This window comes from Numenius arquata, chromosome 3, assembly GCF_964106895.1.
Source record: "Numenius arquata chromosome 3, bNumArq3.hap1.1, whole genome shotgun sequence".
NCBI lineage: Eukaryota > Metazoa > Chordata > Aves > Charadriiformes > Scolopacidae > Numenius > Numenius arquata.
In genome coordinates, this window is record NC_133578.1 from 13,374,493 (window position 1) to 13,445,813 (window position 71,321).

The 71,321-nt window shown below is 43.8% G+C and overlaps 2 protein-coding genes across 2 annotated transcripts; one reads left to right on the forward strand and one right to left on the reverse strand.

Moving 5' to 3' along the window:
• Positions 1 to 9,943: 9,943 nt before the first annotated feature.
• On the reverse strand, positions 9,944 to 23,941 carry EAF2 (ELL associated factor 2). Its single transcript, XM_074145522.1, has 6 exons — positions 23,768 to 23,941; positions 20,839 to 20,933; positions 20,005 to 20,141; positions 19,126 to 19,271; positions 15,184 to 15,450; positions 9,944 to 10,784 (listed from the first exon to the last, which is right to left on the reverse strand). The coding sequence occupies exons 1-6, from the start codon at positions 23,868 to 23,870 to the stop codon at positions 10,738 to 10,740; spliced, it is 795 nt and encodes a 264-aa protein (XP_074001623.1). The 5' UTR covers positions 23,871 to 23,941; the 3' UTR covers positions 9,944 to 10,737.
• A 285-nt stretch (positions 23,942 to 24,226) lies between these two features.
• IQCB1 (IQ motif containing B1) lies at positions 24,227 to 43,348 on the forward strand. Its single transcript, XM_074145238.1, has 14 exons — positions 24,227 to 24,323; positions 24,721 to 25,014; positions 25,824 to 25,986; positions 27,661 to 27,790; positions 30,027 to 30,120; positions 31,178 to 31,277; positions 31,649 to 31,821; positions 34,456 to 34,568; positions 35,654 to 35,763; positions 40,015 to 40,157; positions 40,588 to 40,736; positions 41,202 to 41,330; positions 41,712 to 41,868; positions 42,947 to 43,348. Exons 2-14 carry the CDS (start codon positions 24,897 to 24,899, stop codon positions 43,174 to 43,176), a joined length of 1,809 nt encoding a protein of 602 aa, XP_074001339.1. The 5' UTR covers positions 24,227 to 24,323; positions 24,721 to 24,896; the 3' UTR covers positions 43,177 to 43,348.
• The last annotated feature ends 27,973 nt before the right edge of the window (positions 43,349 to 71,321 follow it).

A 71,321-nucleotide genomic window follows, 5' to 3' on the forward strand; every position in this document is an offset into this window, starting at 1 on the left:
TTCTATCCCTGCACGTAATCAGCTTTATCTTCTAGGTGCCCAATTCCCAGTGTCTTGGTTAGAGGATCTGGCGGTACCCAGGCAATCATTAAGAAATCCGCTAGTGAAAAGTCCTGCTCTGGACTGCTCCATGGAATAACCATGGGAATCCTTCTGAGCTCTGTGATTCCTGATCAATACCGACACCAGCTTTCATGGGGCTGGTTCCCGTCCCAAGCCTCGGAGAATCTCTCCACTCTCAATCTGAGGTCATGGAAAAAAGGTCTGCCTTCCTTGGCAAACTGTGGTTGCACAAGAAGGAAAGCACACAGCATGCAAAAATAACAAATGTAAGACTAGAATATTGTGGGAAGAGGCCCCAAACCAAATTGCTTCAGATTTCCTTGCAAAGCAAGAGTCCAGGGAATCAAACTATTCCTCAACACAGCACCATCTCCTGCCTTGTACACAAATACCCAAGTGCCGTGTGCTGAAACACACATTTTAAATAATGTTATTTATGTGAATCTAAGTCTTTGGGATAAGACAAGCTCCTAGAGAAAGGTGTGTATCTGCAGGAATTGGAATTTCAGTAAAGGTTTGCCCAGACTGAGGTCAGTCTGGTCGAATAGGTTAAACTATTTGGGATGCCAGGTTTAGTCTTCTGGAAACCTGCAAGCACATGAAATGCAAGTACTTTTGTCAACTGGGGTGTCTTTTAATTGCAGAGTTTTTAAAAACAAACAAACAAATAAACAAAACCTGCTTGGATTAAACTTCCTTTTTGTTGGAGAGCAGCACGGGCTGGTTGCTCCTCAAGGGATGGGGAGCAAGGAGCCGAGTGTTATAATGCAGCTGGCAGAGGTGGTGGCCTCATCAGTGAGTCCCTGCAGCGCTGCCTGGGAGCCTCTCCTCACCAAAGGTCACCAAAGGAAGGGGCTGCCCTGGGCTCCACTGGCTCTAGCTCGGCCCAAGCCCAGGTACCAAAAGCCGCGGGAGAGGGGATGCTCTCAGGACCTTTACACTCTTCCCGCTGACAGCTCAGCTACGCTGCTGCATAGGGGTGAGCGTTCCTGCTGGCAATCGTTGGAAGAGTGAAGTGCAGAAAGACCAACCAAACCACACCAGTCATTTCAAATAAGCTGGGGAAGGTGACTCTGGAAGTCGTTGTGTGTGTTTCTAATCCCTGTGGAAATTACTTTTCCATGCCCTGAAGAGTGCCACTTGGATATTTGTAAATTCGAGTTGTCATTTTGGTCACAGTGAAGTCAGTTAGAATTTTGCAATTAATTTAAATGATGGTCAGAATTTAAAATCCATGTTACTACCCTGAGGCATTTAAAGCCATTGTAAATGAAACATGAAGTTCACCAACCATTTCTCCCTCGCACTGAGCAAGTGCCCTTCACCGAACAATTGCTGTACAACAGTTGTCTTCATCCTGTTGTAGGCGAGACCAGAATCTACAGCACCAAACGATCTTTCTTCGGAGCTGTCTGTATCTCAGCACACATGCACAAAAGAGAGTTAACAGCAGGTCGTGCGGACACATGGTTTTATCTTAACACAGCTAATACATTACCAGCTAATTCCTGGAAATTCAAAGCAGCCGGGTCTCAGACCCTGCTCACACGTCTTGCTTGTGATAAGAAGCCACACTTTCGTGTCTCTGCATGTGTTTGTCAGTGTGACAGGCCAGGTGAGCTGGTTTACTGCTAGAGATGTCCTGACTGTCTCCCTTCCTCCCAGCCCAGCAGTCACCAGCTGTAAGTCTGCCTCTCCGAAGAGTTATTTCAACACCGCCGGTCGCTAACGAACAGCCATCACGCTCTCCTCTGGGGGAGGCTGCACTGTGGCTGGAGATGAGTAAATTTTACGCTGTCCATACAGGGCCTCGCAATAAAACGCTTCATTGTATCGTACCCTGAGAACCTCGGATAAAGCCATTTGAGAAAGCAGTGCTCTAATTCCCAATTGTTTTGTTGTTCTAGAACTGGAAATGTTAAAAGCAGGAACAAGATTCTAGTCAGGCAAATGTCTCTCTGCAAATCGCCAGAGATACACAATTAATACTAAACTCATTAACCCCGCATACAGCTTTGCAAAGCAGCCTATAAAATAATCTGAATTTATGTCCATGCCAAATTTGTCAGGACGTGCCTTTTCAATACAAAGACGCCAATTGTTTGAAACGGCTCTTAATGAGTCATTTTGGGCCACAGATTAATTGTTTCTGCCTCAAGGGATTCGACTCTCCTTTGTCAGATGCCACAGTAGCAACGGTACATCCCTGGTTGGCTTTTTATCATTGATTTTGTCATGTTTCCATGTAAATCCAGCCAGGCCCAGGCCTGGGATCCCATTTTGGCAGGGTGGCCCAGGATCAGAGTTCAGACATTTCTGCACCGGTAGCACCTTCCAAGACCACCTTGAGCATCAGCACAGCCAGATCCGTCTTCTTCAGGACAAATTGGGAGCAATACTCGCCTGTTGCTGGGGTGGGTTAGTCAGCACAGCCTCGCCTAATCCTACTCACCCACCCTTTGTTTGTGACTCAAACATTTGCATTTTGTGCTTTTTCTTTCCTCATGGACGGTAGCGCCGGAGGCTGGGAGACCATGCAGCTGGGTGGGTTATGCCCCGACAGGACTGTGAGCTTGGATACGTGACTAACTCAGGCCCAGAGGGAAAAGGACTACCTGATGTGGTTCCCATGGCTTGTCTCTCTTTTGAGATGCTCTTTCTTTGTGCTTTGAAAGTGGAACCTTTAGGAAGACTGGGTCTCACTTCCTTTTGTCAGAAGGGACACAGCAATGATGTAAAATACTATGGCATCGACTAGACCAATATAGAGTAGCTGCACGAAGAGCAGGGTAAGAGAGTCATGCCCACTGGTTATGGACACAGGACCTGCCACCCATGGCAGCTGCATGTCTGCAAGGAAGCAATGCAGCGCTGATAGAGAGCTGCCCCAGGACAAGTGGAGAGAGGGACAAAGGAAGACCAGGAGAGGGCATAGAGATACCCCATTTCTCTTTTCACTCATGAGCGGCCCAACAACACACCACATGCAAGGTAACCCAGATGTTCCCTTGCGGCTCCAGCTTGACTTCAGCATAGTCGTAGTTTCAGAGAAGGTGCCTGACGTGGCCCTCACCACTGAGGCTGAGGGGCACAAGAGTTGTTTCCACCTTCCTTGGTTGGAGAGAGTGGAACAAAAGTGCTTTTAATTTCCTCCCCTGATGCAGTGGGAAGGCAGAGGGAAGGAACTTGGAACTACCCTCTCCCATGAGAAGAGAAGAGTGAAGCTCACACTAGCATGGGGGGAAAGAAGCCTGTGAGACCAAGTGGCCTGATTTCACTGGAACTGTGTCATGTGGCAATCAGGGAGGGCTGTAACAGTGCAGCAATCTGGATGGGTGTTAAATTGTATGGTTTTGTCACCTGAGCAGAGTCCATCAGCGAGGAGTCCTGCCGCTGAGCCCCTGCGCTACCTTCAACAGTCACCTCATCTTATTGTGGGATAACCAAAATATTTCCCTCCCTGCCTCCCCTCTGCCAGTATCCCCGGTGAGAGGTGCCAAGGCAAACAAACTTGAAATTACAGTTTTAATTTAGCTTGGAGAACAAATTTACCACTTGTACGGCCCCTCCTCCTTGTCGAAGAAGTACAAGGTGAAGAAAACACAGCTGCGAGGCAGCCTCTCGCAGCTGAGCATCTCTATCAGGCAGGAGGTCTCTGTGTGGTGTGAGCTGCTGATAAGACCCAGGAGGTTCACAAGCTACCACAGAGCAGGGAGCGGTTTGCAGTCGCTGCACTTCCAGGCACCTGCCTGGGGGTTGCTCTCAAGGTCCCAGGAAGCATCAGATCAATCCACCGGCACCGTCAAATGCATCCCACAGACACGGGCTGTTTGCCAGCCTCCCGTCACAGAGCTGCTCCCATTTAAGAGTGGCTGAAATTACCTGACAGTGATCGTTCTCCAGTACAGCACAGGCAATCATCTCACACGTATTTTCGTAAGGTTTGGAGAGATTTGTGCAGTGTAAGCACTTCTCCTTTCCAGAACAGAGGTCATTTGGATCAAAGGCTCTGATGTAACATGGCAGCTTCTTTAGCTCGCTCAGCTCAGAGTCCCTCTATAGAATTATAAATATAGCTGAGACATTATTAAAATTTTAACAAGTTTCTCTCTGGGGGACCTCAGTTATTCACCTGTGAGTAGCTGTTGTTTCATCACCAGGAGGGAGTCAAATGGAAAGTACAAAAGCAGGGATGGGTTCTAAGCTTTAGCAGTCGTTTTGTTTTACAAATTAATGGGGATGAAAAGTCCCTTAAGCTCGGTACAGTCCTTCCAGGTGGTACTTTCTAAAATGTACTCATTGTGGCAAGAACTTCTTAAATAGCTTAACGGTCTTGCATCTTTGGTTAAACATAGCCACAGCCACTGATAGTCAGTATCCTTGACAAATACCGTATCCTGGGTGAACGTTGCTAGGCAAAGTCTGGCTTGTAAGGGGCAAAGTATCTCAAATAAGGAAGCCACACGAGTCTAACTGCTAATCTGTATGGAGTTTTCCTCCCTACATTTGTGTCATATTTGGCAAACGTTTATGATGATCAATATTTATTAAAAAAAAAAAAACATTTATGAAATGTTAGCTGTATGTTTCTACTGGTGACTTTCACACAGGGCAAAAAAACCCCACCCCAGAGTTTTATTCAGTGCGGGAGTGGAAGTTGTTCTACACTGTGGTGGGAGAGGATCGTGAAGCACACAAGCCTTTCCAGAAGAGTTGCTGAAGGACAGCTAATTCCAAAATAGTTTGTCTGGCCCTGATGCTCCAGGTGACCCATTACCTTGTGCTGCCTCTGTTGTGCCCTTGTTATTCCAGTAAAATCAGCAACTGGCACGAAACCTGGTTTTATTGGAAGGGGGAATCTCAGTCGGACACTGGCCTTTAAAACAACCTTAGCTTTTAGGAACACTTGGTGGTGGGAGATTTTTTAAAACTACCATAAACACTTGGATCAAAACCCTGATGAAAGCCTAGATCTTTTTATAAATTTTCAACGTGCAGAGAGTCAGGTGTAAAAAGGAAATTGGTTAAGGGATGAGTTGGCATTTCAGGTTGCAACCAGCTCCCGTGTCTCTCTCAGAGCTGTATTTGAGGACATCCATGAGTATTTATTCCGAAAGTCGTGGCAATGAAAAGGTGCAGGAAAAAGGGGGAGGGTTGCAGAGTTTATTGGAAACTCAATACATTGAGGATCTTAGAAAAGGTACAGCCAATTAGGTGAGCTCAGGTTTAATTCTGCTGGTTGCTAAGAGGAAGTCATTGTGCAACTGTTTTGCAAGAGCACTGAAACTGGTTGGACAAGACACACAGCATGTGGAAGTGAAACTAAAGAGATTAAAGAACGGTTTGGGTTGTTGTTGGGTCTTCTTTAATTACCTTTTTAAGACACTCCACTTTTCTTTAAACTTTAAATAACAGCATGAAGAAGGCCTCGTCTCTTAGGGGAAGCAAATAATCGTCTGTCATGCGTAAGCACACTTATGAGAACAAGCCAGGTATGAATTTTCAGGAGACAACCCAAGCTGCATGGAAAAGACGGCGTATGGGAGATGAGAGATGGAGAACAGGTTCTGTAACAAGGGCCCCTGTTCAAAGCAAGTCAAGAGAGGTCTCAGCAGTTAACTCACCAGGTACGTGTTGTACATCAACAAAGCCTTCTCTGTTGAATGAGAGGCTCCTTCATCTTTGCCTCTAACCTGCATTCCTCCCTCACCACAGCAGAGGGATTTGCTTTTCAGAGAAGGAAAATCTGAGAACACACTCTTATGTGTTCTTCTACACTTCTATACACGTCTATGGATTCAGAAAACCACAGAGACAACTAGAGCCCAAGCCCTCGCTGTTCCCAGCAGGCCAGATCCTTCACTACAGAGACGTAGCATAGGTTATATGGAAACTCTGTATGAAGTTGGTATCTCTGCTTATGAGCTGAATAGTTCTTCCTGCTGACACAAACCCTGAGCTCTGAGTCTGTGCTTCAAGAGCTTTCCTCCAACATGAGAGTCTGCAAGCAGTAAAATAGAAGCCGCAGTAACAGATTCTTCAGAGCTTTCCACTAATTCAGCCTGTTCCTGTGCATATAGCTGGTACGCAAGGAGCTGCTGCCTGCAAATACCCAAGCCATCATGAATTATTCTTACACAGGGGGACCATGATCACTTGGGACATAACTGGTAACCAGTTAACAACCAGGAGAATCTATCACCACAGTTTCATTGAACTGGGCAGAGTGATAGCTGAGACACATAGGTCTTTCAGTCCTCGCCTCAGATGCGTATGACTACTCCTATCAAGTTTTTGGTCTAAACTGTGAAAGAAAGTATCATTTCACACTTTTTTCTCCTTATTTCAGTACATCTTCACCATCTTTTTGGAAATAAGAAAATTTCCCCTACCTCCCACAAAGCAGCAGGAATATATATTATAACAAAACGCAAACACACTTATTCAAAACTTCTCTTTTCCTCATTCTACTTTTTACATCTCCTCAAAAAGCAGGTCTGAACTCCGTATCTACTTAAATTGTCCTCAGCACCTTACGTGGTTAGCTGTGTGACCTCAAAGAGTGGTGGAATTCAGATGTTCTGTGAGCATTCAGCCTAGGAACCATCATGAGCCAAGTCATCCCCTTCTTTCTTCCTTTGTGCTTCTTCGTTTCTGTCCAGCCTAGGCATCCTCATCTCTTCTGTTTGAGAAGGATTCAACAGTCTGCTTGGCTGTTTCTCAGAAACCTTCCTCTAGAAATTCTAAAGAAAATAAAAAGCGTTGGCCAGAAAGGATACAATTTTTGTGGGTCAAAATCTTGAGAACCAAAGCAAACTGAGTTAAGCAAACAGGTTATCTGAGACGATCTGCTCATGTTTGGTTCCTCAGAAATCGGTTAAGAAAGACCCAACAAATAATTCTTCTTAGAAATACTGTTGCTCTGTTCTCAAGATGATTCACTGCCTGTTAGTACAGAAGTGACTTACTGAAGTCCTTTAATCTGAAAAAGGTTATCTCCCGCCTTCCTTCAAAATGAAGAACAAAGGTCATGCAATGACGCTGATCATATCAGGTGCCTTGACAATAAACTCCGCAATGAGCTGGGCTCCAGCTGATTCTGATATCATGATTTTGATGAACAGCTGTTTTCAGTAATCCACACCTAGTCATCAAAATCATTTCCAGAGATTATATGGGAAATGAGGTTATTACTTACCAAGGACATTGTATCGAGCTTGATGCTTATCAACTAGAACTTCCTAAAGGCCCCTTACAGCATTAGGGGCAAGGATCTCAAGAGGGCATTACAGATAGACAGAAAACCTCAAGTAAATGGCAATTCCCATGTTAGTCCTGGAATCCAGGGGTGCCAGGACTGCCCTGAAGAGATCACCTCAGCCTCTCCACGTGCCCCGAGGCAGGGTCCGTGAAAAACAAGAGTACAAAAACTTACAAAAATTGGAAGCTGCCAGGCAAGGTAGTTAGATTGGTAAGCAGACATTACCACCATTTCAGGACTTAATGGGGGGTTGAATACAACAACCCTGAAGAGGTAGTTACTAGCCAAATTTTTGAAGTTTCCAGTTATATTGGGAAGATATTTTTTACTTTTCAATGTAAGCGATACACAGACGTTTCTAAAATCCAAAACATACACAATAGCTTAATTATAATGTCACAGTAAAATATTCTTCAAATGTTATTACTGCTTAGAGATACATATACACACGCACATTTTAAACCTCAGGATGTGAAGACAAAACAGCTGAAAGCAAAGGGATAGAGCCAGATTAATTTCAGAAGACTATTTTGAAAGAGGCAGTCAGAGGTCATAGGAACAGTGGTCATAGGAACCTGTAGGAGCGGCTGATTTTATTCATTGCTAGTTAAGTTGACATGAGGGGAATAAAACTGGTTTTAAAGGAGAGGGAAAGAAGTTTCAAATCAGGGTCCAAAAAAAATTTCCAAAGCCAAAAAGACAACCCGATCTGGTTTTCTGTTGTGAGAATACCCCTTATTCACGCTTCTAAATCTCAGTGCCGCCAACCGCCCCCTCACCCCTGCCTTTTGAGAAGACCCTGCAGCAGGAGGCGCGGGGGCTCAGCGCACGCAAACCAAGCCTTGGGGGAGGAAATACCCCCAGCAAGTCAGAAATGAGATCCAAGCCAATCCCCTCTGTGCGGCAACGGGCCCCAGCAAGCTCTCCAGCTCACTCACATGTTCGACACTTCCGCGGAGAAGGGGAGTCGGATCACATACGTTTGGGCTGGAACCAGCACACAGCGCTTTTTTCTTCACACATTTAAGGTCTGTTATCTTTTTTTTGTCCCTTATCTCTATAGGAACTCTGTTTCTTGTCTTGATATTTAAAGGGAGCCTTTCCTCAGTTGTCACAACTTTGCATTTGACTTATTTATACCAGGTAGTGTCTGCCTGGCTGCTAATCACGTTGTACTACGTGTTGTACAAAAGCTTAACCGAGACTCTCCCCATCCCAGAAAGCCTTCAACCCAAAGATCACATCCTAAAGATAGCACAGGCTTAGCTACAGTCCTGAGTCTCAGAAATCTGCTTTACTCCCAGAGCTGTATTTAAGCACCTGTACACACCATTATATACCAGGTAGGGGTAGGTTGTACTCACCGGTTTTATCGCTGAAGGAGTGACTGTAATTCATAAGTGCACACGCTGTCCATGACTTAGACCCTGGCCTGGGCATTAGTTCCGCACATCTGCTCCCATACGCCCTGAATACACTGTTATTCGGAAAAGCCAGCAGCATTCTGGCTAGAATTAGGATTTAGAGCTGGCCTAAAGGAAGGCTTTGATACCAATAAACCACTGGGGACAGAGGGAAGGCGAAAAGAGGACATTTCAGCTCAGGACACTGCACTGTTGTGCACCCCTTTATTTAGCACCCAGGGCTGCTCCTTAGTCCTAAGGTTACCTGCAACATCTCAGTTCCTCACATCGCCCTCGGAGACTTTATTAGCAGCAGGTGCCAAGAACCAGCTGCTCTGCCGGAATTCCCATACCAACAGCCATGCTCCATCAGAGAACTCCATACCCTTTCCCTTGAGAAAGTTCCAAGTTATGACACAGCATCCTTCCTCAAGGCTGCTCATTAGCCCTTTTCTTCTCAAAGGCCTGTTTGCCCGTGGTTACTAACTTGAGCTTTGTTTCCTTTGAATATAAACAAGAAAACGTTTTGGTTCTTATGATACCAGCTTTAGGAAGCTGGAAGACTAGCAAGCTGTTACCTGGTGCAGAGCACTGCCATATTTTGGGGTACAGAGTGCAAGGAGGGGAAGCGTCAGAAAGCAGAGTTTCCAATATTTCATTTCTGCCTGGTGGTACCAATAAAAGTTCCGTTGTGAGGGGTGGACAGCATTTTACCCTCTTCATCTGTCTAGAGGTAAGCACAGGCTGACTCTCGCAGCACAGTCCAGGGAATAAGCCAGTCTAGTACCATCTATTGTATAAATTTATTGAGTGTGCATTTTTCCATGTCTGCACGTTCAGGCTTACATATAGAATTCAGTCCTCACAGCTTCGACACAGAGATGCGATTCAATCACTGCAATCTAGCAAAGGAGACTTCTGTGCAAGACTGAGCAGATTTATCTCATCAGAATTCATCGGACAGACATTTGCTAAGGTTCGTTAATTACAAAACTCTCCGGTAGTAAACTACAGGATGAAATTTGGACTCTTACCTGCAGTTCTTCAAGTCTTGAAACACAATTTCAAATGAGGAAAAAATAAGACTAGGCAAACACCTTTTCTGCTCTAACACAGTATCATTAGCTACCGTTTCACTGCTTGCTATTTCTTTGCATGACTACTGTAAGTAGAAAGTGGAATTCTTAACGAGTAAAAAGAGAATCAGACACATGAAAATGATAAATATTGCTTTATTAAATTACTTTTATACTCCTACAAAGAAATTTTCTGATTTCTGTTACAGAATTAAATGAAAGAAATCCATTGCTGTCTCTGCAGTTATCTAAATTTAGATACAAAAAGGTTGTAAAAAGACCAGCCTATTCAAGTTACATAAAAAAGGCAGAGAATAGACAAGTTCCCTTAGGAATCTTGAGGCTCAGAAATATAGAGTCCTATAATACAATGAAATTAAGAATTCAGCAATGTGTTGAACAATTGTAAACTGTAACTGCACTAGTGGACCACATTATTCAGCAGTTTCCTTAAAGGTATGAACTGTGAACTGAACAAAAAGCGTAGCTGACACAGCAGACCTCATTTAGTTCTCCCTTTCACTCCCTCCAAGTAAAAGTTGTGAGATCAGCATTCAGCGTTTGAACGATAGGAAGGAAACTTGCCTCCATAAATATCAGAAATTTCTCCATTCCATAACTATTTATATAAAGTAACTAGCTGTTACAAATCAGTTTCAAGTAAAACAGGTGGCTGAGGCAAAAAATAATCAAAATCAGATCATACACAATTGTACTGTAAATACAGTAATTTGAAAGATAAACACATAACCCTAGCACTGACAGGATATCAATGCTGCTGTATTATAGACATGATGTGTCAGTAGAAAATTAGGATGTCTATTATCAAAATCGAGGACATTCATTCCAGTCTCTGGTAATCTAATCTTAGTGCAAAACAGATGCTAAGACATATTTAGCAAAAAAGGTGATACACTTAAGGCCAAAAATTTGTTCAGTCATCACTATCGCTTCCAGATTCACTCAGCTGCAAGTCATTTCCTAGAAGAGAGAGAGTCATTGTATTAGTCATTTTCAAGGAAAAACTTTTTTTCTTTCAAGATATTCCCTTTCCCAATTAAAGGCTCACAAAAACTAATACTAAACAGGGCAGGGGGGTTGGACTAGGTGATCTTTAAAAGGTCCCTTCTAACCCAAACCATTCTATGATAAAAGAATAAGTAGGTGTAGAAGCAAACTCCCCAGTGACAGAACCTTAGAGAGATCACTTTTCTACAATTTTACAATCTTGGCAAGGAAGCCATTAGCTCACTAGCCACAAGCGCATTTATTTAATATCACCAGATCACAAAAGACAACACCTAGCTATCTTTGCCACCCACATTTTCATGCTTCGTAAGTGGGAAAACTGCTGGTGAATGCAGTTTTGTGAAAAACGAGTTGGTTTTTTTTTTAAAAACACATCTGAATGCTACTCAGCTACGCTTGAAAACAAAGTGGTGTCTCAATCAAGAGCAGCAGCTCTTTGATGTGCCATTTAAAGATGTATCAGTGACCTACTATTTCAAACAGGTTTTGGAAGAAGTGAACAAACAAAACATCAAAAGAAATTTTACACAGCACTTTAATTTGGTGGCTATACATATATATATATATATTTCAAAATGGGGAAGCAAGAAGGAGGACTACATCATGCTTGCAATGGATGTCCAGAAGCTTAGGGGGTAGGAGGAAGGGAATCTTTCCAGGCTGACAGATAACTAACAAAAAAAAAAAAAAAATCCAGCAGCACGCTATACAGAATCTACATCGTATCTAGCAACTTCCCACACATTTTTAAGAATTTCTTCCAAGTAGTATGCTTTTATTCACACCTCCCCTGCCAAACAGCCATTTAAAAAAGGAAAAAAAAGGAATGCATCTCAGACTGTGTTGTGCAGAAAGGGCCTAAAAAACAAAGGAAGAAAAAAAAATAAAATAGAAAAAAAAAAATCACTGAAACTGAGTAGGCACACTATTTTCACATGCCTTTTCCTCAGCTGCAGCACCCTCCACTGATCACTTTTGCACGTGGGTAAAAAAGTCACCTCAAGAGAGTAAACCCGACAAGAGCCGCAGATTGGATCTGTCGTTGTCAGGCATATCATTGCTGCCAGAACACTGAAGGCTTTAACGTGGCTGCATTTGGCCTTCCTTTGTTTTCCACCATGTCATCACTAAAGCTTAGAAAGCGGTACATGGTTCTCTGCCACAAGACAGAAAACACTTTATATAAAATAAGAATAGTGAAGATGGCTGTTTCCAGTGATCTTTAAGGTACTATTGTAGATAATTTTTTTCCAATCCTCTATATAGAGGCAACATTTACAGCCTTATTATTTTAATATAAATTAAAAGAGCAATTTTGAAAGAACGAAATAAAGTAATTTGTCAATAATTATTCAGGACAATATATTCTCCTAAGAAGTAATATTTCAAGGCAGAGAATGGCATTAGTAATAATGATAATTGATAAACTTGCCATAAAAAAACTCATGCATTTATCACTCAAAGGAAAATTTACAGTGAATTCTTAGAAATCCCAACCCTGTTATGCACTACCTACTTGAGGAGAGGACTGGGAGCACGAAGAGGAAGATAACCTTCCAAATAGCGATCCTGCAGCCTTCAAAAGTTATTTCAACATAGTTAATAGAAATTACACAAACCCTATAACACCAGCCAAAAATACCAATGCTTGTGAAAACCAGCAGATGGGAAAAGCAAGAACTCCAAGTTCCAGAGTCAGAAATAATGCATCAGGATTTACTTCGGGGAAAACTGTCTGCCCCATTTTTATATCCCTGTCTCCAAAAGACATCTTCAGAGAGGTGGCAAAATAACACAGACTCGAGTTGGTACTTTTCAGATGTGTTTGGTGCAGGAACGGAAAGTTCATTTAACTAGGACCCTGAAGAAACATCTAGACTCTACCGTACTTACAAGACAGCAATAAAGCAGGGAAAGCTGTTGAATTCAGTTTTCACAGTGCCAATTGCTTATTAGCAAATGGAAAAAATAGATTGCACTGAAAATTATGACATTTCCTACATTTTAAAAATCAATGAATTTAATACATTTAATTGAATTCTTGCCAGTTATAGGGGATGGAGAAACTCACAAGAGTGACCTGTGTTTCACAGATCTCAGTGGTCACACCAACACCAAACTAATACAAGGGAAAATAATTTCCTGACTCTCTGCTTGTAGCAGCACCAAGTACCCAAAGAAGTGAAGTTGTGCTGAATACTACATACATAACACAAGGCCCCGGAATAGCCAATCTACACTGGTTTTTCCTTTGGAAAATTGCTTTATTTAACTTAAATCTGTTTAAACAGAAGCAGTATTTTGGGGCTGAGGGGCAGCCTTGAGCCCCGAATTCCTGAGGAAGTAGATCATGTATATCTGACAGAAGTATTTGGTTACCATGCTCTAGACACCACCTCCTGTGTTTTCCAAGTTCCACAAAACCTCAGCTGTATGATTTCTACACGCAAGATGAAACTCTGCTCTCTGAGCCTTCCCCCAGCCATCCGCCTGTGCACAGCAAGCCACAGGAAAACTTCACTAATTACCCAGTGTGACCCTGATTCTACAGGGGTACAGAAAACCAGTCACGCACAAAAGCGGTCAAACCTCAAAACAGGATTAGACAAGCAAACAGCTTGTACTGACATTTGTTGATTCGATATTTTATTTTTGTAAAACATTATTTGATGTGGAAGAAATGACTGTACAGGACCCCGACTGAGAACTCTTTGCCATTCAAGCTAGAACCATGTGCTAACCATTTAGTTTCTTCAGGTTTTGCTCTCCTGCCAAATTCCCCTCAGCAAGGGAGCTAGAGAAACACATTCTCCTTGAGAGTAACTGTTTTGATCTTTGTCTAGCTGAAATGTATTTCAAGTGTTAACCATACTAGAAGTTGGGAGCAGAATCATTTTAAACAGTAAATAGATCTGTAACCATAACCTAAGTAAATGGGATTAAGCTAAAGATCTAGGCAACCTCAGATAGTCAAGCCCAGGACTCGATGCCACAGAGGTTCTACCCGTCAACGTGGTTCTTGAGCACCATCAAGCCACCAACTTCCTCTGTAACAGTTTTGATGTTTTAAGCAGCGTTTTCTCACTATGAGTGTTGGAACTGGGGGACCTGGCCACCTGTACTTGTAAGTGTATTTCTCAGTGGAAGCTTTGCCAGCTGGGATTCTGTCACTGGGGATAGAGCTTAATCTTGTTTTTGTAACAGTTTTATTTAAAGCATGAAGAACGGGAAATCCCATTTGTGAATAAGGGTTGAAATAAATGGCACACTCTAAAGCTACACAAATTATAAACATGAGATATTGTTCTCTGCAGTGACAGTAAAATGAAAGCAGCATTTAGGCCTTTGCACACGAAGTCACAGGACTTCTCAGTTGATGCGGTACATAACTAACTAGCACAGATATTTAATTAAGTATTTAAATACTAGCTACAAAAAATCCCTGTTCATTAAGTACTGAAATAAAAGTAGATCTGCCAGAGTCTAAAACTTCAGTATAACAACTTTACATATAAATGATAAACCTTAAAGATCTTAGGCTGCAAACCAGGACTGATGGGAATCTCTTCAAACCAGGAGCCTGCAGCTAAGCACCTAATTAAAAGTATTATAATTTTTGAAGAGTCATCATAGCCAAATACTCACTTCTATGTCTGAATACTCCTGCTATTTAGGTAGCAAACTTAAGATTCTCTGCCTAGTGGGATTTATTTTTTTTGGTCCAAACGCGCCTTTTTTGGAATACACCGAGCATCCAATTCCAGGCTGCGCAGCAACCACTTCTTGAAGAACATCACAGCTACTCTTCAAATTACATTTTTAGTTGCCTGGATGTGGGGACCAAGATATTATCATCTAAAAGCAAATCGCCTCCTTCCTCATATGCAAAGGCCAGTTTTGCCATGCTGTCCAGTGGAACAGTGCCATGAATAATAGTAACTGGAGTAGCTAAAAATACACCATCTCTTCTGTAATTCAGAGCACTGCCAGTATAGTATCTTTCCCATAGTTCTACCCAAGAAATTATAAGCATATGTTTGGGGAGTGCCCTGTTAGTTCAAGTATTTTCAATACAAAATTACTGTTCTCTAGTCCCAATGTATATAACTGGGAGGAAGCCAGAAGAGCTTAGGAAATATTTTCAACTGCATCAGCTTTAATTTAATATCTCTGGGGACCAAGAACCTTCTAGCCCAGTGTCTAATTCAGACCACTGCTGAACAATCAAACCCTAGCATCACTTCCCACAGTTTTAATTATAACAGAGACATACTTAAAAACAATATGGTTTCCTTTCAGAATCTTGATGTCTGGAATCGCGCACTAAGAAAAGAACAGCCTTTGTACTTACGTAGTGTATTCATCATATGACCACTGCTCTCTTGGGATCTGTTATGACTGGCATCTTTGTCAGGGGCAGCCTGTTGTGGTATGGCAGACACAGTAGGCTGTGGCTGCAAATACGGCATCGACATCGGAAGAGAGGGCTTCATTTCCTCGTCTTCAGAATCACTAGAACTATTTTCACTACTTGATGAAGAGGACGAAGAACTTTTAGAGTCAGATGAACTATCAGAGCTACTCAGCTGATCCATGATACTGGCTTCTGCTTTTAGCTCTGCAAACAATACGATTTGTTTCTCAGTTAACATTCATCATAATTGAAATTTAAGAAGGAGGGGAAAAATAATAAAAAAAGAAAAATCAACAACAAATCAAATACACACACTATAGCAACTAAAAAACCAAACGCAACCAAACCAAAACCACCCAAAGTCTCCAGAACAAAGAAAAGGGCACAAGCAAGCATCCAGCCTGTCATGTGGTTTTCTTCTTTCATAGCTTGGGCACTTTCTCCCTTTCAAGCCAAGCGTCAGAACAAGGGTGACTGTGAACCCAAATGCTAAGCCCACATTCCACGCGCTAGTGCATCCCACATAGCCTTTAATTTCTGCAACTAGCAAGTCTTCTGTATTTTCCTTAGCACCCCCAAAGATGCCTTTCACCGACTAAAACCTGCAGTTACAATCACACAGATAAGTTAGCTGTAAGGTGTCTGCAGCTGCACCCAGAACGCCTCCCAGCAGTTCAGCATTACAATCAATACACTTTTGGACTATCTGACATTTTGCTCAAAACCAAGTTAAGCATGAAGAATAACCAAAGGAACCATCCGCAGTAGTAACCATCTTCCATTAGGAAGATTTCACCAAATCCTTGTTCTGTTTATAGATTTGGGGCAGGGAGGGAAGCCAGAACAACATGAGGTAGAAATACTGGAAATTAACAGATCAAACTGACTCAACCAACTTGCACTCTTGATGAAACAACTCACGTGACTACAGTAATATTTAGGAGAGTATGACTGGATAGATCATGCTGCACAGCATGCATTTTTGATATATACTAGCTGAAGTCCAACCTACAGAGGAAGTTAACGTTTGCAGAAAGGATACACATAATAATTGTGCAAAATAGGGGTGCTGCTGAAGTGACAAGTCTGAAACACATCACTGAATTGTGGTGGATGAAGATTTTATACAATGACTTGAGAAGTTACCCAGAGTGCAGAAGTTCATCATCATTACAGAAGATTGTAACTGCCCAGACATTTGTCAAGGTGGTGCCACAAGCACTTCAAATCCTTTGGGAACAGCTTTGATAGAGCAAACATAAAAAGCAAGTAGGAGAGCTGCTCATCTCACTTCAAATTTACCCAATACAGAAGAAGAGGTTGAAGATGAAAGTCACCAAGATGCAAGATGGCTCAGAGCTTAATCAAGAGAAGAAGAGAGGAGAAAAAAAAAAAAAGAAAAAGAATAAGCTTCAACACAGAGTTCCATGAAGCCTTCCAATTCAGAGTTATCAAAGGCCACTCTAAAGGAAAGGTGCTTTGGCCAGTCAGCCTTGTCAAAGGCCAGTCTAAAGGAAAACGATGTTCAGGAAAAATGCCACCTGAAATAGTGCAGCTATGGTTACAAGAACAAACTGACCCAATGCCAAGAAAGAACAGAAAGTACAATAAAAGACCACACTGGCCGACTCAAACGTAAAGAAAGAGAAGGGGAGGGGAAGAAAACAACAACAACAAAAAAAATAAAATGGAAGCATCCTCGTATTACTAAGGACATGTCTAAGAGAACAGCTTAAGGACAGAAAAGCTAAGGCAAAAATTAGGATGCAACTAGCAGAATGATCAAAAAGTAATTTCAAAATTAATTCTAGAGAAGAAAGGCCAAAAAAACAACTGATCTACTACACATCTGGAGCTGTAAGATAACTGAAAGATACCACTCAAGTCCTAAGCACTTAATTCCACTTTCTCCCTGCTCTCACTAATGTCTAATAAGACAAAAATGTTAAGTGAAAGGCTAACAGTTAATACCAAAAATTGAGGAATAAGCTCTCTGCCTTGTATTTTGGCATATTTTATTCTGACAATTTATTTGTATTTATAAATATAAATACTATACAAGTATTTTCTAACAGTGAAGGAAGGTCTGTACACATACCAGAGGACAAAGGCAGAGTGATCTTTCCCCCACCCAAGAAAACGAAGTTAGTAACAAGTTCAAGGTAGTGTACTTAAGCAGGAATAGTCAGCTACACAACCATGGGATGAAGAACGATTAAGCAGACAGCACTTCTGAACAGTCTGTGAGTTACAGGGGATCACTGTGCACAGTTCTACCGCGCTGTGCTGGTGTGGAAGTGACAAGCGTTACACTGGGACGTGACACTGTTTGGTCTTTGCATACAAAGATGAATAGTGCCTGTACAACAGTCTTCTTGCTCAACTCGGCACTGCTAAAACCTTAGCTGAAATAGTAAGTGTTTAGGCACTATACTTCAGTTTCTGGGTTCATCATAAGAGAGCTAAAGGAGAGTGACAGTGAATCAGGGATGTAGAAAACTTTTAAGGAAAGACTGAACCAGCCGGCATCATTTTGCATAAAGAATGAAAAAGACATAGCAGCTTCCGAGTACATGAAGGACTGCTCAAAAGCAGCAGAGTAATCTGGTCTGTACTCACATAATAAATATGAAAGTAGTAATGGGCTTACTGTCAGATTATTTATTAGGAAGAACCTGAATAGTAAGGAGAGGAAAGGCCTGGAATTGATTGCCAGAAAGAACACAGGATCTGTCACTGGAAGACTTTTAGAACAGGTTAAAAAATTATGTAGAAATCTGACTTTAAGACAGAAGGATGGACTAGATGACTTTAAAAGGTCCCTAACATCCCTATTGGTCAGTTATTCTGCATTCTTTAAGAGTACTCACAATTGAACTGGCACTACACAAGAGTTTGATACATGTTGGCAGCCACTTTGGCGACTCGCAATATGTTTGACACCACCATCCCCCCCAAAATAACAGACCACCAAGAAAAAGTATTTTATTCCATGTGCTCAAGTACTCCTTCCTCTTTGCAACCTCAAATGCACTCTAGTACTGCTCTGTAGTATAGATTTCTGGTCAGAGCTTAAGACCAAAATGGAAAAAAAAAAAAACCAAACCCCAACCTTCATAATTATATATAAAAAAAAAAAAATCTGTTTAAAGGAATTCAGAACATCTTGGGAGGCAGATGTCAATTCCAGTCAGTGAAACTGCCACCTGTCAGCATTTCTGCAGCAAGTAATTACCACCTGCCATCGTCCTTGTCCTCCAAAAGAAAATAAGGCCTGCGATTGAGTGAAATACAAGTGTTGCACCAAACCAGAGTAATCTCTCAAGAATATAGTGCATAGCGCTGTTCAAGAGTTGACTTATGCAGTTTTTAGCTGTCTTTTTCATTGGAACCTCATCTTTCACAAGGTCTTATCCAGCAATTTTAAATGTATTTTGAGTTGTAAAGCACTGTAACCTATGTTTGCTGAGTGCCGAGAAAGAATGAGGAGTGATGTCAAAATGGAAGTGACTCAGTTGGTTCCAGTGCCACAAGACAATCGACTATATACTCGATTAATGTAGCAGCAGAAGACAGAATCAAGGGGAGAGAGCAGTGGGACCCTTGGCATTATTAAGCCTAATCGTTCATCTGATTTTTTTACCTTAGCAAGTTTCAAATACTGCTTTGTTACCACCTGAGTCAGAGTGGTCATTTCCATATTAGGGTAAAGTGCTTCCACAATCAGCTTCTACCATGAATCTAAAAATTTAAAAAAAACCCAACACACCCCAAAAAAACCCACAAAACAAAACCACACAAACAAAAAACCTTGACTCTTAAAAACTAATTGATAGTTGAGAGCAAAGTTTCTGGAACTTATGTGCCAGTGAAGCTCACCTCGTTCAATATCATCCATAGGAGAAGATGGAAACATCTTTTCTTTTGGTGGAGAATTTTTAACGTTGTTTGGAACCTTAGTTGCATTTCGCATTTGCTGCTGTTGCTGTTCTATGCGAGACTGGACTTTACTACTTCCTTCAGCTCTGTGTGTAAAAGCAAGATATTTTTAGTTACTAGAAGGTGCAAGGAAACAGGCGAGAATACAGGGGACACTATGTTAAGTTATGGAATTACTTGTCATGCCTTTCTAAATAGCACCATTAGATTTCTAGCTACATTATTATAATGCCATATAGAGATGTATTAAAAATTGTTTTTTAATACAGTGCTAATTACTTTTTAACACTTTGTCAGTTGATTTGTTTTTATGCCTAGCTAGTCAAGATCATGTAATAATAATTCTGCTGGAAATTACTTATGTGGACTCAGCACCAAATAAATAAATAAATAAAATCAAAAGTGTGGTATGAGAAAAACAAGCCATTAATATTCTTGAAACATGTAAAAAAATGTACCTTTTTTATTTTCTCATTTAGAAGTCAGAAGACAGTAGGCAAGCTACTTTCCAAACAGATACTATTCCCCCCTTCTATACTCATCAGAAAATAGTTACCATCTCTTTCAACAATGTGACAGATTTTACTTTAAAAAAAATTTAAAAATCCCATTTCTTCCACCAGTCAGGACTCCAAAGCTGTGCAGTCAGTGTGCTAAGGAAGCAGGCTTTTCACTCTATTGAACAAGGCCAAGTACTTTCTAAAAAATGACATTTAGCTAAAAATAGTAATGGGTAGTCCTGCATCTGAATTTAGACTCAGTAACAAATCAGTTTTCACAATGAGTAAAGCACAGTTGTTTCTCCTGCAAATCACCCACCTGGTTTTTTTCACAGTGATGTTGCTACTAAGTTTCTCTAGGCGACATTCTCCAGTGTCATGGTTGATAATTAAGATACATTCTTTTAGGTAAGGCTTCTTTGAGCCCTTGAACACAGTCACTGGTGGAGTTGAGCCCTATTAAATCAGAAGTCCAGTAAGTGTTACTAGTGTTACTCCTGTAGTCTTTTTTTTTCCCCCATTAGAAACAGCAATCCATCACAGTGATGACAAGTTCACTACAAGTGATCATTTCTAGCCTTTAAAAATGTTATCAGTTAATTCAAATTAGATCCACAGCAGCCATGATCAAAAGCAGCTGGTGTTTGACTGGAACAGGATTTCACCCAGCTTAGCTTAGTTTGAAACTGATTAAATGCTTATTTCCCAATAAGAGCATGCTCACTGTAGGACTGCTTTTACCAAAAAGGGTTTCAGTTGCCGTATCAGCAGAGCAGTAAAGCATGGCAGGTAGTAAATTTTCCCTTTCCAGTCTTTCCTGCTTTAGAACTGCATGCACTAGAGCAATAAATACCAAGGGGAAACTTGCACTGCCAACATCCACATGAAGCTTTTCTGTGTACGCAACACTTCTGGGTCATCCTACAGCATATTTCCAGTGTGGTGAATACACTTAAAGCTACAGCACAGCTGTTTAACCTTCAGGTCTTTTGTAATTTTACACTCTTAGAGCAGTTTTTTTTCTACTCTAAAAATCACACAAGGATCTCTGAAACAGCACTGAAACTTCATATCCTTCTATATTCAGTATACGCTTATGACAATAAAATACATCATTCCCTTAGGCCCGCCACTCTTCAGCCAGCCCGCTCACCTCAATATTTGGCAGTGTTATTGTCACCTGTTCACCTTTGCCAACTTCAAGGTCTCCTTCACAGGACATATCAATAGATGCAGGCTTAAAGTCATCTAAAGATAAAAACAAACTGGATTATTTACAGGCTTTTCAGGAATCTTGTACATGTAGACACCTTTTAATTGCAGTTGGAGGCTATTAAGTTAAAGCCTTTTTTGCTCGTGTGTCATCTACCACTCCCTTGAGCAGATCATTCCATAAGTCAGTAGAATTCAAAGTCAAGATGGTTTTCTCAAGATTCAGGATACATGTTAGCACCTTTCGGTCAAAATCAGAAAAATCCTTTTAGGTTTTAATGGTTAAAGAGGCTGAACAAGCTGTGTTATATTTCAAAAGATAAATCCTCACATGACTACTATCAGAAAAATAAACAAATAACTCATCAAAATGTTGATCCAAAACATGAGAGATGTAGACAAGTGACTGAAAATGTGAAGAACATCAATCCTCAATATCCATTTCTGATTTTACTATAACATGCACATCAGAAGCTGACCAAAAAGTTAAGTTTCAGTATATTTATTTTTGTCAAAAGTGAAATTACTTCCCAATTAAATATTTATTTCCTTTTTGGTTTTGTGGTTTTGTTTGGTTTTTTTTCAACATCTAAAGTATTAATTAAAATAAGTTTTAAACAAAAGAAGTTATCAATTTCTGGTCCTTTTCAAAAATCTGAGACATTAAAAAAATCACCATGTATTCAGGCACCAGCATTGCAGCTATGTAACATTACCTATAAAATAGTATTTCCACCACAAATGAATTGGGAAGGGCTACAGCTAGAAGGCCTGCCTGCACAGATCTAGGGAGATAGGATGGCATCAAGAGGCTCTGCAAGGCACGTGGCAACACATGTGGGTTTGAACCCGTGGTTCCAAATGCAGGCACAGGGCCAGTCTCACACCCCGGGATGTTCGGTGCCCTGCCTCGCACACTGGGGACCGGCACCCTGTTGCAGCTGAAGAGAGGCACGGAGGGACCAGGCGTGTAAAGGGGACCCATTAGATGGCATGCTACCTAGCCACGGCACGTGCTGCTTGCCTCACAACCTGTCACATCACCCACTGCCGGTCACGGGTGGCAGCACTCTGTTGCAGCTGGGGAGCTTCCCAGTTCAGGAACTCGGCCTGCAACCCATGGGCCAGGCGGCACAGACCACAGCTGGGAACCGTGGCTCCAGCTTGCACACCGACCGGGCAAGACAACCAAGCTCCAGGAGCTGGTGGACAGGACCATGCATGCAGCAGAAGGCTTTGAGCTAAGGCACAGGTAACAGGCCCTGCCAACCTTGTTTACCGCAAAACCCCACATGTCGTCTTACAGGGATAAGCATACAATAGTTCTGAAGTTTCTCATCAAATTAGAGAATGTTTGTTCTAATATACAGCCACTGGGTGGTTCATACTTTAGAAAAATTAGGATACTGATTCCAGTGTCCATGAACAGACTTCTGATCTTAACTTTTAACCAGCAGATGTCTTCCCCTTTACTCATTTGTTAACAAAAACTTCAGGTGCAGAGAAGAGAAGCTCTGCATCTGACAGAACCGATGAATGTGCCAGTTTCTATGCCTCATTCGCTGGAAAGGAAGAGAGATTTCAAAACAGATTTCAGAATAATTCATCAAATTACAGGAGTCAGCAAGAAATCATAAGGGCAGAAGGTACCAGACATGGTTTTTAGTCCTCTTTAAAATTAGGGTAAATTTCAAGTTACAGCATTTGTTTAAATCCATTTATAGCTTTTGCCTGCTCCCTCCCCTTTACTCCCCTCCCACAGTTGCAGACAATCCTACTGAGTGCCATTCCATTTGCTCACAGAAAGCACATTACCCATCTCACTGCACTGCGTGAAAGCATACGGGACATTCTCCAGAGAACGTACGTGAGACTGAATCTTGGGGATCGGTCTATAAATAATGAGACATCAAAACAAGAAGCAGCAGTCCTAAATTACCAGAACTATAATCCTGAGAGCATTTGTTTCCTAGCTACCCTCAGAATCTGTGAGCACACACCTCTCTAGATAGTAATTATGTACTCAGGGAGGGTATACTAGCTTTGTGATTAATACTGCCTTTAACCTTTGATTGCTGAATTGTACTTAACTTCCAAAAACTAAGCACAAGGAAAGAGGGCAAAGCCAGAGGTTCAGCTCAGTTTGGTTTTCAGCAGAGACGCAATGCTGGATGCCAAAGGTATAAAAAGCAAAGTTAGTGCCCAGAAAGCAGCAAGGGGCAGCATTGGGATATAATGGCCGTAGCAGCAACATGCTCTCAGGAGGAACTGAAGCCTGATCTTCCCCGCATTGCTCCCAATATCCACAGGGATATTGGCACCCCCAGGAGCAAAGGAAACATGATCCGCCCCACATTGCTCCTAATATCCACAGGGATATTGGCACCCTAGGAGCAAATGAAGCCTGATCTGCCCCACATCGCTGCCAATATCCACACCCCAGCAGCAAACGAAGCCTGATCTGCCCCACGTTGCTCCCAATATCCACAGGGCTATTGGCACCCCCAGCCACAGGGACTCGGTTCCCAGCTGTGCCCACACCCCCCGAGGATCCCGCCACGAAGACGGGCAATTCGTGTCACCTTCCCGTACTTTTCTTGTGCAGCTGATTGATATTCCAGCTCCCCGATCGCCTTGCCACGCCATGCCATGCCCTCCCTCACACCGATACCCGCCCCCTGGGCCTGCCAGCAAGGCCAAGCCGGGCCGCGGCACCTGCCCGGTCAGCGTTCCCGCCCCTCAGGGGACCGGTGGGCCTGGGGGGGGAGGCCTGGGTGCCGCCACCCGGTAGCACCCAATCCCCCTCCCCTAGCCCACCGGTCCTCTGGGGGGCCGCCTGTCCTGAGGCGCTGCCCCAGCCCCACGCTCACAGCGGACGGTGTGGAAGGCGCAGCGCGGCTGCTTCTCGAAGCTCTCGCCCAGCTTCAACACCCGTTCCTTCGGGTCGAAAAGCGACGGGACCGCTCCGTTCATCGCGGCGGCGACGGCGCCTCACACCAGCCCCCCTCAGACCATGGCGAGCCCGAGCGGCCCCCGCCGCTGCCACCGCCGCCGTCGCCGCCGCCGAACATCCCTCACAGCGCCCCGGGCACACCCACTCATCTCCCATTGGCCAGCGGCGGCGGAGCTCCTCCCCTTCAGCCTTCTACGTCACGGGCAAGGTGGGGCTCGGATTGGACCGCCGGGCGTCCTTCTGTGAATTTCCACGAGTGGAAAGCAGTCGGAGGCGCCAGCCCGCACGCGGATATGCAAATAATACCCGCCTCCTTCAGGGGAGAGAGCTGGTTGGTGGAGAGCGGCCGCGACCACACAGCTGGGAGGGGAGGGGAGGGGGTGTGGGGGATCGGTGGGGTTAGAGCCGGCGGGTTCGGTCTTCCAATCCCCCCCCTACACCCCCCACCGAAGTGGGGCAGCCCCCGCGCGGCGGTGAGAGAGGTCGGGGGTGGGGCGGGAAGGGGCTTCCCCTCAGAACGGCCCCAACGGCCCCGTGAGTGGGTTCCTCGGTGCCGGGGGCTCGGTGGCATCGGGGGCAGTGGGGGACACTGAGGTGGGAGAGGGCACCTGTCCCTCTCCAGCCTGATGGTGGGCAGCGCCCTTCGGCGGGCCCTTCCCCCATCCCCGCCGCCCGTGGTTCAGGTGATGGCCCTCGGGGAGGCCTCTCACGCTGCCCGCCCCGTGGGGCCTCTCTCGGGCTGCCTTGCTGGAGCCCTGTGCTGCCGGCAGAGCCAGGCCCGCAGCCTTGAGACGCAATGTGAGGGAGAGTGGATGGGTGGGTGGGTGGATGGATGGATGGAACTTCATCCATGTTTGTTTCCTTCCTTAGGGGGAGACCTGCAGCCCCAGGCACAGAGCAGAGCGTCAGCTTCCAGCTGATGGTTCAGGAGCTGGAGGTTTGATGGAAGTTGTGGCTTAAGGACCCCACACCAGCAGCGAAACAATTACAGAGGGAAAGAGGCTTGAATCAATGGTGTTGCCATTGATTTGCCTTCTCTGTTTCCAATGGCCAACGCACCCAGTGCAAGTCTGGCATCTGCGGACCCCAGGGTACTGGCCTTAGCTGCTCAGGTCACTGAGAGCAGAGAACAGGACATCCCCCTGCTACTTCTGAAGTTAAAGGGTAATTAATACCATTTCTAAAATAAAAGGATGAGGTACTGAAGCGGGGACACTCCTTCCGTCTGCCTCCTTAGAGACAGAAGATTTTTCTGAGTGTTTCTGTTGGGCTGGAAGCTCTGTAAGGTTGATAATATGGCTTTTCCTGAGAGTGGTATTGAGCGGCATTTGGCTTGGCAACAATAAGGAGGAGGAGCTGGGGAGCAAACGGAGAGGAAGTCTTTTCTCCCTCTCAGCTGTCACTGTGTTTGTAAGACCCCTGCTGACGTGGGCAAGGACATTACACTTGGTCACATCATTTCTCCCAGTGCTTTTGGGTGGAAAGCCGGAGCGGTTGTTAGCATTCGATTTTTAAGTCTACAAATGGAAATGCAATCGCAAGCTCCTGTGTGACTCCCCCTGTCTTTCCTTTTGCCACATAGCCACTGTTCGTAGAAACAAGTTAGGTCCTGTTCTAAATTGGGATGTAATTATAAGGAAGCTATATGTTTCACAGTGGTTGTGGTTTTATCTGGCCTAGAAAATCCATACAAATGGGCTATATCCCAGGTAATGTATGTTTTGCTAGTAAATGTGTAATAAGAAAATGGAAACCTAAGTTTAGCTATCTTTCCCAATTGTTATGTAATCTAACAAATGGATTGTAGCTTTGGGAGTAAAAAATGCTGACAAAATGTTTTATGCTGTTGTTAGCACTTTTAGAATTACCTTAATCCTGGCTCTGTGTACAGATGTTTTAGAGAAAAAAAATAATAATCTTACACATCAGAATCTTATGCTCCTCTTTGTGTCTCTCCTGCTTTCTTCCCACAGGAATTTTAAATACTGCTTCCTTGGGACGTGAAGAATCCAAAAAAATTAAGCAAGATATATACAGTTATGGTCTTACTCAGTACTGCATGCTGGTCCTTAGACAAGACCACTCTCGACTGCGTGGAGGCTGGGCTACTGCTGCCCAGTTAGCAGAGATACTAAGGTTAAAAAAAATTGCTAAGAAGTTTTCTGCTTGTTTTCTTTCTGGCCTTTCATCTCGCTCTTTTTCTTTTCAAGCTGTAATACGTTGGCTCCCATCCAGAACAAGGCTTGTTGTTCAGGAAAGGCCAGGGTTAAAGTGCAGGGAGCAGTCAAGAGCAGAGGGGTCAGGCATAGCCTAATTGGTCCTGTTTAATTCATTCACATTGTGTTTCATTGAGCTGGGTAAACTGTTTGGTGGGAACAATTTTTGTGTTGGCTTTACCTTTTCATGTGAACAGTACTCATCAGTGTCACAGTTCTTACCCGGTAATTGCTAATTTTGAATTGCAGTTATTTTTAAAAGTTTGTGTACTTAGATTTCATCTTGCAAAAATCTTCAGCTTGATTGACTCACAGCTTGGCTCATTTAAATATCTATTTAATATACCTATTTGAAATATCTATTTAAATTTTAAACATAATAGAGGACTCAGTTCATACAGACTAGATAGCTTGATGTAGTGATCTTGTGAGAATGGCATAATTAAGTTTAATTCATAGCTAGTAAATAAGACGGCTTTAAACTCAAATCCCCAGTGAAGCCATCTCAATCTTTGATGTCAGGAAAAATAATACGTTTTAAATTTTCCCCGAGTTGTGCTTGATTTTGGCTTAACTAGGGAGCGGAATTCTAAGGCATGAAGCGATTAGGCAACCATCTCTTATTTATGCCATATCTGCAGTATGAATTTTTAATGCCAGTAATTTCACTAAGAGATGCAAGATTTATCACCAGAGTTGTGTGATACTTAAATCATCTCCTATAAGCTATTTCAGTTTGCAGAGAAAACTGAAATTTATTTTAGCTATAAAAATGTCCTTCTGTAACTCGATGAATCTCAGCTTCATGCCTAGAATTCGGTTTCCAAGGGCTTTGTTAAGCAAAGCTTTACGTGTGTGCATTCACAAAAAGCTAACAAAGCCTAGATAAGATGTCAGAAAGCAAAATTCATAAAAAGTTAGGAAGACTCTTTTGTTGCACTAGTATCAGTGAGGAGTACAGAATCGAAAAGCTTCCCAGTTGTAAAACATGCAGTTTCTTGTAAAAAGTCTTCCAGAAATGACCGACGTGTTTGTGGTGAGTAAAATAAGAAACTGAGATCTGAAGAACTGATTTCTAGCCCATGTGTATTCCTCAGTTAGAGAAAAGTTGTTGAGAGATTTGCTGAAGGTTTTGTGGTAAGTTATGGGGTTTTTTATACGTATTTTTGTTTCCTGATCTGCACCCCCCTCATCATCAGGCTTCCTTTATCAGGTTTTGCCTTTTTGTTTTTCCCTTTTGACCATCAGAGCCCTTCCCTAGCATGTGGAACAAGCCTCAACAGATCCTATGGAGCTAAAGGAGAAGGTGCCTTAGATATGTTTCAAACTCAGCCATGCTGCATTAAGTAGTAATATACTTGCTGTGTCCCGCCTGTCAGTGATTCCTCTTCCTTTTGAGGCAGCTACCTTGGAGGCAGTCACAGCAGTTAACTGCTGTTCAGTGTTGAATTGTCCCATGCCAGTGAAGCATTTCTTCTCCAATGACGTGACATTCATTCTAAGCTGTTCAAACAGGCCTTCAACTATTCAGGTTGCTTTTTTTTTTTTTCTTTTGTTTTGTTTTGGTTGTTTTTTTTTTTTTTTTCCATTTCAGTCATTGTTGTGTAGGACTAGAGGTGAAAGAAGATCCTGAGGAATTTTACAAGAAATTTCTTCCTTCAGCTATAGACAGCCTGCTGTTTTTGGGAAGACGCTTGCAAGCACGATTTATCCGAGCTATCAAGGTATTTAAATTTCATAGCTAAAAGAGCAGAGAACCTCTGCGAACTTTCCAATGTTATGTGTTGTATAAGTAAGGTATTATTCTAGGGACACTGTACTATGAACATTTGTTTTCCAGAAATTACAGTAGTTTTTCTTGCGCCCTGGAGCTTTGAAAGAGAAATCTGTCATTGTGGTGCATTTGGACCATTACATGCCCGAAGCTGGTTTGTTACCATAGGTTAGTTTAGAGAGTTTGGCTACTACTTTTCACACGTTTTAAAGGCAGGGGGAAGGACTGCAATTATAAGCAGGATAGAAGAATTAGAGCAGTAGGATAGAAAAAAGTGCCTTACAAAAGGCAGCATCCCAGTCACGGTAGTGTCTTTTTAACTTTGCATATAATTAGTTCAGTCTTTGTAATGGCTCTGTTCCCACTGCTTTATTCAGCATTACAAAAAAGGTTTAGGTAGTCTTAAGATTTTAAATCAAATCTGGTGAAGTTTGTTTTGCCATACAATTTCTGCCACGAAATTGGCAAAGACTTCCAAAACTGCTCACTGCTTCTGAACCTGCACGTTGGGAACCCCAAAGGCAGGCTTTGTGAATTTTTAAGTTTGAACATTTCTCTCCCTCTTTGCAGAGAAGAATGGGTTTGCCCATCTAGGTTCCCTTGTGCTTTTGAAACATTCTGAGTTTCAGAATCAGATGAAAAAAAACCAACAAACGAAACCCATGAATAATTTAAATAACCCACCTCATGGATTCTGATAGTTTCTTTTTAATATCTTTAAAATAGTTTCCCCATAGTATCTCATTTCTTGGCTCACTGGCTTCTTGCACTTAGTTTTTCTATGGAGTTTTGTGCTGGCCACCACATACGCAATCAATTCTCAGAAAGTATTAGTAAAGTAACGTATTTTCTGTTATTTCACTACTGTGGAAGTGCATTTAGTGCTTAAGAAAGGAGCTTCCTGAATGACATCCCAGGAGACTCAAGTCTTATCCGCAACATGTAATTTCCCCCACACTTTCTTATTATGTCTCAGCCTACATGCTACTTGAGTCATGCTTGTGGGCAAAGATTTCTTTTGAATGCAAATGCAGGCTACGTTATAATTAGTCCTTTGGCTTCTAAACCTTGTGGTCTCAGAGGTGACTGGGCACCCAGACTTGGTGCTTGCTCAGTGGAACTTTGGAAATCCCACTCTCCCAGTCAGATTTGTAGTTTATTCTGCCCTCATTTGCTTTTTGTAGAAGTCTTTGAAGTGAAGGGAAGTACTGAAATAGCTTTCAGAAACTTGACGTATTGCCAAAACACAGAACAGATAATATTACAGCTTAACTTATTACTGTGATTTTGTATCTCTCATTGTCAGTAAAGAACCAAATACAAAGTTAAACCGTGACTGACGGCTGGAACTTACAGCAGGGGTCTAGGAATAGACTTTGCAGAGTGTCATTTGTGGAGGCTCAATTAATGTGGGAGATATCAGGCCAAGTGCTTTATAACAACATTTGTCAGCAATGTAGTACTATCAAAAGGCCCTTTGCTGCCACACACTACGATTTGAGATTTCCAGTGGCCTGTGGTTCACACCTGGAATTCAGACTCTAGACTGTGCTTCTGTATGTGTGTTCACATGTTAAAACCTGGATTCTACCTGGTCATTTTTTCCACTCCAGTGTTATCACAGGCAAGCACATAACATAGTCTGTTTGGCAAACTCATCAAACTTCAGCTTAATACTGGTTTGGTGTTTGCTCCCAGACCTCCAACTAGGAGGTGCTTCTGAAGCATGCTGGTTTTAAGGAACCTTTTCCATTTTTACTGTGTCCTTGGCCACTTTGGACCCTTTTTTTCCCCTGTGCTTTAATCTTAAATAATATATTTCACACTGTGGATTAAATCTATCATGCATTAGTACTGAGCTATTATTTGTCTTCTTAGCCCTCGTATGCTATAAAATATTTTTTTAAGGAGTAAACAAGACTTCTCTCTCCCTGTTATGATGTTTTCAGGAATGGGTGCTTTTTGAGTATGTTTAGATTTTTCTTGATTGATCTCTGGCCTTGAAGGACTCGCAACTTACTTTTTTTGACCGGTTCCTACAGTTTCACCAAACTAATCTGGGAATTTCGTGGCATTTTGGGCTCCAAATCCCTGAAACATACAAACCTTCCCACTACATCAAGCTAAAGTCCTCAGTGAAGATACATACACATGCTTTTACCTATTTATTTATTTTTTTTCCTTAGGATGAAGAAAAACAAGATTTTTTACGCTGGTTCCAAACAGTAACTGATGCCATCTGCTGGCTGTTCGGTGGGCATATTCAACTAGCAGTGTGTGGTAAGAGAAAAGTAAACCCATAAAACAACTGAAAATTTATTTACAGCAACTACAGGTATCAAGAATCACTCTCAAAATAATCTCCACGTAGTCTTCTACACTAGAGTAGATGTTAAATCAATTTCTTAAAGTAGTCCGCTCAACAGAAACAGCAATAGCTAAAATGAAAATGATCCACTAAAGAGAAATACTAAAGAGTTCCCCTTCTAGTCTTTCCAAGACAAACATTAGAAGTGTTTTCCTGTTATTCCCCTTTGTAATTCTATACCTTAAAAAAATCAGATTTTTTTTTTTTTCTGATAAGATACAGTTGATCTTTTCACTTGTGTGTGATTAACGTACGCAGAAACTTGATCAGAGTACATTGCCGCCCCTGAAAAGTGGATAGACTTGAAAACAGATTTCTGAAGTTGTTGCCCTGCCAGGGAATTTTACAAGTATCTAACAAACTTCACTGTACGCTTCAGACCAAAATAAGCTTTCAATTAAACCAGTGTTAATCACACTGATTTTAAAAAGCACGGTTTGGTTTTGTTTCTAATATAGAACAAAAACCTAAGGATCATAAGACATGTAACTAAAAACACACACGGTCAGAAAAATTACTAAATATGTAGATAGTGATACAAAATGGTGCTTTAATGACATCAGTGGACTTGCATTAAATAAACCTGGTGTAACAAACTGTCAAGGTTGAAGTCCTTACCTTCTCTGGATATTGTTGCCCCAGTGATAATTCCACTGTTGTAATAAGAAACTGGTACTAGTGTAACATAAAAGGTTTTAAAGCTTTTATTTCATTGCAACACCAGTGCCTGAGGGATATCCAAAGGCAGAAAAAACAGGGCTCAACTTGTTTTTTGGATGTTGAAGTAGTTTACTTATTCCAGTAAGTTTCAGTGTAAAAATTATAAAAGGAGGAGTTTGTTCCAGAAACAGTATCTGGTTTTACTTGCTGTGGCATATGTTTCATAATGAATTTTACTTGTTTTATGGTATTTTCAAGTCTGGTTCCGATTGTGTGATTTCTTGTTTGCTTGTTTTTGTTTCTTCGCAGTACTGCAAAATGATCACTTCCTGCAGTTGTTAATAACGGATGATGTTGAAACAGCAATTATAATGATGTCTGTTTTACACAATATTTTGAGGGTCAATAGGTTAGTTGTTTTCATGTCATTGATTTTTCTGAATTTTAAATTTAAAACTTGATGTCATTGCTGTTTGGTAAAATAGAGCTTTTTCTTATACAAGAATTGTTGTGGGTTTTTTTTACCTAGTCTTTGTTGTAGAAATAGAAAAAATAGCTCTTTTCTTTATCTTGTTGTTAAATTGAGGGAATGGGAAACGGTTGAAACAGTTGCACTGTCTGGATCAGATTGCTGGTCCAGCTAGCTGGGTATGTTGGTTTGCTGAATGCCTGACATATCTAAAAATAAGTCACTGTTAGAAAGCTCATAGTTTGTAATTAACACTTTAATTCTGTGTGTCCCCCCCATCTCTTTTTTTTTTTTTTTCCTTCTTTTTAAAGTTCTGTCTTGCTCCAGGTTGATGAAGAGACCCTTCATTCTGTTTTGGATGAACTTGTTTATAAGCTTTCATCTACCTCCAATCCTGTCATAGGAAATGCTGCTACAAAACCGCTGTTGTTGGTGGCAAAATGTTGCAAGCAGCTTGTGAAGTTGCTCAGAGCTCGCTACAAAGGTTGGTAAGCACACATGGGACCTGCACTCAGCCTCCTCTTACATTCACTGTAAAAATACAAAGGTGGAGGTTTCCCATCTCTGTTCAATAACTATCCAAAACAGATGAAAACTTCAGTGCTGTGTTGTTGGGTGGGTTTTTTTTCTTCTCTTCTGTTCATTTTCATTGTAGTTTAAGGTGCTGCACCTCTTGTTTCCTAGATTGATTTTCTTCTCTGTCTTGAGGACTCTGCATGTGGCAACTTGTCTCTTAAAGCTGTTGTTTGTCACTTCCAACCTGATGGGCTTTACTTCTTTCTGTGTGATGTTTTGCATCTTTTTTCCTGTGCAGGTTGGCTATTGAGGGATCCTAGTGGCAGGGTGCCTGTGCTGTCTGTGTGTCAGACATCTGCCAGTGTGCTAAGGCTCCCTAGTCCAGAAGCAGGAAAGTTTTACTTAAAGCCAAGTTCTGACCCTGGCTGTTCCAGGTCTCCTTATCTGATGGGTGCTGCTCTCTGTCTTTTGCTATCCAAGTCATTGGAATGAACTCTTTCCAAAAATTCATGAAATGACTTTATCGTTTTTTCTTGATGCTTTTAGATGAGGAGGCTGAGTATGCATATAATTTGCTCTGTTATTCATTATTTAATGAGATGTCCCATTTAATGTTTCTGTCTCTAGCCTAGCAGGGAGCTCCAGGAAACCCCTTTGTCCTCTGTCATGCCCACAGAGACTAAGAAAGAGGCTTTGACGTTTGCCAGATCTTTTATATTCCGGATGTTACTGATGGTCAAAACTACTTGTGAGCAGCCTCAGTCCTTTGGGTACAAGGACAGTAAGAAGTGGGTACGCAAGACAAAAAGGTCCAATTCCCTTTTTGCAACACTTGTGCTGACTGCTTATTAGGCAGTGCCAGCCAGATGAATTTTGGGACCAGATGGGCAGCTTTGCCACCCTTTTGCCTACAGAATTGAGAGAGGAGGGCTTCCTTTTGGTATGAAATTAAGTATAACGTACCTAAGGCTGATGTCACATTGCAGATTCTTGTGGAGCTGCTGTGATGGTCTGATCATCCCAGCTGTAGAGTGCTGGCTTGTCTGAAGAGGTGCAAGTCTCCATTAAAGGATTATACTTTATTTTGCTCTAGAATCACAATATGCCCAGTTATTTAGAGACTCTTAATCTCTCTTCTGCACACGTTTCCTATTTCCACTAAGAAAAAAAAAATCACTTTTTTTCCTCTACGTTTTTTTTTAAAGTTAGAGTCCTTATGTTAGTTTTCACTCAGGCTTTGGAATCCTTTAGATAGCTCAAGGAACAGCAGCAAGAAAGCAAGCATTACAGGGTTTCCACCATCTGGCCATCTCATTGAAGTAACTTGGCTTCACAGTAGCTCAGAGCCGTTGCCAGTGGGAGGTACTTCAGCCTAAGCTTTCTGTCAGTAAAGGCAGCCTGCCGGCGGTGAGGACATCACCTGAACCTCACATCTCCAAGACTAGCCCAGTCTTTACACCAGGTTTGCCAGAGGGCCTGGGCTTTTTGTCTGCATGGGTTGATACCTCTGAGAGACACACGCGAGGCGCTCCCTGTCAGTAGCTGAAAGGTGCATACGGTTGTGTAATCTGTGCAGAAACTGGCAAGTGGGTGCGTCAGGGCCACAGGACTTCTGTGAGGAACCTGCCTTGCGTCACCAGGCTACGTGGTTTTGCAGAGCTCAGGCAACGGTAGGGCATCCACTGACTCCATTTGGAGTCTCACCTGTCTCTCCTGAAGTGTGTAACTGTCATCGTCATTCCAAAATGGTGCATGTGTGGCAGAACAGAGGTGCCATTTCTGTTTGCATGAAGGACTTTGTGGTCCACATCCAGATCCTGTAAGAGTATATAAGAGTGTTGGAGTTGCTGTGTATGAATATGCTTATGGACAATGATTTGAAAATGGAAGTTAACCCGAACCTGCAGTTTTTCAGGAGGCTATCCAATCACCTGTCTACCTCCTGCTCTCCTTCCTTTTCCCTCCAACTCCCTGCAGAACTCCCAAAACTCTGGGATTTGTCTGATACAAAGCTAAAAAGCATGTTACTGTCTACTCGTGCCCTGTGCGCAGCACAGCAAGCATGTGTGTGGTGCAGGGGAAGCAGAAGTGTGCTTTTTAGCTACTGTGAACCTAAAAAGTTGTTTTGTCTCAGGGATTGGATGAACACGTACTTGCAGTTAGAATATGCTATACAGATAAGACATCAAAGGATTCCAGTTATAAATAAATAAATTTTATTATGAAAAATGTGAAATGTGTGTTAATAAAACCTAGCACTTGCATGGTGCTTTACATCCTTGTAGTACCTTTCAATGACTTACTGATAAGACACTGCAAGTACATTAATAATTTAACTGCCAGTTATGTAGACACAACAGACAGTGACTTGGACATACGAAATTGCAATCACTGTATAATAATTCTCTGTGATGGTTGGAGGACCGGATATTCATTGGTAATGTTCTGCATTGAAACTCAAAGATGACTGATGGTGTTCAGCTCTAGTGTTCCTTTGCACATAGAATCAGATTTGATTTTTTGACTTTAAAATTGTTAGTTTGAAATCCTGAAAAGAAAAATTCACCTTAGCGGTATCAAGTGCTGCTTCTCTCTCTCTTAGGATTAAAAGGGCTTTTAAGTAAACAGTGGACTGGCAAAGGATTTGACAGGGATCTCAGTCAGCTCTTGGACCTGCTGGACTTGGAACAATCCAGTGGAAAAGGAGAAATGCAGGTGCTGAAGTTTAATGAGACTTTTGTATGTGAAATCCTAGTTACATGTGATTTATATATGTTTAGAATGGATTTACTCTGTCACTTTAACGCTTTTCAAAGCCTGTGTTATTTTTTCACTATATTAATGGATTTTTAAATTTTCTATTTATTCATTTTTTTTCCCTTCATTTTTGAAAACATCAAGGTAATTGTCCTGTGATTAAGGTACGGGACTGTGACTCGAGAGATTGACTTTGTAACAGATTCACCATAGATTTCTATACAACCATAGTGGGGGAAAAATTAATTTAGTTTTGCTAACTATAAAACAAAAATAACTGTATCTGCTTTTCTCACATCAACGTTACAAATTTAGATCTCTGAACTCTAGGCAGCATTCACATAGAATTAAGTCATACAGAGAAAATGTTCAGCAAGGACACTTTCTGGGCTATGTTCCCAATAAAAGAGACGATGTGTGTTTTATGAACTTGTTAAAATTTTACATTCAGGCTTCTCAAAGACACTACTTTAAAGGAAATCAGAGTTATGTTTATAGAGACCTGCTTTCATCTTCAACAGAGCAGGGTGTTTAGTGTTGGGTTTAAAAAAAAAAATCCATTTAAGACTAGAATAGATTTTTTTTTTCATGTTTGTTGCATTTCAGTGACTTCTGATCATACTGCAAATGTAACATTTTTCCTGCTGCTAATTCTCCAGACTTGTCTTTCTGTCCTCGCTAGTGTAGGTATTTTGACTGAATCACCATTTGAAATATCAAGTGCTTCAGGTGTTTTAAATACAAATTTCTAACATGGATTGATGCAGATAATATATATTTTTGCTGTAGATTCATTTGTTTAGCACAGAGAGCATCAATCCAGATGATCAGAATAGCTGCCTTTGGAGCAAGTACAGGTGTCATGATAATAATCGTCTTATAGGACCTTAAATTCCCCAAGCAGTTACAAGTACTGAATATTGATGCATTTGAAAACTGATGGGTTTTTTTGCAAATGTTGAGATTGTTCCAAATATGCAAGCAGTAATAAAATGGTTTTATATCCAGAGAAAATATTCTACCAACTGCTTTATTAATTTCAGAGGCAGCATCAAGCAGCTTGTATAATCCAGGCTACGTGGAGGGGATTTCAGACAAGGAAAAGGCTGAAAAAACTACCCCAAGCAGTGACCGCTTTACAGAGAAGCTTCAGGTAAACAGCATGGCTTTGAAAAAGCACTAAAGAGAAGAATCCAGTAAGGTGGTTTGGTTTGTCTTGGTTTTTCTCAGTTCACAGAGTCATTGGAGCTCTTGTCCAGGTATCAGTGCCCAGGCTGTCCTGGTTCATGAGGTTAATTTGTACCAGGTGTAGTAGAACTTCCTATTTGAACTTCATGTGGTTTCTGTTGACCAATTGTCTGTGTTTGTGGAGGTTCCTCTGCGTGTCAGCCCTGCCCTGCATGGCAGACTGTGATGACAGTCTTGATAAAGTCAAGGAAAATGATGTCCACTCCTCTCCCCTCGTCCACAGAGTCAGTCATCTCATCACAGAAAGCAATCAGGCTGGTCAAATATGATTTGTCTGTGATAAACCTATGCTGCCTCTTCCCATTCACTTCCTGTCCTTCCTGGAAATAGCTTCCCTGAGGATTTGTTCCCATGTCCCAGGTTGTAAGTTTGGGCTGACCAAGAGTTCCTTCATCTTGAAGATGCTTTTTTCCAGTCAGCTGTTACTTCTCTAACATAAAGGTAATGTAATAGCAATACAAGCTGTTTCACTACAGATGCTCGTAGCAGAAACATCCAAACAATGTGCTTTTCCAGCAGTACCAAACTGCCACTTCTGGTGCCAAAAGCTCCAACTGTCCCTTTCCCAGCTGCCAAACTTCTCTGTGAAAAAAATTACTTTTATGATGCTTCTATATGTTTTCTGTATAAAAAAATTATGGCATATGAAACACTAAAAGTGTGGTACACTGTAGCATGGGATTGCACCAAATAGCTCTAGAGGGTGATGTACTGGTGGTAGAATAGTTTACTGGTTCACAGTTAACTTGATGCAAAATTTCACAGTAAACTGAATGTAGAGCTGTCCTGGAGTTTCCAATCTGCTGTGCCGAAGTGCTGCAGAAACCAAGGCCCCTAGTGCTTGCTCCGTGTAGTGCTTGCAAGACGTTGTTCTTCATTAATATTTGAAATCTTTGACTCTCAGAACTGGACTCGCTTCAATGACCTAGAAATAGTATCCTCTGACTTGGAGCCCCACAGAAGAATGGAGCTACGTAAATAATGCTTGTCTTACTTGAAGTAGGACTTCAGCAGTAATGTTAGCACATGTTAGGCTTTTGAGAAATTTGATGTGAATTTAACATAGGATAAAGGATCTAAATGAAGTTCAGACTCTGCAGCAGGTTTCTTCAACCTTTTTTTTTGTACCTGTTGAGCATTACCATGTCAAAATTAGGCCTTAGAAATCAATTAGTTAAATCACATTGCATTATGATTAAGGCATTAGAAAGTAGACAGTTATGATTTGTAGCCTGACTGCATTAAGAAAATATCGGACTATTTAGGGTGTAATCTTTAAATTCTGGAAGATTTGCAGGGGCACTGTGTCCATAGAGGGCCACTAGCCACTCCAGCTTTTGTACTAAAACACCAAGAATGACATCCTTGGCACTCCTTTTTACTCCACCATACACTTTGAGCCAATATTCCTGCCCTTGTCAGGCACTTTGCAAGCCAAAGTCGTAGCCCAGAAAACTTGGATGATGGGCAAAGCATAACGTGGTGAAGCAGAAGGGAAAGGGTGGCGAGGCTATCGGCGATCAACAAGCCACTTGACTTTTTTGTGTCATATTTTCAGTACTGTAAGCATTAGTACGTGCCTCTTGAGTAGTTCTTGAGTCATTTAAAAGGATTTTTGAATGTGTTTGTTTAATATTGAGAGGAATGGAAATGTATTAACGTCCTCAGAGTTGTGTGTTCATGGCTCAGTCAGTCCCAATGTACTGAGTAAATACAGTAGCTGTACAGCTCCAGTGTTGTTTTCTTTTCGGTCTAAGTCAAAGCTGCAGTTAGTGTTAGGCTGAATTATCGTGTTTGGAATACTGTAAGCATGGCTTTAGAAAAGATTTCAAGAGGACTTTTTAATTTTTAACAGTCAGGGTTTGGTTATATTCACAGATTTATTTTAGAACAAGTGTGGTTAAATACTGCTGAGGTTGAAACTCCAAACTTGGCTCACCTGCAGCTGCAGTGGAAGATCTTCAACTCTGCAAGTTATAAACTTCTGAAACCCTTGTTTCAGAAATGTCTGCTCAGTGAATATGTAGGCCTGTAATTTCTCCTTGAAGTTAGTTTGCTTTTATATAGCTAATTGTAGAACTGTTGCAATGGCAATAATTTGTATTAGTCATGCCTCAAAAATCAAACCATTTTATATATATATATAAAGAGATGATCAGCAGGAGGCTGATCTGTGCCATAAACTGCTGAAGGAAGCTTGGATCTCACTCTGTATCTCTTTTTGCTTCTGTTCAGAGGCATTTCCCTGTCGCAGTGTGGTCTTCTGCAAACAAATAGGTCTTATCATTAGGAGGAACTGAGACTGAAGAAGAACGTGTGTTTTGCAGGCTACATGGGAAAGAATCAGTATCAAAAAAACATTTAAATACCTGACGGAGACTATTGGTAGTTTCACAGATGCACATCTGAGAAGTTCATGCAACATACTTGTAGTTTTCCACCTAATAGAGCTGATAAAAATTTCTAGGGAAAACTATTAATAGTTTTATCAAGAAAATGTCATCAAAAGTCCTGTTTGATCCTGTGACATTGTTCCACTTAGAAGTATAATATGTGCCTGCCTGGATTAAAAATGCAAAGATTTACAGCTCTAATTTGCAGAAATGTGTGGGCTGAAGACCTCTGGTTTCCTTGAGTCTCTTCTGATATAATCAGATATACTATGATCTGTCTCTGTAGGTAGATGTGTGGGCATGCATCAAGTCTGCATTACTGTCGTAAAAGGATTATGATCTCTCAGATCATGGTGGAGGCTGTTTATCAGTTAGGGCCAGATCGTTAAATCCAGAGCATCTCTTTCACACAGTAGCTTCCATCCCATCTTTCCCCACCCAGTTACAGAAACTGAGGAGAAAGTATGGTTGGTAGAAAAAATACAAGTAAATTTATACTAACGATGGGAAACACACAAATAACTCAATAGTACTGCGAATCTAAAGGTATGTGACATGTAGCGATACCAAAATTGCTGGACGTTAGTTCTAATCTATGGCCTTTTTTTTCCCCTTTCTGGCACCCCTTATCCCTCAGCTCTGTCCGTTTGTTCTCTTTCCTAGTACTTAGGGTGCTCCTTTCATTGTGCTTGGAAAAGTGCTAGAGAAATGCTCAGGGCTGTGGGTCCAGTGGGGTACTCAGGTCCTGAGCGGGCAAGTGATTTTGCTGCAATAGGAGAAGAGGAGGAGTCACATCATGACCTCATTGTAAAGTCTCAAGCGTTAAGCTGCTAATGGGGTCAGGTCCATTGGGACAAGAAGGGGTAGTGAAGGGAGGGGAGTCCTAGCTCACAGCTCCTCATGCTTCACTGAGACCATGTCAAAGTGGTCTCAGTAACTATTAGTATCAGTACATCAGTATATTTAGTATTAAAATATTAGTCTCTATATTAATATGCTAGTATATATATAATTTATTTACAGGCTATTATTAGCTTAAACTCTTCTGGGGCCAGTTACAGAGTTTTCAGTTGTCTCATCTGTGAAACGTCTGCTGGGGCTTTTCCAATGCCAAGCACAGTGGGGCAACATCCTAACATCAAATTACAACAACCAGTACAGATCAAGAAGAGTTTGCAAGAAAATTCTTTCCTAGTGTTCTGTTAACAAAGTTGATGGAGAAAACGTGTCAGTCTGTATTTCCTGGAGCAAAAAAAATCCCTCCAAATTTAAGAAGTGAGCCTGAACAGCCAACATTCTGATCTACTCTTGCAGTCAGTCCAAAAATAATAGCATGTATTATGGAAAGCAGGTGCCACGCTTGATGGATGCACTGGAAAAGGTGCGTACTGGAGCAGATGACTAGTGTTGCTTTACCTCTTCCCCAGATGATGGAATCAAAGTTGTTGTTCTAGTTCATACTGGCTATGAATGTCCCACATGGAGCATTGTTCCCTTCAGAGTCCTTAGAACTTTATCCTTTGATTGGATACCAGATTGAGTGACTGGCTCAGATTTTTTCCTGGCTATAGATAGTGTGGTGATTTGTTAGCTTTCAGGTGATTTTTCGTTGCTCGGTGTGGTCCTGCAGCCAACAGCTGGGATGGCACATTATTTTGTGGATTTCCTCCCTCGATGCTGGACCATTTAACACAAAGAAAACAAGAGATGCTTTTAAGAAATGTACAGTTTAAGCTAATTGTTAATGTATTTGTATATTGCAGAGCTAAGCGGGAACAGGAGCTGCAGCACTTAAAAAAACAGAAGGAAGATGAGGCTTTAAAACTGCAAATGCAACTTCAGAGACAGAGGGCCATGAGACTCTTCCATGAACGACAGCTGGCCTTACTGGAAATAATCCATCCCAGTATGATATATATTATACTATATCAGAAGATTAAACTGTCTGGGTCTCCTTAAGAACAGTTTCCTGAAATATATTTCTTAATCTTGTGTGTCTGTTTGCACTTTAGTCTTACTGTCTCTTCTGACCCAATTATCTGACAGAGAACATGCTAATTCTACAAGGACTCAGTAACTACTGATCAAGATCTGCTGCCTTCAAAATGGCACGGGTGAAAGGGAAATCCAATTTTCTTGTGTTACAAAGTTCCACTGCAGCTGTAAGGTTCTGAGACCTGGCCCACAGCTAGCGGACCTTGTACAAAGAGGGGTTTTTAACTGATAGCACTCCAGCTTTTTTGGTACTGTCTAGTTTGAGGAGTAGTAGTTCAAAAGAAAATTGGTAAGAGATCCCAACCCACAGTCTTATAACTGAATTTTTGTTACATTTGTAGGTCAGGTAAATAAGTACATGGAGGAAATGGAGGGGAAATCAGCATTAACTATCCAGAGATTCTGGAGAGGGTATAGAGCAAGAAGAAATTTTCATCAACAGAGACAATCACTTAAGGAGTATAAAGCGGCTGTTGTCATTCAGAGAGCAGTAAGTATATATACTTTGTTCTGACAGTAGGTAGGACTGAGTGGATTATTGCAATGCCTCAAAAAGCTCTGTTTATTCTCTTACTGTTGATGTGGCCATAATTTATTAAAAAGTTATTTGGAGGATGATAGTCCAGAGCCACAAGTTGTTTAGATGGGTTAAACCTTGCATATGTTACAAAATCTTATGCAGTCTTGCAACTAAAATATAAGAGCTGCCACTTTGAAACCTAAGGTTGGAATTTCACCACACTACAGATGAGTCAGTAATTTATTATGAGTGTTCTTATTTATGATTTAGTATTCATGCTGACCGTTGTATGTTGTCTTTTCAGCATCATAGCTAAATTTACGCTTTAACAGATGCAGTGCTGAAATGTTTTTCTTTCACTGATTGATTACAAACAAAGCAAGAAGACAAACTTCCTGTCTGTGATTGTCATATTCTCCTATGTTCTTTACAAAGGCTTGTAAATTCTTGGAAAAACGAAGGAGGAGGAGACCTCTCTCTCCTTGGAAAGATCCCAAGGGACTGACTGATGAGCAGAGACTAGCCTTGCAGCAGAAGGTGGATGACTACATCAAATTGCATCCGGTCTGTTTCTTAGTCATTTCATAATTCGCATTAATGATGTAACATAAAATACTGTAGGGATGAAATATATTCAGCTTCATAAATTCTGATCAAGATAATCCATGTGAGGTATGCATCTATTAACCCTGCTTGTTTGACAGCAAGCCACTAGAATATTGGGGATTTTAACCATTAATCTAATAAAAAAAGGTCAAAGCGAACTGTAATCGGAAAATTTATATACTTGATGATGGATAGCTTTGGAGAGAGCTGCACAGGAAGCAAAATTGTTAAGTTAACAATTAAGAACAGCATTTGCATTCCTTGTTTGGACATCATTCTGCCCCCAAAAGATTTAAAATAACCAGCTCCTAATTGTAACAAACTGTTATTTCCCTCCAGGCTTCCCAAATGTCAGAAGAAATGAGTAAAGAATTGCATACGCAGGCCCAGGAAAAGCTGGCACAGTTCCTGTTGAGGAGCAGACTGGATCAGAGAGCAGCGCAGCGGAGAGAGACGTTACTGGCTCAGGTCAACACCGATGTGGAGCTGCTAATGAGTATGTGACTGCTCTGGTCATAGTTTTGATTACCGTTTGGATTAAACTAATTTAGAGAGAAAATTAGAGGGAACAGTGGTAAAACCTCATTTCAAAACTGAAATATCTTTCTTCCTTTGCCATCTGCCTTATCTTGAGATTCAGGCTTTGTTAGAGATTATCCAAGTGTTGCTATAGGTTACATATACACACCTGCTTTTCAAGGAGCATCTTATTCTTCTGCTAAAAGTCTCTCTGATATGTTCACAAGAAAAGCAATAGTCCTGTAAAAGGCATTAAAATTTGTAAGAAGGGGATCTTGCACAACCTCTTACTCATTTCATTTTGTTCTGTTTTCTCGTGTTGTAAGCCAGCCACTGGTTGAAGTGGTCTCACCTCTTCCAGATAAAGAGGGAAATCATTGAGTTATGAATTCTGAGTCATGTTTTCATTTTCTCTGGCCTGGCTTTATTTGAAATGGAATTCACTCTTGTGCTGTCTTAATTCCAGACAAGTAGCCTGGAGTGAAAGAGCGAGAATAGCAAACTGCAGCCACCAGAGAGCACCCAAGCTGGACAAAATTCAGCAAGTTACTGAATTCCATTATTTAGTCTGTCACGTGGTGTGTCACTGCAGCTCTTTGCTCCCTGAACAGGCAAATCAGTGACAGGCACTCGCACTGTGCTGGGTCCCCCAGGCAGGGAATACACAGTGCTGCTGCACGATCCCTGGAAACACTCCACTGATGTCACCCTGCGCAAGGAGCCCTGATCCAGGAGGAGCGACCAGCAGCTCCTCTTTCTCTTAGATCATAGTTTCACAAGAAGTCATTTTAGTGGATGCCACCACTGCACCTGAATTAAGTAGTCCTGCTTTCCCCCCTTCTTCTCCGTCCCCCATTATGTGTTTATTTTTTCAGGTTAGCCTTAATTTGGATTGCTTGTCCAGTCAGGTTTATTTAAATTTATTTATAAAATTATAATGCCAGTGTAGGGAAAGGACAGTGGGAAGTGGGAGGGTAGTGATCCTTTTCTTTTTGTTTGAAATACTCATACAACTGCAAGCAAAATACAGGAAACAATTCTCCTTGTTTTGACAGATGCTCCAGGGTTAGCAGAGACCACAGGAAAAGATCTTGATGTCTTTATGAGTCGATCAGTCCCTGTAGCTACTAAGGCAAGACAATCCCACAACACTATGCTGAAATACACTCGCTGGCCATGGTGGAAGAAGCTTGGAGATGAATTTGTGGAGGATGATGTCATTCCTGATGATGCCCTAAATGCAGAACTGGGAACTCTGTTTATTGGTGGAAGGAAATCCTGTTAGGTAACAGGCAGAAGAATTTCTCACTCAACCAGACTTATATCTTGCACTATGTATTCACTTGTATGTGTTTTTAAGGAAGGAAAACACTTGAATTTTAAGACAAAAAGCATTGAAAAAAACCAAAGCCTTACTTCAGTGCATTTTACTTATTAAAAATCTCTTCCTGTACATGAATGGTTAGATCCTATTGATTGTGGTGTTGTAAATAGGATTTAAATACTGTAGTTGTAAATGAGGATATTTCACAGAATCACAGAATCACAGAATCTTAGTGGTTGGAAGGGACCTTTGAGATCATCGAGTCCAACCACATAAAAAAAAAAAAAAAAAAAAAAAAACCACAAAAACACACAAACAAACAAAAAAACACAACACAAAACCAAACAAACAACAACACCCCCCCAAAAAAAAAAAAAAAAAAAAAAAAAAAAAAAAAAAAAAAAGCAAGCAGCATCCATCAACTAAACCCCACACACAACACCCCACCACAAACCAACAATCCCGGGCACTAGAGCATGCCCTGAAGAGCCACGTCTACACGTTTCTTAAATACCTCCAGGGATGGTGACTCCACCACCTCCCTGGGCAGGCTGTTCCAGTGCTTGACCACTCTCTCAGTAAAGTAATTCTTCCTAATATCTAATCTAAACCTCCCCTGCCGCAACTTCAGACCATTTCCTCTGGTCCTGTCGTTATTCCCTTGGGAGAAGAGGCCAACCCCCGCCTCTCTACAGTTTCCTTTCAGGTAGTTGTAGAGGGCAATGAGGTCTCCCCTCAGCCTCCTCTTCTCCAAACTAAACATGCCCAGTTCCCTCAGCCTCTCCTCATAGGACTTGTTCTCCAGACCCCTCACCAGCTTGGTGGCTCTCCTCTGGACACGCTCCAGCACTTCAATGTCTTTCCTGTAGTGAGGGGCCCAAAACTGAACACAGTACTCGAGGTGAGGCCTCACCAGTGCCGAGTACAGAGGCACGATGACTTCCCTGCTCCTGCTGGCCACGCTAGTCCTGATACAGGCCAGGATGCCGTTGGCCTTCTTGGCTGCCTGGGCACACTGCTGGCTCATGTTAAGCCGGCTGTCCACTAACACTCCCAGGTCCTTTTCTGCCAGGCAGCTTTCCAGCCACTCTTCCCCAAGCCTGTAGCATTGCCTGGGGTTGTTGTGGCCGAAATGCAGAACCCGGCACTTGGCCTTATTAAACCTCATCCCATTGGCCTTGGCCCATTGGTCCAACCTGTCCAGGTCCCTCTGTAGAGCCTGCCGACCCTCAAGCAGATCAACACTCCCACCTAGTTTGGTGTCATCCGCAAACTTACTGAGGGTGCACTCAATCCCCTTATCTAGATCATCAATGAAGATATTGAACAAGACTGGCCCCAAAACTGAGCCCTGAGGGACACCACTGGTGACCGGCCGCCAACCAGATTTTGCTCCATTAATCACAACTCGCTGAGCACGGCCATCCAGCCAGTTTTTTATCCAGCGGAGGGTACACTTGTCTATGCCATGATTCTCCAGTTTCTCCAGGAGAATGCCGTGAGGGACGGTGTCAAAGGCCTTACCAAAGTCCAGGTAGACAACGTCCACAGCCTTCCCCTCATCGAGAAAGCGGGTCACATGGTCATAGAAAGAGATCAAGTTGGTCAGGCAGGACCTCCCTCTCATAAACCCATGCTGGCTGGCCCTGATCCCTTGGCTGCCCTGCACATGCCTTGAGAGCTCACTCAGGATGATCCTCTCCATGATCTTTCCCGGTACCGAGGTCAGGCTGACAGGCCTGTAGTTTCCAGGATCCTCCTTCCGGCCCTTCTTGTAGATGGGCGTCACATTGGCCACCCTCCAGTCATCTGGCACCTCTCCTGTTGACCAGGATTGTTGATAAATAATGGAGAGAGGCTTGGTAAGCTCTCTTGCCAGCTCCCTGAGAACCTTTGGGTGAATGCCATCCGGCCCCATAGACTTATGCGTGTCCAGGTGCATAAGCAAATCATTAACTACTTCCTCTTGGATTACAGGGGAGTTGTTCTGTTCTCCAATTTTTGTAATTTGTCTCGCTTTAAAAGTAAGTTCATAACCTTTGGCTTTTCAGTTCTTATTCAGTTCTTATAAGAATTCTTATTCTTATGCGTAAAGAATCATACCATTGTAAAAGCTTGGGCTTTTATAGCAAAACATTTTATCAGGTGATGTGCTTTGAGATAAAGATGGGTTCAGAAAAAACCAAGACACCAATAAGAAGTCAAGCAAGCACTAGGCAGGCTGGGTGCTTATGGTAGGGTAGATCACATCACCAGCTTTTGATAGAAGAAAGGGAAAAAGCAAGGGAAAGGAAAAATGCCAATATTCTTGGATTATATGTGTTTTCCTTTACAAATGTGCAGTTCTCTACACAGCCAACGCAGTGCATTGTAACACGGGCGCAGTCCAAATGGTTATAAGGGATTGTAGCCTCAGTGTGACCATCTGGACCATCAGCTCTGTCTTCTCAAACCATGCAGATGCTGTTTAATCCGGAAAGGTCTCCAGCACAGGGCCTCTGCCATCACTGCGACCCGATACACAGTAAAAACCTACAGTGACGGGCTGAAGGCTGCTGCTTACCGATGTGCCCAGAAAGCAAGGAGAACTCAAGGCCGCAGCTACTGCTGTAGGTACCTGCGCTATTTTTTAAGTGAGAGGCCGAGAGAGTCTTAAGAACTAGATTTTTACCTCACTGCAGAGGAGGAAAAAGCACAGTGATTTCTGCCAGTTGCACATGGGCAGCGATACTGGTTCAGCATGTTTGTTTTCCATTCTCTCTAGAAGGTTTTGAGTTTTAATTTTAGTGGAGATGAATGGAAAACAAATAAATAGAAATAGTGGGCAGAAGCCCAAGCCCGTTCAGATGCAGCTGATACATAGAAATTAATAACTGGAGAGCTGCCAAGAGGAAGAGCTCTGCTCTAGGTTAATTTTTTTAACAGAGCTGTGATTTGGAAGGCACTGCGTTGGCTCTCAGTTCCTTTCTTGGAGAGTTTACTGGTGGAACAATCCATTAAGTATTTGCCAAAGCTCTTGCATGTGTCTGTTGAGTTACAGACTGTTCTGCGCAGCCCCGCTATTAGTTTTATGCCGTGCCTGTAAGAAGACGGGTCCCCTACAGCCACCAGAGGCTGTGGGGCAGAGGAGGGGCTGTGAGGCAGTCACCAAGCGCTCCCAGACATGGAATGTACCCCCCAGCAGCTGCCAAGCTCTGGCGCTGGAAAAGGCCCAGCATCTCTGGATGAACTGCAGTAAGCCAGCTGGTCCCTCACAAATACACGAGTCCTCTGTGCACGGCATAATCCCCTGTGCTGTGTAGCCGCTGACCCAAACTATTTTGAGACAGCAGCCTCTGCTATTACGTTTATTCCTAATCACCTTCATTATAACAGCTCTTTAGCACAGGGGCATGTTCACAAAGGTGTTTTGCTTAATGTGTTTAATGTAAAGAGATGAGTCCCTCGGCCAGTATTAAATACCAACTGAATTACAGAACCATCTTACCAAAAAGCCATTTATTGTGATGGCTTCTGCCACTCACTGCTGTTAGAGTGGATAATGAACTCCCCCTTTGGAATATGCAATTTGCTGGATAATGGGTTTTTTTAAGTGAACAGAGAGCCTGGTGGAAGGTGCAGTCTTGCTGGAGGAATTCAAGTTGCCAGGTCGTTTATTCTCAACCCGGCCCCACCACTGCCCTGGTAAATAAAAATGCCTCTTCTTACTTTGTGCTTGTCACCACAAGATCTGTCATCACCATTTTACAGATGAGGGAAACCAAGGCAAGAGAGCCATGAGGGAACATGTCTATGGCCATAGATAACTGTATAACCTGTCACTTGTTCCCGTTACTGTCCCAGGCAGAGCAAGCCAGAAAGAAGCCACTGGAGCATGCTGGGGTAGTGCTGGGAGATGGTCTCGGATGCCAGTCACTGTGGCCAGCTCGGAACCTGGGCCCAGCGAAAGGGATTGCCGAGCTCCCTTGCTTGCCCCTCTTTGCTCTCAGTGGGAGGAATTTGGCATAGCTTGGCTCATCCTCTCTTCAGGTCCTCCTGTGCCATACACAGGATGTGCCGCTGGCGACTTACTTCACCGCAGCTCCTTCTGGCATAAAATACTCCTGCCTGAATAATGGGAGCAGACGTAGACAGCTGAGCAGAAGCCACCTCCAGCCTGCTACCAGGTGAACAGTCCTGTCTGCGTTATACGGTCACCCAAAAAAAGGCAGTAAGAGAGGCTGTGAGCTGAGATGGGGCCAGTCCTGCTCGTGCTTGTCTGCTTGCCACAGACCACAGGCATGCCTGGAAGGCACATAAATGTGCTGTACAGGTGGTCCAGCCAGGGAGGAAAAGGGGCAGAATTTGGTCATGCCCAGCAGGTCTGGGCTGTGCCACTTTGGATGGCAAGCAGGCCTGCCCCAGCAGCCTGGAGACAGACCCTGCTTGCCCCAGAGGAAGCGTGGGGTGGAGTGACAAACCTGGGGGGCCACGCTGTGATGTGAGGAGGGGCAGAGGTGAAGCCGGAGCTGCGAAGGCAGTGGCGCTCAGGTCATTAAATATTGACGCCATCTAAGCTGGCCTGTGGGGGCGATTTAGCTGAATTGCAGGTTTCTGTTGCTGTGATAAATTGGACCAATTTGTCATGTGGTTTTGTTTCTTCCCTCCCTCAAGTAAAGCTATACAGGAGCGTTATTGCCACAGCTTCAGCAATCTGGAAAACAAAATCCTCTGATGAGATAAAAAACAAAGGGACAGTGACCGTTCTCCTGGCAAAGGTGCCACCAGAGTTATGGAGCAGGAAGAAGGCAGCAAAAGGAACAAAAAATAATAATAAAATCACTCAGCCATTTCAGAGCCGGAGACAAAGCAGTGTCCTCTGCTGGCTCCTGCAATTGAGGAAAATTCCTGTTTATGCAGATAGATACGATTTTTTTTTTTAGCTGTAACTGGACTCTGCAAACAACAGGATGCTCATCACCAGCAGAGACACTGGCATGCGCTTGAGACCACACTGCTTAAGTCCAAGGGCGTCTCCTGGCCTGTCAAGCTGGCTGTAACAGGAGCTCTGAACCGAGGACAGGAGATAACCCTGATGCTATTTCACCTCTCGCCGCCAAGTCTTCCACTGCTGATTTCCATGGGAGCAGAATCTGGTGCAAACATCTGCTCTCCACTGCAGAGTATCACGTACATCAAGGACAAGGAGAAATGAAAGCTTTCTTCAAGTAGCGGAATCGGGGCTATTTATAAATGAGCATGCATCAGAAAAGGAGGAGCTGCAAAGATCATTGCAATTGGTCTCCAAGTTCTCCTTATCTTCATAGCACAGTAACGCCAGGTCATCCTCCAGGCATCCTTGTGCACAGAGAAAAACTCTTTAAAAAAGAGGTTGTTTACTAAATGAGCGATATATGGGCTCAAATCTACTTAGGGGAACTCCTGTCACCTCTGGGTTCACTATGGCTGCCTTCTTAGGGCAGAAGGGCAAAGTCTGGCAGGTGAGGACCAAGGTCAGGACACTGTGGCCCTGGCAATTTTTCCCAGCTGTGCCAGAAAACTCCTCTGTGACCTTGAGAACATTCTATCTCTGTCTTTCCCTCTCTCAGATGAGGCTTACTGAGGAGGTTTTGTATGTTGCATGGTAATTTGTTTTCAGCGCTTTTGGTGGAGGATGCTGTGTGAACCCAGTGCCACCAAAATCCCTCTCTATATAAGGTGAAACGGGAGTTTGACAGGCCCCAGAAAGAAAAAAGCATTTGTATAACCTGCTGTTGAACACACAGAAAGAGCTCAGGGTTGCCATGCTATTCTCTGTGAGTTCAGCTTTTCTCTGCGGAATTTAGTTCTTCTCTATTTAATTACATCCTCAAACAGAAACAATGTCTTTAGCTATGCGTGATCACTTAATAAAACCCATGAAAGCGAGCAATTCTGATCAGGGAAACTTCATTTAACACATCTCGCCAATCCAGAACCTGCCTGTTTGGAACAAGATGAACATATACACACACAAGACGGATAATAAGACCCAGCTCAATCTAACGTTACGTGATAAAGCCAGTGAACTGCGACACAATCCTAGAAACAATCAAAGTAACCTTTAAGTTTGCCAAGTCCCTACGGTCTGAAAAGGAAGAGGCGTTCAAGCTGGCACTGCCACCCCTAAAATGAATGGTGAATCAAAATAAAATAGTTGCGAATGCAGGCTACGACTCAGTCAGGAACAGGGCAAAATGGAGGCATTACCATTGCCTTGGCTTTATTCTCTGAGCAGCTCCACTGCCCGGCACATCTGGAATCCTGTGAAGGCTGATAGCGGAAGATAGCCGCGGAAGATAGCCGTGGAAGTCACCAGAGCCATGCTTGCTTCAGGGCAAAAGAACGTGCCATCTGTGAGCAGGTATTAGGGATTTCTGAGGTGGCCAATTTAAAGGAAATCTGGACGTGGGAAATGAGGGATCCTGAGCACCCTAAGGCAAACCCCGGAGCTAACACAAACCCCAGCTTCCTCGCTGGTGTCTCGGAAAATGCCAGGCGAGCAGGGGAGCCGGGCTGAGGAGAAGGGGCAGCTGGCCGCCCGGCCGAGCCCCCTCAGGGCTGGGGAGAGGGGCGGACAGCTACCGTCCTGGCCGGGCCGGGTCGGGGAGCCGCCGGGTCTGGCGAGGGGCTGGCAGGGCTACCACTCTCTCCCAGCAGCGCCAGCGCCCTCCAAGCCCTCACCAAAGCGCCCACAGAGCTGAGGCGAAGGGTCCGGGGGACAGCGGCTCCTGACCCCTCAGCCGCCGCCCGCCTCCCCTCACCGCCCCGCCCCCCCACCACCTCCGCCTCGAGCGCGCGGCGGGCGGGGCCCCGCGGCCGTTGCGCGGCGCCGTTACCCCCCACCCCGCGCCGCCGCGCGCCCGCCGTTGCCGTGGCGACGGGCTAAGCCGGGGCCTGGCTGCGGCGCGGCGGGCGCAGAGGGGGCGGACGGACGGACGGGCGGCGGCGGGCCGGCGGCTCGGCGCTGCCGGGGCATGCACAACAAAGGCGGGAGGCGGCGCGTCCCGGTCGGGCTCCGCAGGTAGGTAGGTGCGGGCGAGCAAGCGTGGGGGCGCGGACAGGTCCTCTCTCGGCAGCCGCTCCTCCGGGACGGCTGCCCTCCGCTGCGCTGAGGGGAGGCGTTCTCCTCAGGGGAGAGCGACCCGCGGCGCGGGCTCCGGCCCCGGTGCCGCACCTTGCGGGCGAGGGGGCTGCAACAAAGGCAAATGGCTGCGTGCCGGGGAGGGCTGCGGGGCTGGCGGTGGCCTCCCTGCCTCTGCCTGGCTTCCGCCCCTCTCCCGGGCGGCACGCGGAGGGGAACCGGGCGCATCCTTTTCTGTATGTATTTGGATATCGGTCCCGGGGCCCTTCGGGTACAACCGCTAGCTCCGCGCCCAGCCCGGGCAGCGGACACACACACACACACACACGCACGCTTCCCAAAGCCTTCCACGCCTTTCCCGGCTGCCACCTGCTCGTTGCTGGGGGACCCGCATGCCCTCCCAACCCCCTGCATTTGCTCGCCCCTCGCTCGCAGCGCTTAGCCATGGCTCCTGTTGGCGCAGGGGAGCGGGCTGAAAGGCTCTGCCATGGACAAGTCGTTCTCCCGGGCTGCAGCGCTGCTGCCCTCCCTGCCCAGGGCTCCGCATCAGCCCCCCGGCTTTTTCTCACCGGGTCCTAAAACAGCAGCCGCAGAGGCAACTTTGCGAATTGGCAGGTTAGAGCCTTTTAGATGCCTAGGGGCTTTTGTCCTGTCCTATGCGAGGTGGAATATTGTGTGCTGGTACGGTATTAGCCTGAGTTTCATTGTTGTAAGGGGTGGCTGAGCAGCTCTTTAAATCTGTGGGGTGCAAGTGAGTCATTTCTTAATTCATTTCCATGTGATTCATAACGTTTTCAAGTCCAGGATGCATTTTCCCAAATTCCTAATAGGTTTTGATACCTGAGCTATTAGCAAGGGCATCTGTTTGAATCCATAGAGGTAGAAGTTTTACTGCATTGTTGAAAACAGTAGCTACGACAGAATTCCCTGGGGGGAAATCTATAAAACCTCCTACCATTTTTATTTACACTGCAGCAAAGCAGCGCTGGGTGCATCTATACTTTTGCCTTCCCTCATTTCCTAGTCATTGTGGCACTGAAAAGCATTATAAACAACTCTGCATTGTTTGTTGGTATTATAGTAAGGCCTGAGGGCTTGGTAATGGTTTCTTTCATTCATGGCTCTCAAAATGCTTCACAGACATCAATTAAGACTGGGAGCCCTGCTGCAAGTAAGGGAGGTTTTGCTGATCCCGTTTTACAGATGAAGGAGCAGTTTGGAGACCTAGAAAGATTGAAGTCAAATCCAGAACCTAAGTCGTCATCTCACAGATCCTAAACCTTCTGTTTAGGGTGCTCTTCCTCACCTCCTCTAGTGAAATTCTCTCTGAATTTCACTGGTTGCTCCAGGAGCTCTTTTGGACATTGACAGGCCATGTAAGCTTTGGGATTTTGAGATACTGCTCCTGCATATTGCCAAAAATTATGTGCCTTTAGCGCCATACTGTTGTGAAGAATGGTTTCTGATTAAAACAAGTCTCTGTTCTTTGGTTTATATTGGGGTAGAACCCAAGAGCTCCATCATGGATGAGGGCGCATTAGGCAAGGCATTGTAAAACAGACAGCAAAGCATGCAGAGAGCTGATGAGCCAAATACATCACAGCAGATATCTAGGCCTTTTGTATTTGACAGCATCCCTCACAAAAGAGAGAGGGTCTCTCCTCACTAAGACTCTCTTTGAAGGGCATATTTCTGAAAGCAAAATAAGTGGTTCCTACTGTGAGTGTAACCCAGAAGACTCCTGATCCTAGTCTGGTTTTGTTTGTCCACTTGCTTTCATGGCCCAGACAGGAGGTGGGCTGGTTCCCATCCTTAGGCATTGCTTATGTTGACCTCCTTTAAGGCCTTTAACCAGAGAACCCCAGCTGCAGTCTCAGATGAAAGCCTTGCTGCTCTGTCTGTAGAGCACTCCACAAGACAACAACGGTAGCCCCAAAGCATTTACAAAGTTTTAAGCTTCTTAAGCTTCATCTGTGTAAGAAAAGCCTACTGCAAACTAGGTGATGATGTACAGCTTCCAGGAGTCACAGAGGGGAGGGAAAGGAGCAGATTGAATGCCTTTATGGGTTTTCTGGGTTTAATATCCATTGGGTGCTTGCGGAATCTGATCTGTTCTTACAAGGTGTTCTGGAAATACTGATTTCTTAATATTAAAGTTTGTAGGAGATCCAGTTCCGCCCCTCCACCCCCAACAAACAAACAATCTCCCCCCAACCCCAAACACCTCAGTGCTGCAGTTGCAGGAAGCATTGTTCATTGCTGGCAGGCAAGATATGGTATCACAGTTTGTTTCCTTTCCAGTGTTTCAGAGGACAGTTCTTTTAGAGAAGACAGAGCAAGCATAGCTCCAGGGTGTCCATAGCTGGGCATCAGCCAATTACTGTCATATCAGATTAGCTCTACGGCACATTAGCACTCATTTATGTTCATACAAATGCAGCATGACTGTTCCATAGTATTGATGGAATTATTGTATTTACAGCCCTATAATATGACTAATTGAAAGGGAGGTTCTGATTACAAAACCATGGACTTCCAAGGTGATTCCTCTGTGGCTTCTGTATGAGCCAGTTTTGAACCATAAAGAAGAAATTAAATACTAGAAGACATAATCCAGTTTTTATTTACCATTGATGCAGTTACCCTTTTGGCAAACTCTAGGGAAAAAAAAAAATCTTATATCACAAAGGAAACAGGAGGAACTTACGTGTTTTTTCCACCTTGCCATGATCCCGACTCAGTAGCCTACTGTAGCTGCTTCTTGGCCTCTGAGAAGAGCTCTTACTTGCCTATGCTCTGCAGGCATCTAGCCCTTGAAACCAGCATTAAGATTTCCTCAGCTGCCACTGCAGTGTGTGAGCACGTTCTCCTTGTCCAGAACAGCTTGGCGGCAGCAGCTGTGGGTGTTTGTGAGATGAGGAGGCATCACATGCAGCACTCCATAGTCAGGATTGTAAAGCTGTCCACAGCGTGGTGACTTTTCTGCTCACGTATCACCTGCTGACATTCAAAGGATGATCCCATTTGTCTCTGGGAATAAACTAGGCACCTCTGGCCAGAATCTCCACAAGTTTTGCAGTCCCTGCTTTGTAATTATCTCAGCTTCAGCTTCCAGCTGCTTTGCAGTTCGCAGTAGCCCTAACAGCTGGTTCCTGGCAGCCATTATCACCTTCCAGCACAAGAACAGCTTTAGCTCTGAGTCTTGGGAGGATGGACATGGCTGGCAGGATCAGTGATATTAGGAAAAATAACGAAGGAGCAGAAAACAGGTGGATGGGCACAGAGAGGGAAGGTAGACTGAGAACATACATGACAATGAGGGGAAAATGAAGTGACAGGTGGGAGCAAACCCCTAGACTTTGTAGGAGTCGCAGGCGAGGTAGGATGAAGAAAGAGGCAGGGAGCTCTGCAGCTTGTAGCAACACTGTGAGGGATCTCCTCTGCTGCCAGGGATGGATTGCATTACTCCTGCCAGCCTTCCAGCCTACTGCCCAGGCTTCAGAGCTATTCAGCCAGCCCTGGGCTGCTGCAGAGTACCATGCAGTATTTGTTACTTTCAGAACACTCTGCTGTAAGTTCCAGTAACAAGGGGTGAGTAGCTCCCGGAACTGCACAGGAGTGCTAGGGTCAGTAGCCTTATCCACAGTGCCATCCCTGCTCAGGGAGGGCCCTGGGAAAACCTGCATTGCCACAGCAGACACCAGGATCAATTATATGAGGAGCGGTGATTTGCTGCTCAAGGACAGCAAGGACAGTGGAAAGTCTGTGATTTCAGGAACTAGTTATGGAAAGCTGGGACCCTTAGGCTGAGGTAATAAGAATAGCTGGAGAATTAGGCAATTCCCATATTCATGAGATGACAGACTGCAGTCCCTTTGCCAAGGCTGTATTAAATACACTGAGGGGCAGAGGAGTTTTCTGGCTTTGCTAACAGCTGCTTCAAGGTGAAGTACAAGGGGAAAAGAAAAAAAAGAATTCTCCGTTGTCTGCTGATATTTATTTTGCCATGTAACAACTCAGGGCCCTCTGCAGACCTTTTGGAACCTGGGTTTGAGACAGTCCCCTCACCTTCTAGAAATAACCTGATCAGGAATTAAAGAGTACCTGTCCTAAAGAATTCTTTCCAGGAAGAAACTAAAGGAAGTAAAGCTCTTTGAAATCCTTCTCCATCTCCTGTCCTAGAAAGGAAATCAAGGAGCAGCAGTAAATTTTTTCTTATAAAGAAAAAACGTGGCTTTGTGTTTTTTATCTAGAGAGTGTCTACGCCCTTGCATTCTTGACTGCTGAAATGCTTAAAGATACATGTAAGTGAAAATCCATTTTTCCTTTGGGATACGAAGCTTCAGCAGATGCTAGTGGGAGTTTACAGGCTTGGTTCTTTGTCAGTGCTTGCAGAAGCAGCCAGACACTGCACTAGCTGTGGATGCAGTGCTACAGCTGCTCCAGTCAGACACTGTGCAGCCCATCTTGTGGCTTCCCCAGTGTCTGGGAGCAGTGCTGGCAGTGTCCTGTCAAAACTCATTTGTTTGCAGTACAGCAAACTGACTGTTTCTGCAGGCATGTTTAGGAAGCCAGTTAGCGACTGAAAGATGTCAGTGGCTTTGACCACAAGCGAGTGATTTACAAGACTCGGAGTACACACAGCTGAACTTTTCATGCAAGGTTCTTCCCCCAGGAAGAAGGGAATTAAAGACCCTCAGACACTGAGGAGAGACAGCTCTGCTCAGACGTAGCACAGAAGTGATACACATTAGTTCCTAGTGTTACAGCCAGTCAGAGCTGCTGTGAGAGATTTATCTGCAGGCTTCATAGCTTGTCTCAAGGACAATTCACCTACCATTTCCTCTAATCAAGTCCTTGCTCATCATAAGGATCTTTGCATCTCAGACACCTCGCTCAATAAGCTCATCCTGCAGAGAGGTCTAGAGGCAAAGGAGCAGTTCAAAGTTTGACTGGAGCAGAATTAGCCCCAGCCATGGCTGGTACTGGATTGAAGCTGGGCACTCTGGATTAACAGGACATTGGTGCCTGGGGATATAGATCAGCTCTGTGCTGAAGTACTCCTGTCACTCATGGTGGTGCAGCTGATCCTTCCATCCTGCTTCTAGGAGTAGAGAAAAGCAACCCCTTTCAAGAGTAGGTCCCTCTTGAAAGACTCCTTTCAAGAAAATGCCTTTCCAAAGCCAGGGAAGTAACTGCTTTTCATAAAGGATCAATACAGTTTCACTGCTAATCCATGCTGTGGTAGTTTAACCTGAAAAAACCTCAAGCCTGAACTGAACTGAGACCTCTCAATTACAAGAAGATCTGAGAGCACTCCCTCAGGAGCCCTGGTTTGCGGTACTTAACTGTTTTGCACTGATGTGCCCCATTTTTTACCACAGCTGTTGCAACAGCTCTGTTCTCTGTGGACAATCAGGGTTCAGGTTTCCACAACACAAGATAACCTGTCTGTGAGCCCCAATGCGGCAGTCCTCTTCGCAGTTTAAGAGCTAGACATGGTTTTGGAAATTGGTACTTTATGCTTGCAGAAGCCATACCTGCAGTGGGGAGACCTCATGAGGCATTAGTTCAGCTTCTCTGAAAGCTTGGTATCCTTGCGAACAAACATCAGCCAAAGTCACTGAAGAAAAAACAAAAGAAAAAGAAAATCTGTTTTTGAAAGAGGAAGGAGTAGGCCATGGAAGCTTTCCTTACTGATAAGCAGCCCCTGAGCTGATCAGCTTTTTAACGTTAAGGTGCATAGCTTGCTTGTTTGATCTGCCACTGGGGTCTCAGGACACGTTCTGGCAGGTATGGGAAGAGCTGGCATTGCATTCCTGGCTTTAAGAACCAAGTCTGCCAATACATAGCCAGTCGCAGGGAGGATCTGCTGCCCTTTATTCCAGGTTCTGTCCTACCTGGTTGCCATATAGCCGCATCCCCAAGGGACGCAATCATTGCTTGTCTACACAGCACCATGTTATTTCTAGTCACATGCAAACAATAGAGCAGTAACTGCAACACGTTTTATTCTGGTTTTCAGTACACTCCTTAGGCTTTTCTTCATTATAGCAGTAGCATGAAGTAAATCCACATAAAACACAACTAGCCCAGTCCAGAAGCAACCACAGGCAGTAGCGTAGCCCTCAGTCATGTCAGCTATCCCCTCCATGCTTACGACAGTGCAGTATGCATTAGTGCATAGATTGGAATTTTTTGTACAAGATGGCTTTTGACCTCCATGGGAAGAAGCTCCCTTTTCCCTCTGGCCGGTCCAGAGGGATAAGAGTCAGCAACTTTATTTCCTCATTGCATTAGGAGCCATGCTTTTACCTGTATCTCACCTTCTGTAAAGACTGTGTCAAAACACAGTCCTTTTTGAGTAAAGTCATATTGAGTCAAACTCCGGTTATACCTCAAGCTAACAGAACTATGAAGAATGAACCCCTTGAGAATCTCTAAATGTTATACAAATCAAGTCAAAGTTGTTTTAATAGGAAAGGCAGATGATGTATATATGCCAAGTAGTACACCATGAAAAATAATTATCCTAGTCCACCATAAAGAGAAAAATTTAGACATGCTTTCCCTTCTTAGGATCTGTCAAAGAAATCGTTCCCCTAACCTGGTCATACCTTCTGCTTTCCTCCCAGAACAAGACCCAGCCTTTCCCTCCCACAGTAGCCAAGGTGAATTCACCTGCTTGCATGACACAGCAGAAGCTCATGCTGCTCATTTTCAGTGTACAAGCTAAAAAGGTGTCCTCACAGAGAATTCTTGGCTTTCTGGACCAGGAGAAATGGTCAGATGGAAATTAGAGAAATGAGAGAGGTTGGCCCCCAGATAGGTATGTATTTAAGGGGCAGACTGACAGAGGGTCTCTGCAGTTGCTGCTGAATTGTTTTGAAAGATGCGAGCACTTTGGTGAAATGATGTAGCACATTCTGTGATAAAATGACTATGAATATAGGTGCTGGACACTTATAGAATGAGGGTTTTGTGGTGTTCATTGTTGGATCTGAACATTGTTAAAGGGGTAGCAGAGTGACTGAACCTTTGAAACTCATAGTGAGGCAAAGCTAAGTCAATTGAGATGACCACCTTTCCAGGCAGCGAACAAAATCGTGGTATGTCTGGAAATACAACTCTCAGTCCATGCTTCCACCTGCAGGACCACACTACATCGTTTTATAAAACAGCATTAACAATCCACTTTGGATTATCTCTGTAGATTATCATAATTATTGCATAGTAAATGTGCCCATGTGTAAAAGTCCTCAGCAATAATGTATATGTGCAGACTGGAGTTTGCCACACAAAGTATTTAGCAGCTGCATATTCCTGCTAATGTCAGCATAGGTTCCATAGGTGGAAGCCATGCACAGGGTGTGGTAACAGGAGGTAAGAGGTTCATAAACTTGAAGGCTGAACAAGAATGCTTAGATGTAGTCTTTTGCTACACACGGGCTATTGGACTTCTCCCAACTGATTTCTTCTGTCCAATGCCTGTCTCCTTTAATGGCTGTTTGCAGCCCCTGAGCCCTGTGAACCAAACTTTGGTGTTCACATCCCCAGTCTTGCTGGCTGTCAGAAGCCAGAATCTCACCATCAGCTGCCCCTCTGGGTGCCTGTGCGGTGCCTGTGCTGTGCCTGTGCTCTCACCTCATGCTGCAGTGCTGATTTGAACAGTTGAACACAGTGCTGTGTGTGGTAACGGGGGACATGCTTTCTGTGCATCGCACGTTCTCCTTCCACTCAATGGGAATCAGCTGGTGGACTGAGCTGAGACAGAGTCACGTGGGGCAGTGGGGACCCACAGAGGGGCAGGGTACGAAGGTGTGGGCACCAGATGCTGCTTCAGGTTGAGTCCCTGCTTCATAGCACAGCTCTAGCTCATAATTCACTGGATCAAAGCTGTAATGGGAGTGCAAGTGGCTATGGCTTTCGGGGCAGGTGATAGTCCTCCTTTAGCTTCTTCTTCAGGGATTTAGGAGGGCCAAAGGACGAGGAGTTCATAGCAAAACACAGAAAAAATGGGTTGAGAGCCCCATCAGGGTGCTCTGTGGTAGGGAGAGGAGTTTCTGTGGCAAGGAAGAGAGGGTATAGCAGGGGTGGCTGTGCTGAGGAGTTGGGAGAAGAGCTGAGAGGGAGCAGGGTAAGGCAGTGGAGCAGGACGGGGTGTTAGCCAGGGCTGATGAATGGCAGTTGTGTATTGGCTTGGGAAGACCTTGTAATCTCAAATACCTGGAGCTTTTGAGATTCAGCCCCATCAAGCACCGAAGCAGTAGGCGGGCAGCATGACTCCAGGTGAGGAAGAGCAAAAAGCAGAATCCCTGATTGCTAAATATGTTTCCCTCATACCCTGCCCTATCCTCTCTGTCCATTTTGCCATTCCTGCTGCTGTTTGAAACACACAGCATCTGGAAAAAGCAATGCCCTTGTATAGTGCCTCTGGCTTCAGGAGAGTTCTCCCAGCATTGAATTTGGCCCATGGATTTTAATTACTCTCCGCTGTGATAGTAATGAGAGCCAGTGGAATTGTAGTGATTTTATTTCCTTTTAATTTGTTATGATGCTCTGGATGCAGATTAACTTTCCCAGCTCGATACATATTATTGATTCATCTTGCCTCGTGATGTGGTAAATGGCTCCAAGAGGTGGCTGATTTCACTGTAGCTTCCCTCGGTAGCTCTGTACCACATGCGGTGTCCTCCTTGCTCCAGCAGTAGCCAAAATCCGGTACCTTTGTTTGCATTTGATCAGGTTATTTACATCTGTGTAACTAAGGATAAACTCAGGCCTATGGTAGTGCCTCTTTATATGCAATAGTCCAGATCTCCCAGCTTCCTTTCTGTTCGATGCACTGAGTGTGAGGACAGGTTTTTGGTCATTTAATGGAGAGGAACCTGCTTCTAGGCCCAGCACAGGGGTGGTCCTCAATGAGGGGAATCATCTTGCAAAGAGGGAGGAGAGCTATAGTCAGAGGCGTCTTCAAGCACACCCCTGTTTGGGAAGCCCCTTCACAAGGCAGTGGCCAGCCTCTTGTCCCTGTCCCCATATGCTGGGCTTGGCTGATAGGCACATGGTAGACTGCACTGCCCAGTTGTCCATGGGGTTGTGTAGCAGAAGGGAGACTCTTAGCCCCAAGGCCTCCCTCTCAGTGAGGGAACCTGACAGGAAAGTTTATGGTATGACTACACTGTACTGAGGGATCTTCCCCCACTTTCTTTAGATAAAGACCCTGCAGTGCTTAATGCAGAGTAATTCGTGTCTTTCTTCCTCTGCTTTTATGTCATTGAAGCTGTAATGGGGGTAGGGACAGAGCCTGAGTTCTCTCAATACAAAGCCAAACCAGAGGTGGAGATAAGAAGGCTGTGACGTCGTCCTGCTGGTTGTAACAGGGGTGACTGCAAGATAACCTGCAGCCACATTAGCAGGAGTTTGTTCCACAGGCCCAGAGACACGCCAGTGGAGCCAGGCTGGGTGTGTCAGTATATTGGAGCGAGTACACGGCCAGCCCTGGCCTGGAACCGCTGCTGGCTCTGCATCACACAGCCTGCTGCTCCTGCCTGCTGGTGGCTTGCTGGGCCTGGCTGCAAACCTGGGCTCCACCTAGTCAAATTACCTCACAGGGCAGTGCAGTGCTCAGAAGCAGTGGAGGTGTTTTCTATCCCCCATGGTGTTACTATCCTACATCATCTTGGATAGTAGAGAGCCAGAGAAGAAAGGCAGGAGTCGGACTCAGCAGCTCTGCGTCCCTCTCTGTGCGTCCCCCTTGGCATGGACTGCAGCAGGAAGCCCGATGTGCCGGGACCCATCATAGGAAGCTACCTCATCCTCAGCCATGCTCATAACCTCCCAACCCAAAACACTGCTTTGTGGTAACTGATCCTCTAGCTCTCTGTGTCATTACAGCACGACACCGGCGCTGTCCAGCAAGTCCAAAGGGACACTGAGTCCATTGCATGAGTGTTGCAAGTGTCACATCGTCAGAGGCCAGTGGGTATCCAAGTGCAATCATTGCACTGCCAATGAGTAGCCCTGCAGCTCAGTGATTATTATCTGGTTGCCGATGATGGTTATTGGTGCCTTGGAGGCATTCCCTGGAGCAGAAACTGAACTCAGGCCAGAGTAGCTTTGCCTCAACTCAGAATCTGAACAGTCACTTCAGATGTGAAATGTTACTTGTTCCTCTTGTGAAAACATCCATCAGCTCTATGGACAATTGAAATTCTCAGGAACATTACTGACCATGCAGCGCTGGGCAAGCCAAGATAAAGGAGATAAGGGGTAAATACCAGTTTGTCTTGTCACACACTGATTTTAAGACTTAGAAGCCTATATCCAATTAAGGCAGCCGGGCAATTAACATCAACACAGTTGAGCTTGGTCTTCATCTAGTGCATGTTAACATGGCTGCTGTCACTGCAAGAAAGGCTCAGATTTATTTGAGTGGGTTTGCCCCTGCCTCCATTATCTCCTTTTGCAGAATTTTTGTTTCCAAACCTTGCTGTGCGTGACTTGTCCATAGCATCATGGTGGCAGCAATCTTCTGTCCATCTCTTGTCTTCCTTCACCTCCAGAGCTGTCCTGTGCACCTGCCTGCCAACATCTCGCTCACGCTGACCTCTGAACAGTGAGGAACTCCTGACACCAGCTTCTTGAGAGATACTGCGCAAACGATTAGCAAAATGCTTTTTGGAAAATTAGAAAGTAGCACTAGGCAGAAAAACTGAGGTAAATTGGGGCACAGTGAAAAGTCAGATACTGGGGATTAGATCCCAAACGTTATCATCCTAGGGAGCTTGGGGCAGAATCCTGCAGATCGTCAGCCACAGATGCCCATCATGCATTAGCCGAGCAATGTCACCGTGTCCTTGCACATGGCAGCATTTCCCCAGGATACTTGGCATTCATTTAGGAGGTGCAAAAGCTTTGGGGACCAGAGAAGGTGCTTATGCTGCCTTAGGCAAAGCAGTACAAATACACACTTTTGGCTTAGTTCCATCATATCCTTAGAGAAAATAAAAAAGCATTTAATTTATTTTTGTTTCCCTTTTGTTTTCCTATTTTTGGCCGAAACTACGACACCTGCTTAGACTAAGCCAAGTTTAACACTTAGCTGGGCTCACCCATCAGCAACACGGAGTGTGCCTTCAGCACACCACCACTGAGGGCAGAACTGGGAGAACCAGGAAAAGGGCCCTTCTGTTCCCTCAGTGCCATACCCCAGGGAAACAAATTTGTCTGTTCAAGCAACATACAGACTGTTTTGTGATCCCAGCCCAGCCACGCCAATGACTTGAAAGTCCTAGCTCAATTACATCCATTTTATATCTTTTAGATTAAAAAAAAACAACAAGCAAACCTAACAGAAGCATCTAAATTGTGCTACTCTTGATGTGCACCAAGTTTGCTTTCCTTTCTGCCTGGAATAAGAACAAGGCTGCTTTGTACCCTTCGCTGACCTCTTTTCACTGTTTAGGCTGGGAAAATGGAAACCAGGTGAATGTTTGAACAGGATCCAGCCTTCCCCAAAATGGTTGGCATTGAAATAGACTTTTAAAGTCCTGAAAAATGGGATTGTATTGAACCAGTAAAACTCTTGCTTCCCTACTTCTCTTACACTCCCTACCTCACAGAATCACTTGGAAGCAAACAGTATCTCCTCCAGGATTTCTTTAGGGTTTTGTGGGGGTTTTTTTGTGGTGTGGTGGTTTGGGGGTATTTTTGTTCATTTTTTTCTAATGATGAAATCCTTTATTCTCACCTCCCAACTGGAATTCCCTGAAGCACTCTTACATGAGCATATCGCAGGGATGATGCCTTGCTTAGAGAAAATGCTGTAAATACCAACTGGTCTCCTGAAGGAACAAAGCAAAGGCAGCCACATAGCAACTGCTGTTGTCTGGCAAGTCAGAGGGGCACTGTGCCTCCTAAACCAGATCCCAGAGCTATTGTACATCATCGCTAGTTAGGTGCCCTTTCCAGAAGACAACAGATGACTGTTTAAAAAAAAAAAAGAGAGAGAAAGAACGAGAAGAAAACAATGGTGAAAGGCCAAAAGTAGCTGCAAAGACACAGCCACACACACAGAGTTGCCCTGATGGCATGTAAAAAGAGGCAGGTGTGCTTCGTGGACTGATCTTTTGGTACGACAGTCCTGTCCTTGCCCACATACTTGCATTTCCTTACAGCTTGAGAGGGGAAGGCACCCATGTCCTTCAAGGTAGCAGACTGTCAACTCAGACAGTGGCTTGGAGCTGTTACACTTGGAACTAACTCTAGGGCTCGTGTTCAAATAATTACACTTCAGTTTTAAGAAACCTTACCTGTCTTTCCTTGGTGCTCAAAGATTGCAAGGAGAGGAAGGGTCTAGTTCTCGCAGATGCAGGAAGGTAGTTTTAATATCTCATAAAGATACCAGAGCAGAAATACAGGAATTGGAGTGTCTTATCTGGGAGGACCGCAGGAGATCAGGGACCGGACATGAAGTCTTCACATGTTACCGGGTCACAAACTTTTCACAGCATCTCCCACTCTGTGCAGCTATGAAAGTTACAATATTTGCTTCATTCGCATGTTTCAGGGTGAGAAGTCACAATGTCAGTTTGTGGCTTCACCAAATGATCGTAGCCCGTGTCCACAAAAAGCTCGGGAGCGTAAATCAGTGTCCTGTGACCTCCTGCAGAAAGGCTATTAACAGGCAGCAAGAGAAGAAAGTGCTGCATCCATTTCAAGGCAAGGGGAGTTGGCTTTAATTTTTAAAACCCTCTCACAAATGATTGATGAGGCAGTATTTTTGGAGAGGAGAGGAAACTGGCAGTCTCCTGGGGCTAGGTCAAATGTCTTATGATGCCAATTGCGTACATCAGCGTACTTCTACCAAAATATTTCAGACACCGAGGCCTGGCCAAAATAATCTCCTCTGGCTGAAGCAAGAATGGCATGTGGAAATAAAATCTAGTTTGAGCAATAAACAAGGCATCAAGATCTTTCCCTATTCATCAGGATCTCGAGTCAAAGTCTGTCTTGTCCAACAGTCAATATGATCCAGAGCTGCTGTACCATCAGGGCATCACAAATTCCTAGGTGTCTAGTGGGGGACAAAGGAAAGCAATGCAAGCCAGGGCTGGAGCGAGAACAGTACCATCACAGGACACGGTGCTGGCCTGTGGGGCAGTTCCCATCATCACCGGTTGGAAAGAGAGAAAGTGATGGACTTCAGGGAGGGTCTTTAGCTGTAACTAGTGGAGAGTGATTGCATTAGGAGACCCCGTACCAGCAGCTGGGAGGAAGGAGGGTGTTCATTGCATTTATCTGTTTTTCCTCTTTCTATATTAACTACAATTCCTCTGACCTCTGCAGGAGGACATACAGGAAGGGGAGTATCAGCCATCTAATTACAGTGCCTGATTTCACTGCTGCTTTTACACTTTTATTAAAGGTTTTACCATTGACTTCAGTAGAGTTGAAAAAGAGCCCTTGTTTTGTCAAGTGGCACCAGATTAAGTTAGTGGGATTCTGTTCCAGGGCATCTGACGTGCTTCCAAAATCCAGCCCTGGCACTGCCCAGGCCACGGGTAATTTGATTCTGCTGGTGCTGGTGAAAGCCCTGAGCAGCAGCACAGATTGCACCTTAAGATTTGCATACTCAGATGATAGTGCCTACTTCTTTGCACGTTCGACTGATTTATTTTCACATAATGATCAGAAAAGCAAGCCAACACCCTCAGACATCCCTAGCTTATGGTAAATATCGAAATCTAAGCTTGATTTCAATAAGAATCATAGAAAACAGAGCCATTATATTCTGCAGAAGTTGATGGCTGAGGCACAATGCTTCATGCCCCGGCAAAAATCGGTGATGTTAGCCAGCTGGCTTCCATTTGAGAGACCTCATCGTTTTTGCAGATGACAGCTGGATGACCTCAGCAACAGGAATCAGGGCCTCCCACTTCATATGGAGAAAGCCCTTCAATCTTTAACTAGCCAATCTTTGACTTCATTTTATTTAAAGATTTTAGGCACTGTGCGGTGCTAAAGAGGATCTTGCTGAGCTCCTATTACCTCAGCAGCAGCTGATATGTAATAAATTATTCAAAACTAGCCAGTTCCTTCATTAATTTTAATAAATCGAGTTTTCCACCATGTTCTTGGCAGTGCTGCCAGCTGGGATATGATGAGGTAAGCCCATTAGTTCTTGGGGCCTTTTTCATTTGGTCTAGGTTTACATACCTGAGGGCCTTTATAGTTAACAAGAGATTAGTAGCAGACAGCGCTAATTTGGAGTGGATCTACAGTGGACAGAAGAGGCAACGGAACTCCCCCATCTCTCAGGAGGTGGTAAAGCCCTATCTTTACACAGGGAAGATGGCTTTGCATGTACAGAAACAGACTCAGCTGCTACATGCTGACTTCCAGGGCAGAGTGCAACCCTTCAGACAGATGGCCTGGACGCCACAGCAGCTGAGAGGCACTTTCCATCTTTCACACAGACTCACTGTCATGAAATTCTTCATAGGTCTCTTAATATTTCTCCAGAGCAGGCAGATTGTTGTGTTTATGAACCAGTCCCATGTAGTAAGTATATATGTGGATCAGTCTTACATGTAACACATGGATGCATTGCCATGTGCAATACACATGCAAGCAGCATCTCTTGGTACATTGCATACGTCCTGTTCAGGCTGCTGATAAACTTCTTCACAGCACAATAGCTGCCACAGCAAATGCAAATCTGGTGGCTCTTGTAACCTGTCTTTCCCTCGGCTTCTGCTCAAACTCAACAACAGCAAGTACTCTCTGACACTGAAGCACATTAGCACTTTCTGTACATCTCTTGAGTAGGCAGGAACACACTTGTCTCTGTTCATTCGCTATCAACCTTGAAATCGCTCAGTCTGTTCTTTGCTTCCATTCTCCTGGCCAAATAAGAATCAATCTCATAATGGAGTCAGAGGCAAAAAGATGCTGTATGTCTCCTATAGAATTTGTTTTTACCACATTGTGCTGTGTTGCATAAAGAAGTCAGATTGACCTATTTCCTCCTTTTTCTCCTTCTCTGTAAACTGCGGGTTACTCATGGTAGGGGATTTCTCCAGCCCAGGTTTTGTAGAGTGTCTAGCGCTTATGGCCCTTATCCTTCCTGTACACGGGTCATGCATTTTTTACTGGAGAGAAGCAGAGCTTTCAGCCCAAATCCATTTCTGCTGTGGCTGCATTCAGCCCTGACTATTCCCATCTTCAGAAAGCTTAACTTGTCATGAGGACATGATCAGATATAGCATAGCTGCACTTCACAGCGCATGCAAGGAAGGCAGAAATCTCTGTAGCTGCTTTTGTTATCACGTATTTTAGGAGAGGGAAGATGAAATGCTATGGAGAGGCTGGACACCAGCAATGCTGAGCACGAATTGTTTACAGGCGTGGTGATAAATTCAATGCACGGGTTAGCTTGTGAGTATCTAACCTGCCAGCATCTGTGTGGTGCTGCTCATTCTCACGAATTGCTGCTGGTAAGGCATCCAAGTACAGCAGCTTATCCACAGATCTGGCACTAAGGCACAGTTTGATTGATAGATGAAAGACAGACCTTGCTAAAGGAAGGTCACAGTTATGAGAGATTTGATGATTTGATCTTTGGGGCTGGAACATGAAAGAATAGCACTTCATTGTGAGAAATAAGAGTGTAGCTTCTCACAGTGTATTAAATAGCAATATCCATATATCTGTGTTTCAAGAAGTGGGAGGGATATTTGCAGTTCCCTGCAACCATTGCACCTGCTGTCTCTTCTTGTCTGCCTCACACAGACATAGGGCTGTTTCCCATGCCCAAGCCATTCCCACTAATCATCACAGCCCCCAGAAAATTGTTCTATAGGTTAAATATCTTCACTATGAAATCATCTGTAGCCTGCTTTATTTTAGCTTCTGTTCCCAAGCAGCAGGAATGTGCTACTCTTATGAAATGTATTTTCCAAACTGACCTAAGTCTAAGACCACTCTCATGTCATGTTTTGGTATTCACAGAAAAAAAAATAATTAAAAAATCTCAGATTAATGCTGCAGATCTCCCAAGACAGTTATGGCTGAGCAGCCAACAGAGGTAGCTTTCTACTTACTCTACATTCACAGAACTGCTACTGACTGTAGTTCCCCTTCATTTTTGGAACAGCAGTATGCTGTTTTTAAGGCCCAACATATTTCGGCTCCTTCACGCCATCATTAATCCTGGAGCTCTTTAACTCTCCAAGGTCTTGTTTTCCTTATCCGGTTTGTGCAATTCTTAGCTTGTCATTTTTATTTACTACTTTATATTTTCACAATGTTTATACACATAACATGCTTGCTTTCACTTTCCCAATAAAGAGGAATCCTGTTGGGTTTTTCCAAACCAATATATTTACCTTTCTCGGCCACAGGATTGTGGCTATTTGAACATTTAGCAAAAAAAAAATAAAATATAGGCTCCCAATTATCATTTGTATTTTTTTACTCAAATTTCCTTTATTAGCTGGCTCACATTTGTTTTCAGCTCTCTGACATTTTAACAGTCGTAATGATGGATAATTGGTTTGCACTGGGCTCTGTTTGCACACAGCAAATATAACTGTGTAGTGATCATTGGTAACTAAGCAACCAGTTATGTTTTTAATTCTATGATCAATTCCTTGCTATCTGTCAAGATTAAGTCTAACACAGCATGTGCCCACAAGGGATACAACAATTTTTAGAGTTAAGAACCTATCATCTATATGATTGGGAGTAATAGCAGCATGAGACCCTTGATTTACCACTCTGACTGCAGTCTGTTACAGGCATGTAGCCTTCTTCTCTTTCAGTAGATGTGAAAGTTTAATGGTCTTGATGGTTAGGGTAAGCATTATCCAGAAGTAGTTAATTGGCTGTCACAATTTTTTCTGTGATTTAGGCAGTGACAGCAAACACATTTTTACTCTTTACCTGTTAAAACAAATCATTAACATTCAAAGGCTCTCATTTGGGTGGTTTGCTATTTAGAAGTCAGAAGCCACTCGTGACAGGCTTGAGTTGCTTTGCTCTTGCATCCTGGAAGGTCTCCTGGCAGTGGTTGCTGCACGAGACATTTAAAAACTCTTGATTTTCTACTGTCTTGTTCCATGTGAATATTTCTTTCTTCTGTTTAGCCTGGGGAAGTAATACTCGCCAAACTCAAGGGCTCAGAAAACTCCTTGTCAGGGAGCAAGTAAGGATGGACATCTCTAGAAAAGAAGGGCAGGTTCAGAGAGCAACCTTGGACACAGGGTACAGGCCTACTGACCCAAATGGGAAGAGCAGAGCAGGCCCCATGACTGTATCTTAGTTCAGCCAGCAGTCCCAACAAACACCAGAGAAGACCATAGTCCCTACACAGCTCTGATGTCACCCATGAAGTCAAGTTGGCCAGGCCAGAATCAGTATACATTCAGCCTAGCTTGGGCAAGGACTTAAATGCAGCTCCCAGGCCAATGGGTGGTGGGAGCAATGATGGAGGTCCCAGATGAGGCTGGTCAAGGTAACTAGAGGCTGTTGTACTAGGGGCTTTGACACTCCTCAGCCTAGGCCTGGATCTGCTCTGCTACCCAACTTCTGTTCCAGAGGGATCACTGGTAGGCACTTCATATAAAAGAAATAAATATTAACTTCGTGCAAAAAAGAAAACATGGCCTATCTGGAGCAGGTCGTAACAACTCTTCTATCACTGTCCATCTGCAATGAGTGTTATTATGGTGCTTAGAAAGAAATCTTTACAAGCTCTATCTCCAGACTCTCTTTGCAACTCACCCTTCTTGCTGCTTGCTGAAAAGAGCCATATGGATTTTGTACTGAACATTGCATAAATGCTAATATGTAAGTATATTTAGAGGTGGCATATGGGCAATAGTAAATGGAAATGAGTGCTTTTTTGTTCAGATTACACAAGGAAGTTCAGCGAAGCCAGATGCTGCAGTGGGTTAGTGAGGAAGCTTCATTCACCTGGAGTCCCAGGTTCAGATCTTGATTGGAATTATTCCTGCACTTGGCTGTGTTGGCTGACTTTGTCAACAGTACTGATGTTTGCCAGCAGATGTAGAAAGTCCTGAATACTTCAGTCATTGTGACAAAAACAAAAACGCACGACATGCAGTCAGATTGGGGTGATACTGTAGACCAGTCAGAGACAGAGATCTCTGTTCTTTGGGGTACTACAGGCACAAAGGTACACGTTGGAGTTGTGTCAATTTAAAGAAGTCATATTGTAGTCTAGTAGCTGACAGAACAGTCTGCTACAGCTAGTAGATGAAGGAAATTATTTTATTTTTGAATCCTTGCTGAGCACCAGAAAGTCCTGGGATATGTGGGAGCCTGTGAGCTTCAGTGCCCTCTCTGTTTGGGAAGGTACCGTGATTCATTCTGCTGCAATGCATCACAGCTCCTGTTGTGCCTGCCCAGGTCAGGGAGCAGGAGCATTCTTCGTGCTTGGGCAACAGGTATTTGAGCTGGGTCTGAAAGCTCTGGATCAAGTCCCATCTGGCATCAGGCAAGCTCATGTCTGCACAATAGCTGGCCATGTTAAGAAATCTACAAAATGGACTTGATTTTTTTTCTATTTTTCAGTGTTTGGGGGATTTACTTGCAGAGCCCCAAGCCAAAAAAAAAAGAAAAAGAAAAAAAAAAGAAAATTGAAGTTGAGTAGAGATGGAAATTTTTCATGAAACTGTAGGTAGAGCATCCCCTTTGATAATACCATAATTTTATCTGCTCTGATTAAAAGGTTAATTAGATTTAGAGCGTTTATACACAAAGGAAAAATGGCAGCATCCTGACGGATTTTTACAGCTTGCTCAGGGGTTGGCTTACAGCAAGTCCACTGTGGTCACTTCCGTCACAACCTGATGTCTCTTGTTTACAGCTTTGCCTGCAACATTACATAGCAGCCATAAAGCATTTTGCCACTGGTCCTGCCAGCTGATGAGTCCATTTTCAAGCTTGCTCATTGCATTGCGTGCATTTCTCTTTGCATAAGGAAGTAGTTAGTTTTGAATGTCACCCAGTCCTGTGGAGGCAAGTGGGAAGATGGATTATGCTGGCAGCGATCCATCCATCTGTTCATCTGCCAACACTAATGTTTAGCTTTTCAGGCTCCCAGTTGTCTTAAATAATGCTGACCTACAGGATCTGGAGTGGGAAAGGTCACGTAGCTCATTTTGTCTTCCATTTCTTAAGTGGTAATTAAACTTTCTGAAGTGTTATAGCTACATGCAAGAATTGTTGATGGTCAGTATTTACGAAGTTGAGGTTAAATTCTTTTCTGAGATGCTGTGTTGCATGAGACTCTTACCATCGCATTGGCTGCAGCATCCCCACCGTATCTTCTCAGAGTAGTCCTTAAAAAAGGTGTTTCATATCTGTTTCCTGTGAGTGATTGGTGTCTGCATAGACAATATTTCCTCTCTTTTGATTGATATTACCAAGTTGTATCTATAGGGTGGTTTTGTCTCTCCATGTTGTAGAATGTTCAGCTTTGGGTAAGTGTGGGTACTTTGAGACAACCACAAAGGCTGCAGACTTTCGGTGGTGTGTAGGAGTCAAGTAACTAGAAGAAAGCTGGTTGTTTGCCTGCAGCTCAGCCATGATGCTCTTGGTTCAGCTCTTAGCACTGCCTTGGTAATAAAAATGTGCATGCAAGGGCTCTCAGCAGTTACTATAACCTGTCTCTTACTTTTTCCCAGTTACAAAAAAAACAAAGGTTAACAAGAATGTAGCAACCTTCATGAAACACTTGGAATGTTTTGCAAAATGGCATGAAAGTAATTATACCTAACCCTGATTGCGAGGGAAATACAGAGTCTAGAGATGGTTGGGAGCAGCCAGGTTCAGATCCCGCAGCAAGTTAGTGGCATAGGAAGGGGCATGGGGTATCTTGTGACTCTGGACCCAGGATGGGTATTCTTCACATTTAGAGTCATGGGGACTATGTGATCTAGCTAATATCCGAGATCCACAGAAGGGGGAGAAAGGACCTGGTTTACTCTCCTTTTCTTCCTCACTCACTTACAAAGAGCTGCAGAACTGCTTCATTTCTTGTTACTTTTGTTCACCATCTTACATGTGCAATGGCAAGAAGATGCAGCTTAATTGCACAAAGTACCCAGTGCATTTGAGAAAACAAAAACATTTTCTTACAGCTGGCTCTAAACAAAGGGGATATATCCTGCCTTCTCCTCTGTCACCTTTCATTATAGTGTAGTGGAGCACCAAAAAGAAAGTTGGCAATATTGTTAAAATATATAGATGTGGTTGGGAGCATCCCAAGAGCATATGCATTAGTATTAATCAGTCTTAGAATTTGTTTCTTAATCACAACTTTAAAAACATTGCCAGTAAACCATGCATGACATGATGCATGTGGGGGCAGGTGAGGCCAGGTTTGTGTGTGATGAGAAGTCCCATGGATCTGTATTGCCTCCAGTCTGATCTCTCCAAATCCCATTCCTTGTGGGGCCATCAGGGGGTTAATGCCCAGCTGGGATCAAAGATAGGAGAATCTCTCTGGGCTATCTTGAATCCATCTGATAGCATTTTAAGTTAAATGTCTTGATATAAGGGATCTATTCTGAGAAACCTTTGTGACCACCTGTTTAGGGCACAGCACACTTGGAAAGTTGCCCTCTGGAATATGTGCTCTTCCCAGTGTGTTGGGATTTGTGCCTAAAGGCATCTACCCTGGTGTCTCCAAGTGGAGGAACCCAGAGTTCCTGACCAGTCCAAACTGGCCGCTTCTGCTCAGCCTCAGCTACTCTGGGCTGTTCGCCACCTCCACGTCTCTGCAGCCACAGAGTCATTAGCAGAAAAATAATAGCTGCATACGCAGTAGAACAACGGTTCCCCACAGGCAGAGATCCAGTTTCAAGAAGCTATTATGAACCTATAGCCCTCTCTGTCTCCCAGTGCAATAAACCAGTTCCTGCCCTTGTCTGGCCCCACCTGTTTGTGGTGATACCTCCTTTCTTCCACCCAT

What these genes read in the sequence shown, in the direction of transcription:
- EAF2 (XM_074145522.1), bottom strand. Translation starts at nt 23,870, where the DNA reads ATGAACGGAGCGGTCCCGTCGCTTTTCGACCCGAAGGAACGGGTGTTG. An exon ending in TAACACTGCCAAATATTGAG is followed by an intron (nt 20,142 to 20,838) that starts GTGAGCGGGCTG and finishes CTGATTTAATAG; the next exon opens with GGCTCAACTCCACCAGTGAC. An exon ending in TCATATGATGAATACACTAC is followed by an intron (nt 10,785 to 15,183) that starts GTAAGTACAAAG and finishes TCTCTCTTCTAG; the next exon opens with GAAATGACTTGCAGCTGAGT.
- IQCB1 (XM_074145238.1), top strand. Translation starts at nt 24,897, where the DNA reads ATGGCCAACGCACCCAGTGCAAGTCTGGCATCTGCGGACCCCAGGGTA. An exon ending in GCTACTTCTGAAGTTAAAGG is followed by an intron (nt 25,015 to 25,823) that starts GTAATTAATACC and finishes TTCTTCCCACAG; the next exon opens with GAATTTTAAATACTGCTTCC. An exon ending in GCTTTACAGAGAAGCTTCAG is followed by an intron (nt 35,764 to 40,014) that starts GTAAACAGCATG and finishes TGTATATTGCAG; the next exon opens with AGCTAAGCGGGAACAGGAGC.